Source organism: Crocuta crocuta, unplaced genomic scaffold, assembly GCF_008692635.1.
Source record: "Crocuta crocuta isolate KB4526 unplaced genomic scaffold, BGI_CrCroc_1.0 scaffold231, whole genome shotgun sequence".
Taxonomy (NCBI): Eukaryota; Metazoa; Chordata; class Mammalia; order Carnivora; family Hyaenidae; genus Crocuta; species Crocuta crocuta.
Window position 1 is genome coordinate 7,968,868 of NW_027528357.1, and position 72,089 is coordinate 8,040,956.

General features: G+C 38.3%; 1 protein-coding gene across 2 annotated transcripts; it reads left to right on the forward strand.

Annotated features, from left to right (window-relative positions):
* The first annotated feature begins 1,908 nt into the window (after window positions 1–1,908).
* On the forward strand, window positions 1,909–52,576 carry DSC3 (desmocollin 3). 2 transcript variants are annotated; one of them, XM_077753844.1, is made up of 17 exons: window positions 1,909–2,081; window positions 13,749–13,833; window positions 15,624–15,823; window positions 17,471–17,590; window positions 21,370–21,525; window positions 22,762–22,906; window positions 26,019–26,185; window positions 27,908–28,042; window positions 28,428–28,613; window positions 34,673–34,932; window positions 35,043–35,185; window positions 36,091–36,315; window positions 38,506–38,730; window positions 41,290–41,411; window positions 45,876–46,133; window positions 48,124–48,166; window positions 48,256–48,342. In XM_077753844.1, the coding sequence occupies exons 1-16, from the start codon at window positions 2,016–2,018 to the stop codon at window positions 48,148–48,150; spliced, it is 2,520 nt and encodes an 839-aa protein (XP_077609970.1). In that variant the 5' UTR covers window positions 1,909–2,015; the 3' UTR covers window positions 48,151–48,166; window positions 48,256–48,342. The 2 variants fall into 2 exon arrangements, with proteins under 2 accessions (XP_077609970.1, XP_077609969.1); XM_077753843.1 differs by lacking the exon at window positions 48,124–48,166 and having other exon boundaries at window positions 48,256–52,576.
* Window positions 52,577–72,089: the final 19,513 nt, after the last annotated feature.

A 72,089-nucleotide genomic window follows, 5' to 3' on the forward strand; every position in this document is an offset into this window, starting at 1 on the left:
TTTGTTATAAGCCTATCTTTCTAATCTAATTCCCAGTCATAGGACTTCTGAACTCCAGTGGTTCTGAAGAGTGTCCCTGCCTGTAATCCTGATGTAGGAAGGTATTACCAGGCTCTCAGTGCTTCACTAGTATTGTTGCCTTTGTCTGGAACGTGGTCCTGCCCTCTCCCTTTCTCTGTTCTTATATCAAGTTCTTATATCAAGCATTTGTTCTCGGTTCTGGAGGTTGAGGGTCCAAAATTAAGCTGCTGGCCTATTTGACTTCTGTTGAGGACTCTCATTTTGGTTTGTAAACAGACACCTTCTCATTCTGTCCACACATGGAGCAGAGAGGGACAGAGACAGGGAGATAGCAAGACAGAGAGAAAAGAGGGGAGCTTTCTCTGGTTTCTCTTTTCATAAGGGCACTAATTCCATCAGATCAGGGCCCCACCATCATAACCTCATTAATGTCAATTCCTTCCTTACAGGCCATATTTCCAAATCCAGTCATATGGAGGTTTAGTCTTCAACACATGAATTTTGAGGGGACACAGTTCAATCTATGGCATCACCTATGTTACAGGAAAGCCATGATTCACTTGCATTTCTAAAGCCTGGCTAGGGCCAGAGGAACCTTTGAGAGCCTTTCCCTGAGGTCTTGGGTAATGTGAAAATGATTGGGGTGGAGAAAAGCTTGGAGACTTTTCTCTGAGACTGGAAGGCCTCTTTCATTCAGAGGCCTCCAGAGGTGACGCAAGATTTCTGATAGGTACCTTGGATGCCTCACAGATGGGACTGGAAGTGAATTTAGTGTCTGAATCCTCAGAGCCTGCGAGTTTCAGGGAAGCCCCAGACTTCAGTCAACAAGCCTACTGGATGGGCAGAGTGGGATGAATGAAGGCCACAGCACCTTCCCTGATTAATCCAGACTATCTGAGGGTTCTGACATTGGAACTTGTCCATGGACTTTGAGGGCCAGCAACACACCTAAGAAGGAGTTCCTCCTGAATACCTCAAGTGGGGGCTTTGAGGATACTAAAGTCCATCTGGAGGGAAATAAAGGAATGTGGCCAGGCAATGTAAGCGACCTCTCCATTAAAACATTTACCCTGGTGGGCTAGGATGCTTGCCTTTATTCCCTCCTAGACTTTGGGCTGCAACTGGGTTTTGTACATTCTCTTTCCTCCAGTCCCTCACACAATACCTGGGTGACCTGGGCTACGTTTACTGCGTGCTACTGAATTTGCAAACTCCATTTTAGAGTAGAAGCTTTTGGGTGGTAGATTTTTCCGTTTACCACAAACTGAAAAATGTCACCTTAGTACAATTACCACGTAATCACATAGGATTTGTTCTCCACCTAATTTACATAGGAGAACAAATTCTTTCTTAGAAGGTACAAATAAAAGTCACGAAGTTGGCAGTAAAGAAGGCTCTGCAAGTAACCACCCATATTTTGGGTACTTCAATTGGTCAGATATCAGAGTTTCTGCTCCTTAGTTTAAATTTCTGGTATACCGAGTGCCAGTTCATTCATGCCTCTTGGGATAATTTTCCCTCCGTCGTTTATCTTAGCATGTTAGTCAAATTTGTGAAGAATACATAAACGGTTTATTACCCTGGAGACATTGCCCAGCGTTCGATCAGGAGCTGAACGAAGGGAGGATCCGCTGATCCAACCGCGGAGGTGTTCCTGGCACCCCGGAGCGCCCGTGTTGAGACAGGGATCCCCGCGGGCGGATTTGGGTCCTGCAGCGGGAACGCGCATCGGGGACGCCCCGGGATCGCCTGGGCTGCTTGGGACGCGCGGGGGGGGAAGGCGGGGCGGCAGCTCCCGGGGCGGACGAGGGGGGGGGGAAGNCTGGGTCCAATCCCATCTCAGGAGCGAACGCGCTCCGGGGCAGGCAAGCCTGACAGATCCGAGGAGACTTAAAGAGGAGCGGCAGCGAGGCACGCCCGCACCGCTGCACCTACGCGCCCTCGGGTCTCCGCCTCCCGCCCGGCGCCCGCGCCCCTTCCCGCCCCGCACCCCGATGGCCGCCGCCGAGCCTCCGATCCCCCTGCGCGGAGCCCTCTGCGGGCTGCTGCTGACCCTCACGGTGAGTGGGGGCCGGGCTGGGGCCGGGCTGGACCCGCCCTGACCCGCGGGGAAAGCGGAACCCGGGCCAAGCGGACCGAGAGCGGACCCCGGGGGCTCAGCTCAGGCCCGCGGGGCAGGACGAGCCAAGTTTGGGCCTGGACGGATGAGGACAGAAAACGAGTCTTGGAGGGAAGAGTCGGGACGGAGTTTTGTGTTTGGGACAACTCGGTCGACTGTTGGAGTTTCGGGGTGCGCTCCCCCGGGCGCTCGAGGGCGCCTGCAGTTCGCGCTCTCGCCCGGGCTCTCCAGGCGAGTGAGCAACGTGAGGCGCGTCTGGTTAGAGCGGTTAGAGTTCAGAATCCCTGAGCAACACACAGATGTGAGATGGGGTTCAGGAGGCTGCCCTGCCCCAGGCTTACCCGGGATGGGGACCTTAGTGAGTGGAGGGTGCTCCTGGGTCCCGGCGCGGAGTGAACTCTGAAAGCCGGCTTCCAGGCTTTGCCCCCGCTAAGTGTTATTGGGAACTCACCCGGGAGTCTCAGTCCGGGGCGAAGTGTGCCGGAGGCACCTGGGCGTGGGAAGGCTGGATCCTGGCGGGGTTTGGGGTCGGTGGTGTGATGGGGGCAGAGGGGCTATCGGGGTGGGCAGAGAGCACACAGTCCGGGTGGGTGGAGTGGGGGGGATAGGCCTGGGTTTGGGTGGTCTTGTGTCTAACTCCGGGAAGGATTGCGCGAACCCAGAGTCCGCCTTGGGCCTTATATGATACCCCGGACACCTACGATCCAGGACCAGATTCACCTGGATGGAAGTTAGGAACAGTTCTCTGAGAATTCAGAAGACATACAGCAAAAGATCCGAAACTCTGTCGGTGCGATTACGTGCGGAGCTTCAGACTAGATCAGGGTTGCGCTCAGGCCGTGCGGTGGAAAGGAGCCGCCGACCAGCAAACCCCAGTCCAAGGACGCGCCTGCGTTCCGGTTCGGACAGAACCTACCTGGCTGGGGAGCAGGTTGGCTGTGGCTACACGGATTCTTGCTGCTCCTCTGCCCCCAAGCAGGGCGAGTGGATCAAAGCTTTGTCTTCTCTTTGAATCAGCGAGTTATGAATATTAGGTTGGTATTTACAATCTAAGTTAATTTATGGACAATGAATTGTACAAATGAGCGCGTCGCCCTGCAAGGCAGCTGTTCAACAAAATGAACTGATGAAATGACTCGTTACAAAGAGGAACGGCTCTCAACGTGTGCTCTTTTGTAATACATTTGAAAGAGTTTTCAGTTTTGATGTTTAAAAGCATGGATTTAGTGTTGTGTGATTTTTCTGCGAAAGGGATTGGAGAATGGGGAGAGGAGACAGCAGAGTAGCTGGGTTGCCAAGATTTCCCATGTATTCCCCGGAGGGCAGGGTGTGGACTTCAAGAACTGTTGCGGTGACCAGAACGGGGGTGCGGGTGTTGGGGTGCGGCAAGGCAAGTGCGTGCTACTCTAAATGGAGATAGCATACGCTCTAGTAATTGACGTATTCGTTTAGGATTGTTTTAAAAGAGAATTTCCTAAAGGTTAGGCTAAATGGGGAGACTTGAATACTGGAAAGTGTGTCTGGAATAATTTCTTTCATCCGAAATCCCCAGTGTACAGATACCTTCGATTTCTTCTCGATGGATAAATTAAGATCCCCGCTGACCATCTTCTGTTTGTATTTCCTTTGGCTTCATAGAACCGTCAGCTTTTCAGTATGATATTAAAGGCATAACACTTTTACAGATACCTTGACGGATCTCTCACAAACAATTCCTTGCTTGAAGGGAGAGCGCTTCAAAGCAAGTCTTTAACACAAAACTGAGACTTTTTACAGGTTAGCCTTTCCACTGAGCTGGCCCACAGGCTGAGGAATCTTCCCATTCGCACCCTTCTCCATCTCTCACAGCCCTCTGTCCTTAGTACTCTCTAAACTGCCACAAAATACAACTAATGACTACCGCAACCGCCTTCCCCGGACACAAAGAAAAAGAAAAATAGAAAAAAAAAAAAAAAAGGATCGGATGGGAATTGGGGACTAGGAAATAAACATATCAGACCATCACTGGACTATTGAAAGTATCGAATGTCTCTTAAATGTTTCTCCTCTGACTGTAACAAAAATTGAAAATGAATTTGCATTAGCTCAGTTGCTCAGCTCTCCTTCTGTCCCATTACAGATAAATAACGCATTTCTTTCAAATATGTGTTTAATATTGTTCACCACATCACATCCACTTGGGGAATTGTTATCTGTTATATATTTTAAATGGTATGGACGTGGGCACAGTTAATCTATCATTTTGCTGAAAGAACTCTTCAAAAGGAATTAAAATAGTTTTTTTTTTCCTTTCTAGCATAGCATACTTTTTTCCCCTGAAGTATATGAATTCTACCTGCAGCCTATGCTGACAAATGGGCATTCTAGCTTTCCAGATTTTATAGCGTTAATTAACCAGAATAATGTGCTGCTTTAGCAGACTTTTTGTTGTTCTTATTGTTGATAACATTTGATGTATTAATCTTTTAAAAATAAGAGTACAATAATTTCTATTAACTTTTTCATTAGCGACAAAAAGCCCAAGGCAAATAAAGGAAGTAAATGAGAACTAGTCTATTTGAAAATAATAATCCTAAAAAAGTCGAAGTTTTGGTGTATATTTAATGAGTGCATTATCAGGTATCTTTTTTTTTTTGTTTGTGAGAGAAAGAGAGCAAGCAGGGGAGGGGGAGAGAGAGAGAGAGAGAGAGAGAGAGAGAGAGAATCCTAAGCAGGCTCCATGCCCAGAGCAGGAGCCCTACATAGGGCTTACTCTCAGGACCATGAGTGAGATCATGACCTGAGCAGAAGTCAAGAGTCCATCCCTTAACTAGCTGAGCCACTCAGGCACCCTGCAGCTACCTTTTAAAAAGTAGATTGTTGGTGTTCATGTTGAGGTGCAGCTAGTTTCTGAAACACCTTCTGAATCACTAAGTATATATAAGCCTATGCACATTTTTTGGTCCTATAGTAATCCTCTAGGCAGTTAGCATTCCATATATGGAATCTGTGGTCACCTGTGGTTCATCATGCTCTCCGTTTAACTAGAATTCCTGTTCTCACAAAGAGTTTGGTTAGCAAGAAATGTGATGACATGATCTAAGTACTGAGAGTACAGAGAGGTCAGTCTTACGATTTACCTTTGAGCTGGTTAGAATTTGAAAGGTAATATTTCCATTTTGCAGAAGATTAAGTGTCTAGGGGAGAAATGACAAATTTAAAATTTCATAACTATTATGCTCAGCTAAGAAGATACCATTTAGGGGCGCCTGGGTGGCTCAGTCGGTTAAGCATCTGACTTTGGCTCAGGTCATAATCTTGCGGTTTGTGGGTTTGAGCCCTGCATCAGGTTCTGTGCTGACAGTTCAGAACCTGGAGACTGTTTCAGATTCTGCATCACCCTCTCTCTCTACCCCTCCCCCGCTCATGCTCTGTCTCTCTCTGTGTCAAAAATAAATAAACATTAAAAAAAAGAAGAAGATCCCATTTAGTTTTTTGGATTTTCCATAAATTTCCATTCCTTGGCTTCTTTTTCCTCTCTTGAAAAAGGGTGTCATTTTATTTTTTTTAAAATTTTTTTTAAATGTTTTATTTATTTCTAGGAGAGAGAGAGAGAGACAGCGTGAGCAGGGGAGGGTCAGAGAGAGGGAGTCACAGACTGAAACAGGCTCCAGGCTCTGAGCTGGCAGTCAGCACAGAGCCCGACGCGGGGCTCGAACCCACGAACCGCGAGATCATGACCTAAGCGAAAGTCGGACGCTTAACCGACTAAGCCACCCAGGCGCCCCAAGGGTGTCATTTTAGAAAGCCTACCTGTGAATTCACTATAAAACTGGCCACAAGAACAGTAAAACAATCTCAGATAACCCATCTCATTTTCACTCTCCTTTTGGCATTAGATTTTCTTATCAGGATTTATTATTAGTATGCTAGCTTTCTATCATACAATTAATAAAATTTGGATTATACTGTAAAATGAAGCAAAGTAATTAATTTTTCCATACTACATGGACAATACTGTATATTATCATTTTTAAAACTACATTTACTACATTTTAACTTAAAGTTGTGTAGATCTCAGCTTTATAAATGAGATATTTAAAGTTGACCTGGAGGATTTTCCATTAAAAGAGATTCTTTGAACTCAAATAGTCAATCCATAATTCATTAATCATTTTTTTAAGGTTATTTATTTTGAGAGAGACTGAGAGTGTGAGGGAGGAGGGGCAGAGAGAGAGGAGAGGGAGAAGCCCAAGCAGGTTTCCTGGGGTCAGTGCGTAGAGCACAAAACAGAGATCATACTCACAAAACTGTGAGATCCTGACCTGAGCCAAATGAAGAGTCAGACACTTAACCGACTGAGCCACCCAGGCACCCAATAATTCATGAATCTTAACATTATTTTTGGATGTTGAATTTTTTATTGGGCATTCAATACAAAATTTATTTTTAAAATAACTTTAAAGGTCATTAATTCATCATTACTAGTCTAGTTTTTTAAATTTTATTTTCAATAATATGTCCAACCCCACAAATATAGTACCAAATTATTTTATAGTTTTAAGAAGCATGACATACTTAAATTTGTATATTAATATTATCTCTTTCAAAATTATGTTTAATGAATCAATTGTACATTATTTCTAATGATGTACTATATAGCAATGAAAATGAATGAACCTCTGTATGCTCAGCATAAATTTCACAAACGTAATTTGAGCAAAGAAATCAAGTAGTGTACAATTAGCATATATGTAAAAGCTAAAAATTGGCAAAACAAAACTGTATCTTCTTTAAGACACATATACATGGAATAAAGTTAAGCAGAGGCAGGAAAGTAAACACAAAAATCATCCATTAATGATTACTTGAGTTTTAGGGGTTGTGCGGGGGAAGAAAATGCTACTGAGCAATATATAGAAACTTTGAAAATAATAGTAATATTTGGGGCTCCTGGGTGGCTCAGTCAGTTAAGCATCTGACTTTGGCTCAGGTCATGATCTTACAGTTCGTGGGTTAGAGCCCCACGTCAGGCTCTGTGCTGACAGTTAGCTCAGAGCCGGGAGCCTGTTTCAGATTCTAAACCTCTGTCTCTCTCTGACCCTCCCCTGTTCACACTGTCTCTCTCTCTCTCTCCCAGAAATAAATGAAACATTAAAAAAAGAAAATAATAGTGATATTTCATTTCTTAACTCTGAAGGTGAGTGCCCTAGTGTTCATTTTATTATTTCTTAAAACACACATATATGATATATATCATTTATATAGTATTTTTGTATTTATACTCTGTCTTACAAAGAACATTAAAAAAAAGAAACAAGCAATAGAGAAGATCAACAAAACCAAAAGCTATTCCTTGAAAGTATACACAAATGCTACTATGATTGAGCAAGGAAAAAATAGAGAAGACCCAGATAAACCAATACTAGAAATAAAAGGAGGTACACTCATGGAGAGGACAGATGTTTTAGACAAATAGATAATAATATTAATGTATTATTTCAATTAATTTGAAAATACACACAAAATGAACAATTTCCTACAAAATGAAAATTGTCAACATTGGCTCAATGAGGTATGCAAAACTTAAATAGACTTAGCAATGAAAGACATTGAATTAAAAGCCAAATGCCTTCATACACGACACCTTCATATCCATCAAGCCTAGGCTTATGGTAGGTGAATTTTTCCATAATTATATGGAACAGATAATCTCTACCTTATATAAATTGTTCAAAGGACAGAAAAAAGTAGAACTGTCTTTAACTCATTTTATAAGGATTGTAAGATATTGAAAAACTAGTAGCCTGATCTCACTTGTGAACATATATTTGAAGTACTAAAATAAATACCAGCAAGCCAAACCAATAACATTTTTAAAAAGTTAGCATGTCCATGCAAGATTTGTCTCAGGAATGGAAAGATGGTTTCCCATAAGAAAATCCATTATTGTATTTTAACATAGTAATATATTCAGAAAGAAAAATTATGTGTTTCAAACTAAGTAGGAAATTATATTTATTGCTATAAAATATTCTCAGTAGACTAGGAATGTAGGGGAATGAACTTTTTATTTTTTTTAAACAATACTGAAGCATACCTAATAAAACTTAATGATTGAAAAAAGAAAGGAAGAAAGAAAAAATGGAAAAGTGGAAAGGAAAGGAATAGAAAGGTAGAGTGAGGAAGGGAGGTGGGAATGAAGGAAGGAAGAAAGGAAGGAAGAAGGAAACTCATAATGAATAGTGAAATGGTAAAAGTATTATCTTTAAGTTAGAAACAAATCCACAATGGTGACTATAGCTCTTCCTACTCAGCATCTACTGGAGGTCCTAACAAGCACATACATGAGATAAAATATGTAATAGCAATAGGAAAAGAGGTTAAGGATTTAAAGGAAAAGAAATCTGCCATTTTTCCAGCTATAGGATTGGCTACATGTGAGATCCTACACATGTAGGATTTTGACAAACTAATAGGAAGTACTAAAAGTAAGCAAGGACCAGTAAAACAAGCAAGCAAATCCTAGAAAGGGTTTTCATGGACTTGGTCATCTGGTCATAAGAATTTTTTGAAAGAGTAGAAGGCTAAAAATTAAGCCCCATAATTTAAAGGAAGATAATAAGGATTGGGTCACCATAACAAATATTGCCATCTATAATAAAGCTACATTAGTTAAAACTATATAGTGTTGGTGTAGAGAAAAAAAAAAAACATATCTGATGAAGTAATGCAGAGTCCTGAAATAGATTCTATAATTGGGGTCCATGCGTATTATATATGCAGCATTATCACTATCAGTTAAGAAGGGACGAGCTGCTCAGTGATGGTTCTAGATAGTTGGCTATCCATATGGCAAAGGATAAGATTAGATATTTTCAGTGAATCACACACAAAATAATTCCAGATGAGTGAAAGATTTAAAAGTTGGAAGTAACTTTAAAATTTTTGTAAGAAAATATCAGATAGTATATTTATGACAGGCAGAGGGGGAGATGTTAATACACAGAAGTATAAGCTGGAAGAAAGTTTTAATGAGATTGACTACTTTAAAAAACTAAAGGAAATGCTTAATAAATTTGACTACTTTCAAAGTGAAACACTAATTATCAAATGATAACACTAAAAAAGTTAAAAGAAAACTACATAAGCCTATAAGTAAAATATAATTTAAAAAAGACAAGCAAACAAAAATAACAAAATGAGAGGAATGGATGATTTACAGAAGGTAAATGACAAATTAACACAAGAAGTTATGTTCAGTCTCACTAGAAATTAAGAAAATGCACACTAAAGCAACAGCTATAAAAATGGCAACAGTTAGAAAAGTCAAGTATAATGAATTGTATTAGAGGTTAGGAGAAATAGATCCAATACTCTGGAGGACATGAATATAAATTGATGTTAGTACTTTGGACAGCAATTTGGCAATAGTTACTGGAATTGGAGAGCCTCAGATGTTTCTATTGCAGGTATGCATCTTAATATCTTACACCTGCAAAGATGTTTATTGTAGTGTTATTTGTAATAGAAAAGTAGAAAACAAGAATATAATCTAAATGACCATCATAGGAGAATGAGCAAAATAAACTGTGGTATATTCACAGAAAAATCTTAAATATATTGTTGAGTGAAAACTACAAGTTGTAAAAGGATGCATGAGACACAAGCTGTCCACAATATCTGCTTATACTTTATAGGCACATGCACATATAATAAAAGTACAAGAGCCTACAAAGGAAGTATAAATGCCAACTTAGAAGGAACCATTCCTTGAAGAAGAGGAAGGAATGGAATAGAGCATGACCACATCTGTAAATTTTAATTAAAAGGTGAAATAGGGGCACCTGAGTGGTCGGTCGATTAAGTGTCTGACTTCAGCTCAGGTGATGATCTCACGATTTGTGAGTTCGAGCCCCTGGTGGGGCTCTTTGTTGACGGCTCGGAATCTGGAGCCTGCTTCAGATACTGTGTCTCCCTCTCTGTGCCTTTCCCACTTGTGTTCTGTCTGTCTGTCTGTCTCTTTCTCGCTCTCAAAAATAAATAAACATTTTTTTTATTTAAAAAAAATGAAATAAAGAAGTGCCTGGTTGGCTCAGTTTGAAGAGCATGAGACTCTTGATCTTGGGTTGTGAGTTCGAACCCCATGTTGGGTGTAGCGGTTATTAAAAGAAAATAAATAAACTTACAAAAATGAAGCAAAAATGGCAAAATATTAATTTAAAAATCTGAAAAGGTACATGCATATTTATTTTAGTACATTCTATTTGATTTAAACATTTCATATCTGACTTCAAATATTTTGTAAAGAATTGTGATTAAAATGTACTGAACATGGCTTTCTACTGATATTCAGAAATACCAACTATAGAGCTAAAATATATTTGGATCAATGGGTGCATTATTAAAAAAAACTATTTTTCACCCATGGTGACAACTATATTCTTAGGGACAATTCAGTTGAGCATATATAATATGGTTGAATTGTTTTTAAGAGCAAATAATTTACTGCTTCATTGTAACAGCATTCTGGTTATGACTTTCTGAACTTCTTTGCTTACTATATTTAAAATAAAGAACACTATTACATATTGACCCTATTTTTGAGTCATTGTTCTTAAGTAGATAGATGAAGATAGATCTATCATTGATAGATCTTACACTGCAGTAATATTTAGAGCATGTATTAGCATAAGATATGCATATGTATACACATATAGAGTTTGTTACCACCATGACTTAGTGTTTTCATTTGGTGAAGGAACTTGTTTTATATTTGATTCTATCAGAAGTGAAATACTTATTTGTGGTTATTATCCAGTTTTGTTTTGCTGAAGCTACTTACATGAATTTGTAAATATGGCCAATTTGTAGAGGTGGGTGTGGAAAGAATGGTGTTTATGGTTTTTATATCATTTTTTAAAACTGCTTTTTAGAGATAATAGTTTATATTCTGTAAAACTCACCTATGCTGTATGCAACTCAATACATTTTAGTAAACTTACAGAATGCGCAATCATTACCACAATCCAATTTTAGAACAATTCTATCAAATAGGTACTCCCATTCCTACCCCCAGCCCTAGGCAACTAATCTAGTCTGTTTCTGTGTATTTGTCTCTTTTGGACATTTTTAATAAGTGAAATCATACAATATGTGCTCCTTTGTGTCATTTCTTTCACTGCGCATAATGCTTTTTAGGTTTATCCTTATTGGTATTGGAGCATAACACCAGCTCCTTGTTTCCTTTTATGGCTGAATAATATTCCATTTGAATGTATCACATTTTGTCTATCCATTTATAACCTAATGGATATGTGAGTTTCCATTTTTTTTTGTTATTGTAAATGATATTGCTCTGAATATTCATGTACAAGTTTTTCCATGGACATAGGTTTTTACTTCTTAGGGGTAGAAGTGAAATTGTTGGATTATATGTTGCATATGATTAACTTTTTAAGAAACTCCCAAACTGTGTTCCATATTTGCCACACCATTTTATCTTTCCAGCAATGCATGAGAGTTCCAATTTTTCTACATCCTTGGCAACACTTGTAATTTTCTGTCCTGTTTATTTTATCCATCCTAATGGGTATCTCATTGTGGTTTAAGTTTGCGTGACTGTAGTGCCTAATGATGTTGGGCATCTTTTCATTAACTCATTGACTATATGTCTTTGGATAACATCTATTCAAATCCTTTGCCCATTTCTTGTGTTGTTTGTCTTTATTATTGAGTTGTAAAAGTTTTTCTTTATTTTTTTGATATAAGTCCTTTATTGCTATGTGATTAGAAAATATTTTCTCCCATTCTCTAGGTTGTAAGTTTACTTTCTGCATAGTATCTTTTGAGGAGCAAAAGTTTTAAATTTGATTAAGTCCTATTACTTGCTCTTCTATCATTTGTACTTTTGGTGTTACAAGACACCATTGCCTAACCTAAGATCATCAAGATTTGTGTTTTAGTTCTCCTAGACATCATTTTAGTTCTTTAGGTCTGTGATTCATTTTGAGTTAATTTTACATATGGTATGAGATAGGGGTTCAAATTCATTTTCATAATGAGGATATTAAACTATCTAACACCGTTTATTGAAAAGACTGCATCTTTCCCTTGAACTTCCTGAAACCTTTGCCAAAAATTGGCTAAGCACAAAGGTACATGCTAAGTTATGGGATTTTAGTTCTATCCCATTTGTCTCTCCGCTTACCCTTATGCCAGTACCACTCTGTCTCGATGATTGTATCTTTGTAGTAAATTTTGAAAATGGAAAATGTGAGTCTTACAACTCTGTTGTTTTTCAAATTTATTTGGGTCTTTGGGTACCTTGAATTTCTACAGAGATTAATTTTTAATTTCTGGAAAAAAACTTTTTGAGGGTTTAATAGAGATTGCATTGAGCCTGTTTGGTGAATTGTGGAAATGTATCTTCTTTTGTCTTTCCTTTTAATTTTTTTTAACATTTATTCATTTTTGAGAGCGAGATAGATTATGTATCTTCTGATCCATGAAGATGGAACATCTGTTGTGAAAGGAAGTAGTCGTTTACTTCTGTTTTCAGATTTTTGTATTGCTAGTGCATAGGAAGGTAATGGACTTCTGTAGGTTGATCTTGTATCTTGCAGTCTTACTGAACTCATTTATGATTTTTGAGTTTTTTTCAGTGGATTCTTTAGAATTTTCTATATACAAGATTGCATCATCTGCAAATAGAAACTATTTTTCTTCTTCCTCCCCATTTGAGATGCCTTTAATTTGTGTGTGCACATGCACATGTACAATTGGCCTGTCTAGAAGTTTCCATATAATGTTGAATAACAGTGGTGAGAAAGGGCATCATTTCTTGTTCCTGATGTCAACAGAAAGTCTTCAGTCTTTCTCCATGAAAGATGTTGGTTCCAAATTTTCCATAGATGCCCCTTTATCATGTTGAGCAAGTTTCTTTCTAGTCCTAGTTTATTGAGGGGTTTTAATTGTAAATAAAAGTTGGGTTTTGTCAATCGCTTGCATCTATTGAGATAATCGGGTCGCTTTATTCTTTCTTTGTAAACCACTTTATTGAAGACTGACATACAAAAAGCATACAGATTTAACATATACAATTTGATGAGTTTGGAGATAAGTATACATCTGTGAAATCCTCACCACAGTCTTTGGCATAATATATCCATCATCTCTAAAAGTTTCTTTTTCTTTATTTCTATTATTTTCTTATGACAAAGCACTGAACATAAAATCTATTCTTTTAGCAAAAATTTTAAATATATAACATGATACTGTTAACTATACAGTAGATCTCTAAGACTTACTTTTCCTGTTTATTTGAAACTTTATTCTTTTTTTTTTTAAGATTTTTTTATTTTTATTTTTATTTATTTCTAGGGGAGAGAGAGAGACAGGATGAGCAGAGGAGGGTCAGAGAGAGAGGGAGATACAGACTCTGAAACAGACTCCAGGCTCTGAGCTGGCAGTCAGCACAGAGCCCGACGCGGGGCTCAAACCCACGAACCGCGAGATCATGACCTAAGCGAAAAGTCGGACGCTTAACCGACTAAGCCACCCAGGCGCCCCTGAAACTTTATTCTTTATTCTATACTGTATTAATGTGACTTTTTTTTTTTAATTCTAGGTCTTCAATTTTGCTTGTGAAGCCTGCAAAATGGTGACATTTAATGTACCTTCCAGACTAGAGGCAGACAGCATAGTTGGCAGAGGTGAGACATTTCAAAACAAGTGGTTTTAAAACAAATTTAGTTTACTTCTGCTGAAAAGAGCATGTTATCCAATCTTTGCCTTTTGGATTTAGCCTTAATCTATTTATATTTAGATACAATTCAAGATAGTTTTAAATATATATTCTGTTTTTTATAATCCCATGGAATTCTGTGGTTGATTCTAGTGCAAATGTTCTCATTCACGTTTTTGTAGTCATTTATGCTTTAACAATTTAAAGATTACATAAAGAGTTACATGTAGAATGTAGTCCTTTCATTACCCTAGGATTCTAAGCATTGGAGAAATATCAATAAGTGGTGGAGAAAATCAGAGCAGTGCTTTTATCAGTGTTAGAGCTGCCTTGAGGCACATCATAAGATGAGCCATTCCATTCAAAACTGAACTTAATGAGTCATTTTCACGTGGAGAATTTGGGGAACCTCAAGCTTTCCCAACAGCTGGGAAGCTCTGCCCAGTGAACTTTCCATGTGGCATAAGGAATATTAGAAGAAAACATCACGGTTTGCTTTGTTTGTTTGTTTGTTGTTGTTGTTGTTGGGACAAGATATAGCTTGCCCCAGAAATACCAAATTTACTTTTTCAGTGAAGTGTCCCATTTGTGGTTAAGTGCCTCATTTAATTTTTATTATGCGAATGTCACTTTTATTTCTAAGGAAAGGAAGAAGAAAAAGGATGTAAAAGAGAGGTCAGGGGTGTTCCTTTAGGGGGAGATACCAGAAGTTACTATGTTAAAAATGTGAAGAGAGAATTATGTCATCATTCCTAAAGACATTCACTTTGTTTTGATTAAATGTTTACATCTGTGACAGATTTGGATTAAAGTGAAAACACTTTACATGAGTAACATAGGAATCCCACGAGAAGTTATTACTTAAGTGAACATTAATGTATCAGTTTGGTTGTTGTTAAAACAGATAGTTGAAGAATGAGATGGATTTGACACTTTGGATGGAAGTTTCAAACTACTTACATTGAAATTTATATTTTATTACTTTTTACCAGGGAAACCTCCCAGGCAGAGAAGACATGCAGGGTTTGAGTGGGGAGCCCTGGAAAGCTAGGAACAGGCACACTGAGAGAACCAAGGGCGTAAGGGGAGCCGGTGGCTGGGGGAAGGCATGTGACAACAAAGTGCCAGTGGGAAGAATTCAAAGATGGAGTCTTCTGGGGCTCTTGGCTGGCTCAGTTGGTGGAGCATGTGACTCTTGATCTCGGGGTTGTGGGTTCGAGCTCCATGTTGGGTGTAGAGATTACTTAAAAGTAAAATCTTAAAAAAAAAAAAGATGGACTTTTCTTACTTGACTATTTGCTAAATTCATACCCTCTGTTGCTCTTTGGGCTCATGTGTATAACTTCTGGCTGAAGACAGGTGTATCTTAAAAGACTCAGACTATAATGCTGAGGACAGCTTTTCTGTTTATTCAGCTGTGTGTGAGGGTGTTACAGCTCGGCTTCTCCGTGGTTGCGACACACACGCCTCTTTAATAGAAAGATCATTTTTATAAGCCTTTTAGAAGCACATAAGGTTGGAAAACACTTTAATGCATGTATACAATTAAGAAATACTTAGTTATTTTTTAACTGAAAGGAAATTATTATTTTATACTTGTGAAGAAGCTACTTAAGAGATTTGGTAAATGCAAAGTGATTGGTTTATTTCATTCTACTTCATAATTTTAAAGAAGACGCATACACTATCTTAACACTTCCCTTTTTTTTTCCTTTTGCATGTGTTCCTACTTTGCAACTTGGAAACGTTTTCTTGCAGTTAACTTGAAAGAGTGCCTCAGGTCTGCAGACCTCATCCGGTCGGGTGACCCTGATTTCAGAGTTCTAGATGATGGGTCAGTATACACAGCCAGCACTGTGGTGGTGTCTGATGAGAAAAGGTCATTCACCATATGGCTCTATGACACCAAGACACGCACACAGAAAGAGATAAAGGTGCTCCTGGAACATCAGAAGAAGGTACTGACAATACGTTAATGTTTTCAGGCATGCTTTTCTTTTCCTTTAAATATTTCATTAAAAATTGCACAGAGGACAAAAAGACAAATGGGGTTTTATCCTCTTCTTTTCCTTTCCCTTCAGTTTGTTTTCCCTCCTTCCCTCTCTTTACCCCCCTTTCCTCCACCAGCCCCGACTGAACATTGGCTCTGGGTTTTGCTTTGTTAAATCTAATGGCATCTCCTTTGGGAAGGCTTCTTCCCCTTCTAAAGTCCAACTAATTGCTTTCATGTGTCAGCGTCCGTGTCACTTTGCTTACTCCTCTTTTATAAGCATTTGGAATTTTTTATTTGTGTAAATAATTTGTAGTTGCTTGAGGGCACGGTTGATCCCCTTTCTGCCAATAGTTTCAGTAATACCTAACTCCTAGTCAGTAGGTGTATGTTAAATTCATGTTAGGAGTAGTGTTTCCCAGTGAATTAGAGGTTGATTTCAAGTGTCACTGTGATTCTGCTGTTAAAATGGGATGGAAATCCTGCAGTGTGTGTACGTATGAGTAAATACACATGCATGGTATTGGCAGTTCTAGATTCCACATCGTGAGGAATGCCGTTGTGAAAGCAGTCACAAAGAAGACTAAAGATTTAGACTGGATTACATCGAATCCATCTTAAGTGTATTAAGGATAAAATTAATTTGAGTGTTTAGCACATTAAGAAATGTTTATTAAAATTATTTATTTATTAATTCCCAGGAAATAAATTTCTTCCTTGCAACACCATGAAATGAAATAGAAATCCATAAAAAGTCCAGTCTGACTTTTTGCAGTGATGGAAACGTTCTGTAATCTGCGTGGACTGATATGGTAGACCGATGTTAGTGGCTACTGAGTACTCGGCCTGTGGCTACTGGCACTGAAGGGTGGAATTATATTTTATTTAATCATAATCAATTTAAATTTAAATACAGTAAAACCTTGTTTTGTGAGCCTAATTTGTTCTAGAAATACACTTGTAATCCAAAGCACTTCCATATCAAAGGAAATTTCAAGAACTGTTGGTTCAGTTTGTGATCATGTGACAGCCGGCGTCACGTACTACTTGTATTGCAAGACATTGCTCGTTTATCAAGTTAAAATTTATTAGAAATCTTTGCTCAGCTTGCGGCTCTCATATAACAAGTTATTTACTCACAATCCAAGGTTTTGTTGTAGTCAGCGTATGGCTAGAGCTACCATATTGGAGAGTGCGGATGGGAGTGATAAGGGAAAGAAGCACGTGCATTTTCTTGCTTTGGTTCTCCTGAGAGTGTGAGCTTTTATCAGAAAGAACAGGTAAGGGCTGTCAATAAATTGTTATCAAGAGGACGTGTTCACTATGTCTATGCGGGAGAGAAGAAAAACTAAGAGTGCATTGCTGATTTTCCTAACCTGAAAGTATGGTCAGTGTTAGAAAGATACACAAAATGAAATTCTTCAGTTTATGAAACCTTTAAACTGTGGATGCATTCTTTCTTACCCACCTAATGCAAAAAGACCTTAAAAAAGGCTTTAAAAGACTCCTGAGACTGAGCCTCCAGGGAGGCATTAGGTTTATGGACTGTCCACTCTTTTGCAGCAACATCGGCTGTGATACTTTTACTTATTTAATTTTCTTTCTCTAAACTCAGGTGCTGAGGAAAAGACATGCCAAAGAAGCCGTTCTCAGGCGTTCCAAGAGGAGATGGGCCCCTATTCCCTGCTCAATGCAAGAGAATTCGTTGGGCCCTTTCCCTTTGTTTCTTCAGCAAGTAGGTTTTACGTAAACTTCTTTCTGATTGGGAGGGTTTTAATTCCCAGAGCCTGTAGTTCAGGCTTTACAACTCTTTAGACATTTAAAAATAAACAGATTCAGGGGCATCTGTGCGGCTCAGTTGGTTAAGCGTCCAACTTCGGCTAGGGTCATGATCTCACGGTTTGTGAGTTCGAGCCCCACATCAGGCTCTGTGCTGACAGCTGGGAGCCTGGTGCCTGCTTTGGATTCTCTGTCTCCTTCTCTCTCTGCGCTTCCCCTGCTCACTCTCTCTCTCTCAAATAAATAAACATTAAAAAATAAAAAAAAACAGATTCAATTGAAGATTTTCATGAAGTATACTAAACGTGAGTAAAATGAGAAAAACCACTAAAAATCTAATTATTATATGAGAAAGAATGCAGCCATTAAAAGATCTTTATTAGTTTGTTCATTCATTTAGCAGTTACTTATTGAGCACCTACTATGTCCCATGGAAGGCACTGCTCTAAGTATGACACTAGAAATAAACTTAGCCATATCCTTGCTCTCATGTAGGTTATTCTAGTGAGGAAGACGGGGTAAGCAAATGGTTATAATACTGAGTGATGGGTGCTGTGGTAGAGATGGTTTGGGTGATCTAAGAATTCATGGAGTCAGCACCAAGTCCTGAGATGGAATGTGCTACAAATCAAGGAAAGACTTAGAGGAGGAGACGTCAGAGCTTGGACCTGAAAGATGGGAAAGCATCGTGCAGGTAAATAATCGTAGAAGAAGAGGGAAGTGCAAAGGAGAGGGCGAGCTCCTTAGAGGAGTCCTTCTATTTATGATGGGGCTGGAGCAGGGAGATGAGGCAGAGGACACAGGTAGACAGATATAAACTCCCTGTTGGGGAGTTTAACTTTTTCCTGAAGCCAAGGAGAAGTTTTCAACCAGGTCAGGTTTACTTTTCATAAAGATCTACGTGGAACACATACAATGAAAGTGGTCGCTGAAGTAGGGCTGTGGTTTGGTGCTTGCTTCTTTCTATTATTGTGGCTGATGTTTCATTCCAATAGTGGGACCATTTGTTGATGTTTTTAACTGCCCTTCCAGTGTCTTTCACACTTTTTAAAAAATTCTCCTTTGCTAGATCTTATTTCTTCTTTTCAAATTTTGTTTATACATACATATATATATATAAATATATACATTTATATATATATAAATAATATTTATTTACTTATTTTTGAGAGAGAGAGCACAAGAGGGGTAAGGGGCAGAGGGAGAGAGAGAATCCCAAGCAGGCCCCATGCTGTCAGCACAGAGCCCAATGAAACGCTCAATCCCACAAACCGTGAGATCATAACCTGAGCCAAAATCAAGAGTCGGTCAGATGCTTAACCAATTGAGCCACCCAGTAACCCCTCAAATATTGTATTTTAAGCACTGATGAGGCATATTAAGACATGATTTCTGATTACCAAATTTGTACTGATCATAGCTCATTTTAGCCCTTGCATTGCTAAGCCGGTCACCACTTCTCAGTCTCATTTCCTTGACATGTGTACACTTGCCTAGCTGACCCTTCCGTCTTCCTCCAAGTACTTTCTTCCCTTGACTTCTAGGACATCACTCACCTAATTGTCCACTTACCTCCCTAGCCACTCGTTCATACTGTGTTTTACTAGTTCTTCCTCATTCCCATGTTTTCCCTTCCCCAAACTTTGGAGAGCTCCAGGCTCAGCCCATGAACCTTGTCTCTTGTTTATTTATATTCGCTGCCTTGATAATCTCATCCAGTCTCATAGCTTTGAGTACTGTTATCTATTAGAGACTTAAGACTTCATATTTCTCGGACAGACTGCCTAATTGTTATTTCTACTTGAAAGCTTAATGTATATTTAACACTTAACATATGTGGGGGAAAAAAAAGTTTGGGTTTTCTCCTAAAAACACCTGACCATCTCAGTTAATGGGCACCTTCATTCTTTCAGTTGTTGGGTCCTTAGAGTCGGTTTGGTGAGGTTTTAGTTGTAGAGAACATATGTCTCTCTAAGTAGTTAACAGACAGCGATTTATTACAACATATAAGCCATATATAGAATTGTTGTAGGGACCGAAGAAACAAACTTTAGGTTGAACTTTCAGGAATGAGTCTCCAAGCTACACTGCATAATCCACAACCAAGGGGCATACATGCTGTTCCCTCCATGATGGGGCAGCAAATAATTCAGGAACCAAAGTGTCACTGAGTGGCTTATGCCTGACAGAGATTTATTTTATGTGAAAGTATGATCTGGTAAAGATATTTAATAAAAATTCACAAGGGACCTTGACTTCTTTTTTTTTTTCTTTTTTCTTTTTCTTTTTCTTTTTCTTTTTTTTTAACTTGGCCGTCTCTGCAAGATAGCTCCTCAGTGTGTACAGATGGGGAAACCCATTCCTTCACTTTCTAGACACAGTTTAGGTCTTGCATATGTTATTTTTGGTTATATCCCATTAATGGCATTTTCATGTGGCCATACCTTATTGTAAGGGAGCCTAGGAAATATCTTTCTTTTGGGCAATCTTATAGTCACCTATAAATTCTAGTGTAAAGACATGGGCAGAATAGATCTTAGGGGTTATCAGCACCCTCTGACATAGTGTCATCTTCATGCCACGCATCCAGCCCTTCAACAGATCCTGTTGGTTGTACCTTCAAATTATATACAGAATCTAAGCACTTCTCACCATCTCTACCGCTACCATCCTGTCTAACAAACCATCATCACTCCCATGAATTCTTGCAATAACCAAGTGGTCTTCCTGCTTCTTCACTTACCACCTATCCACCCACCCACCCACCGTCCCACATTTAGTCCTAACAAAACACTAAGTATTACCTTTTTAAAATATAAATTACATAATATTACTCTTGTCTAAAGTTTCCAATGTCTTCCCACCTGTCTATAAGGAAAAGTCAACAGCCTTGGAATCCCTTATATGATGTGGCTTCATCTCCTGCTTCTTGCTGACTACTGACTTTCCCCCCTCCAATCACAGTGGCCTCTTCGCTGCACCTTGAACACTCCAGGCACAGTGTTAACCTCCTCCCTTTGTACTTTATGTCTCCTCTGCCAGGAAGAGTCTTCCTTGTTTATTCGCATTTGTCCTTCTTTTAATTTTTGCCAGTTCCCATTCCTGAGGAACATTCAAATTAGCTCTTCCTTTCACCAGTATATGAGAGTCCCTGTTGACCCAGCTCCTGCCAACAATGGGTATTATTGTTCTTTCCTCTCTGCCAAATCTCTAGATGGGAAGTTATGGTTTATTGTTTTTAATTAGATTTTCTTTGGTTACTCTTTATGTTGAACATTATTTTCATTATACTGAGCAGTTTAAAAAAATCTTTTGCCAAATGCTTCTGACTGTTTTGTGTGTTGATGAAGTGGTAAATGTGATTATTATTTTATCAAAGTGTCTTTAAAATAAAAAGATATATATCCGTAAGTCACATTAAAAAGATAGTATTTTATTTTATTTTATTTTATTTTTTTTATGTTTTATTTATTTCTAGGAGAGAGAGAGAGAGACAGCGTGAGCATGGGAGGGTCAGAGAGAGAGGGAGTCACAGACTGAAACAGGCTCCAGGCTCTGAGCTGGCAGTCAGCACAGAGCCCGATGCGGAGCTCGAACCCACGAACCGCGAGATCATGACCTAAGTGAAAGTCGGACGCTTAACCGACTAAGCCACCCAGGCGTCCCATAAAAAGATAGTATTTTAACAGATTTTTGATTTAAAATTTTTACATCTGTGTTTTTTTTCCCTCTTAGGTTCAATCTGATGCAGCACAGAACTATACCATCTTCTACTCAATAAGTGGGCATGGAGTTGACCAAGAACCTTTAAATTTGTTTTTCATAGAAAGAGACACTGGAAATCTGTATTGTACCCGACCTGTGGATCGTGAAGAATATGAAGTTTTTGATGTAAGAGTTTTATTGATATATATGACTTTAAATGATTGAACTGTGTTTCTTCTGATATTCTGTGGACTCTTTTCTGTCTTTCTGCATTCTCTTCTTAGAGTCAAAGAAATAGGTTGTGCAGTATTTTAAAATATTTGATTTGTTCTTTATCTTAACTTCTGTTAGGTAAGCCTAAAATGAAGCAAAGAGGTTTAGTTGTATTTGGATGTATATTTCTAGTATATTTCCACGAGTTGGTTTTGTTTATGAGGGACTTTCTCTTTCTGCTCATGCTACAATTTCCTCTCTCCAGGACGTGGGCACAGTTGATAAGAAGGGTCTTCTTCTCTTCTTATTCTTTTTTATTTTCTTTTATTTATTTTTTTGTTTTTCCTTCTTTCCACTTGTGTGATTCTCTGACCATTACTGGGAACTAGATAAGGAAGCAAAAGTGAGAGACCAAACCAAACAAGGTTAATAAGCCAGACTCCTGATATTGATGAGCTTACAGTCAATGGGGAATAACTCAGACAATTTTCAGTATTACTATGGTTATGTTCTCTGAGGTCACGTGGTCATCCCTGTGGTGCAGGGGGACCACATATGTTTCTCCATAGGAAAGAGGGATTCTCTTCCTAGAAGGAGGAAGAGATGCTGGTAAGCAAATGTGACTGATGTCCACCACATAACATTTCTTAACAAAATTTTTAACTCCGTGTTGTAATCACATGCTGAATAAAAATACATTCTACTTGACATTACATTGCCCTTTGATTTCTTAGCAATGCGGAAACTGGTAAATGCATTTTGTTAGAAAAACTCTATAAATATGTGATTTATGAAGTAAATAAAAGGGCTTTGTTAGTTACAGATGGAAAATCATGGTTTTATTTAGATGATGTAGTAGGATTTTCCCAATTGCAACGAGTTTAATTGTTGTCCCCAATATAACTTCCTGACTATTGAAAGAATAAGGACTATAATCTGAGTCTAATGGACAGAATTCTCGCTGACTTGGCTGTACTATGGAGTTTTATTCAAAGAGTAGCCATTTCTACCAAATACTGGATGCTCTTTACTGCACTTAAAGTGTTTTTCCTTTTGATGCTTTGATGATTGAAAGAGAACTGAATAGAAATTCTTAGTGGTTGGCTATCCAAAAGATTTGCAAAGAAGGTAGCAGATAAAGCATAGTGTTCCCTCTTGCTAGAATCTTGTGTTAATGGACTATTGATCTTGTTTTTTCCTGTTTCACAGTTGATTGCCTATGCCTCAACTGCAGACGGGTATTCAGCAGACATACCTCTTCCGCTGCCCATCAGAGTGGAGGATGAAAATGACAACCACCCTATTTTCACAGAAGCTATTTATAATTTTGAAGTTCCAGAAAGTAGCAGACTTGGTAAAATAACTTTTTAAAATTGAATTTTTTTGTGTGTGTGCTTTCTTTTACCATTTGTATTTTTTTCTTTTAGGAAATGTATGTGGATTTCCTTTGCTCTTACGTTTCTTGATGTTTATCTTGCTCCTAACTGTTTTTTTTCATCTACTTAAAAATGCTCTTTACATATTAAGGATAATAACCTATTGTCCCATTGTAAATATTTTCCCAGGGTATTATTGCTTTCCAATTTTATTAGTGCTACTTTTTGAGGTACAGAGGTTCAGGACTTCTATTTAGTTAAATCAATCCTTATTCTTTTCAGACTTTATAGTAAGAGAACTTCTAAAAGTAAAATGTATTATGCTAAATATGTTTGTGTACATTTTTTTGAGGTATTGGGTTTTTTATACTCAAGACCAGATTATCCTGAGGTGATATTGAACCGGTATATATTTACCAGAATACATTTAATCCTGTCACAGCCAAACAGAGTGTAACCTACAGAATATTACAGGAATCTGGTCTTGTCTCTATGATACCAATTAATTATAAAAGCAGGTAACAGTTATTTAAGTTTGGAATCATATTTAATTTATATACTTTATATCACTTTATCATTTTATGGGTTTATCATTATCCTCTCCTCCAAGAGAGGACATATAGGGTAGAATTACAATAAAATTAAAATTAATATTGATATTTTTATTAGGTTTTATTTCAGGAGGTGTTAAATGACATCTACTGAAAACACAATTTTTTAAAGCTCTTATCATCTTTTTTCTTAAAACTGCTACTTTACTACTTCCAATTTAGAATGAATCCAGGGATAACTTTAGAGAAACTTACATCACATGTTCTAAAACACTTGCTAAGACATGGAAAACCAGAGTGTTCAGGTTCGTTGGCCCCGATGTCTTCTGAGACTTGCAACATGGAAAGTAGCCATTCACAATAAAGTTGAAAGAGTGTGGACTCATTCATAAAGGATGACTTTGCTAACTTGCCTATTAAAGTTTCTAGTAGTTACTCAGATCTTCAGTACATTTTTATACCTGCTGTTTCCCTTTATATTTCACTTTGATAATTTGATGTCATAGATGTTAGCCTCTTTATTACTCATATGGTACAATTAAAAAAATAAAAATGGTTGGTTAGGAGTTTAAGAAACCTCGTTTTTGATTTGGGGTCTGTTATTAATTTACTGTGGGAAATGGTGGAAGTCCCTTTGAGTTCCCTGACCTGTAAAAGGCGTTAATTACATTAGATGACCTATAATATTTTTAGCTTTAGAGTGACTATGACTCTGGTTCAGTTTTTTTTCAAAGGGATTATTGATTTCAAAGTCTTTCTTGAGAATTTTGTTTTCTACGATAGTGACAGATGAGAATCAAGGGCAAGTACTTTGATGCCCAGATGAACCCAAGGTCCTTTAAGCAAATCACACAAGAAGGTTCGGACCAGTTTGGGCTGTGATACTCTGAAATACTGGATGTTCTTTGAGTTTGCATTAACTCACACACAGAATTTGGGACAGTGGGTGCTCAACTAATATTTAAGTATAGTGCTCATGAAAAGGGGTTTTGAAGTCAGGATTTTTGAGGATTTTCTGTGATAACTAAAACAGTTTTTTTTTTTTTTAACTTTTTTTAGTGTTTATTTTTAAGAGAGAGAGAGGGAGAAGGAAAGATAGAGTGCAAGCTGGGAGGGCAGAGAGGGAGGGAGACAGAATCAAAGCAGGGTTAAGGCTCTGATATGTCAGCACAGAGCCTGAGACAGGGCTCAAACGCACCAACCGTGAAATCATTACCTGAGCTGAAGTTGGATGCTTAACCGACTGACCCACACAGGCACCCCAGTAAAACAGTTTTTAATCCAGAGAATTAACAGTGTTTGTGTCCTGTCAGTAAAATTGCAGGAAGAAAATATTCTGCCTTAAAAAGGTTAGGAACTTTTTCTCTATGTAAACATAGATGAATAGCATTTGTTCTCTCATAATATGATAATTACTTCGTATCTTCATATTGATCCACTGCAAAGTTTTGTCATTATTTGTGAATATATAACTGGACATTCTCTAAAATGTTTATATATATGTGTATATATATGTATTTGTTTATTTACATACACACATACAAATTTTAAACACCTATTACAGTGAAAAATATTTGAAACTATTATTTTCTGGTATTAATTGGTTTTTATTTTCTTCAAATACAGTATTTCAGCAAACGTGTGTGTGTGTGTGTGTGTGTGTGTATGTGAATATGTGTGTGACTGTATATGTCTATGTATTTGTTCCTCAGACCAGCCCTACACACTGGGTATGGGCAAAGTGGATCTATGTATTACATTTTCATTGGCATTGGAACACTGACCTTACACTTGACAATACCACCTGTTTGTACTCGTTGATACATGTAATCCTTTACTTGAGCAATATTCTTACATTCCATACAGATGAGAAATATTAATAGCTCCAAATGAAGAAACAATTGACCTAAATTCTCTCCGAAGGGTGAATGGTTTGAAATCCCCTCCTGAGGATTAAGTGGGGCTGAGGGCTGTGCAGTTTGGATACTAAGTGGGTGAAAGCATAATGAAATATGTCAAAGACTAGCACAAAAAAGAAAAAATCCTGGAATGGAGACTAGAGTGTGAAAGGTCAAGTCTTGGCCACTTATACAGTTATACCCCAAGTCAGTCTCGATTTATCTATTAATCAGAAATTCAGTTAAAAATCTGATTTACTTAGGAAACACGATTTCTCTCTCCAGCTCAGTTTGGTATTGCAGTATGTGGGAATATGTGTTGAAATTATTCTTGATGGCCATTTACATAAGTTTTTAGTAATTTCTTATCAAACATTTTTAACTGTGAGAAAAGTAGAAGTATACCTTGTTACTAGAGCCTTATAGTGTTTTATGTTGTAAATTTGAAGTCCTCTTCATTGGTGCTATTGAAAGATGGAACACCTCTCGTAAGAAATCCATATAAAATTAGATTTCCGCTATCATTGCTAAAATTTGAAAGGCAACGATACTCCTAAATATGTTTTGCAGTTCTGGAAATTAAAGACTCTTTTCTTTTCTTTTCTTTCTTTTTTCTTTTCTTCTTTCGGTAAAACATGTAGGTACTACAGTGGGAGTGGTTTGTGCCACAGACAAAGATGAACCAGACACAATGCATACACGCCTGAAGTATAGCATTTTGGAGCAGACCCCGAAGTCTCCAGGGCTCTTCTCTGTGCATCCGAGGACAGGTGTCATCACCACAGTCGCTCATTATTTGGACAGAGAGGTAGCCTTCTACTCCTTAGAATATCATTTGGCTGGGGGCTTAGACCCCCTACTCCATTTACTGTAGTTTGCTCTCCCATGGACTTAGGAGTTTCTGTTTTCTTTTATTTCGGTGTAAGACAATAAAAATTCCCAGCCATGTTATGTTTTCTGTTTTAAATATTACTTCTATTTCCTTATGTAGGGAAAGCCATTGGAATAGAAAAACAGATCGATTGGTGTTTAGAAGGAGACACAGCCTGTAAGATACAGATTTGTAAGCACACCCAGGTTTGCTTTCCCTGACCAAAAAATGTCAACAAGGGGTGCCTGGGTGGCTCAGTGAGTTGAATATCATACTCTTGATCTCAGCTCAGGTCATGATCTCACAGGTTTGTGAGTCGGAGCCCGGCATTGGGCTCTGTGCTGATAGTGTGGAGTCTGCTTGGCATTCTGTCTCCCTCTCTCTTTGTCCTCACCCTGTTTTCTCTCTCTCTCTCAAAATAAATAAACTTAAATTAAGAAAAGTCAACAGGAATTTTCGGAGAACAGCCACAAAGTCTGTTGTGGGAATAACACGGAAATAAAGAAATGAACAAAGGAGATATAAAAACAAAACCAGTGCATTTAAAGGAAGAAGCAGCAGAGTATCCGAGAGTGGAGCCTATAGGAGGAGCATCTCAGGGTGAAAATGTTGGTTTCCAGAAAATGGAAAAAAGTAAAGAAACAAAACAAAACCGAAGGAGTGGCTAAAGAATAGTAAGAAGAGAAAGTTAGCAGAGAGGATTGTTCCACAAACTAATCAATTTTACCATCACCATCACACAACCAAGTGTCTTCTGTACATTTCTCCTCAGATTTCCCATAGGCACATAAAATTCAGTATGTGCCAGACACAACTCATTCTTTTGGGCCATTTTTGCTCACCCCACTAGAGTTCACTTCCTCAGAGAACAGGCTGTCCTTCTGCTTTTGCTACATTGGTTGATGATATACCCTCTGCTTATCCAAATAGGACACCTGAGCATCACTCTCAACTCTCTCCTTTCTCTTAAATTTTATATAGAATTTACCATCACATCCTACTAAATGCTAACTCCCAAGTAACTTTGCTGTCACCCTTACTCTCTGCCCTCATTGCCACTGCCTCAGATTTGGATCGTGTATCTTAGACTATTTCAGACTTTTTAACTGATTTCCTATTTTTTAAGTTTGCTTATTTTGAGAGAGACAGACAGACAGGCAGTGGGGGAGGGGCAGAGCAAGAGGGAGAGAGAGAGAATCCCAAGCAGGATCTGTGCTTTCAGTGGCTCAATCTCACAAACTGTGAGATCATGACCTGAGCTGAAACCAAGAGTCAGATGCTTAACTGACTCAGCCATGCAAATGCCTCTAACTGATTTCTTTGAATTTCTGCTCAGTTTACTGCAAATCATGCTGAATCTTTGAAAGAATATTCTTCCTGAAACTCAAATATTCTTATTTTGTGCTCCCCTTATGACTGTTGTAAAACTTTTCCCTATTACCTGCTAATTAAAATAGAAGTGTAAGTTCTTTGTATGACTCTTTGTAATTTAACCTCTGTCTACTTTTTCAACTTATCCCAATGCTTAAAGTATATACAAATAAGAAATCAGATAAAAGCATTGATACACATAAATGGAAGACTGCACAACCAAGGTTTCATTTATAAGTTGGAGCAAATGTTTTCAAACAAATAATTAAATTTTTGCTTTGTTTTCAGACTGTAGATAAGTACTCACTGATAATGAAAGTACAAGACATGGATGGTCAAGTATTTGGATTGATAAGTACATCAACTTGCATCATAACAATAAAAGATTCAAATGACAACGCACCCACTTTCAAACAAAATACTGTAAGCATAATATCAAAATCTGACTCTACTTGTTGTCATTTGTTATTTAATATAAATTAATAAAATATGTGTCATGCTTTGAAGAATGTATGTTTATTTTATGAATAAGATTAAAGTTTGAACAGCTGACATATAAATCTCCTTTATTAATTCATAGTAGTGTTTTATCTCCTTGTTAGAGACAAGTAACATTTGTCTTCATTTATAACGAATTTCTTTATTTCAAAGATAATCCTTAATGAAACAACAGTCTTTGTGATTCATGGCTTTAAAATAAACTAGGTAAAAATGATAACCAATACTTTTGGAGTGGAAGAAATATTTTACTTTCTTTGTAAAAGTTCTCTTTATAAAGTAAGTTTTTAATGAGCTTTTTCTGTTTCAGTATGAAGCATCAGTAGAGGAAAATGCATACAATGTGGAGATCTTACGAATATCTGTAGAAGATAAGGATTTAATTAACACTGCCAACTGGAGAGCCAATTTTACCATTTTGAAGGGCAATGAGAATGGACATTTCAAAATCAGCACAGACAGAGAAACTAATGAAGGTGTTTTGTATGTCGTAAAGGTACAGTAATAAAGAATACTTGACAATTTGGCAAGTTAGCAAGTTCTCTTCTAATGGTTTAATCAACTAAATAGTTTCAGATTAAAGAATCCACAAGATGGAATAGAGCTTCCTCTGTTTAGTGCAACTGTTCGTGTCAAATGCTGTCTTTCTTCCATAATTTTGTTGCCAGTCATTAGTCATCTAGCTTCTGCTTGAACATTCTCAGTTCTAAGGGTCTCCATTGGCAGCTTATTCTATATTTGGAAAGCTCTGATTCTCAGAAGTCCTTACTTCTACTGTCCCCTAATAATTCTCCTTGTATCCCATGTCTGGGCTCTGTCTCTAATGGTCTGGGTCCAATCTCTAATCCTATACAGAAGAAGTATAATTCTTTTGAAAAGGTTGCTATGTCCATTTGGAGCTTATTTTCTCTAGGATAAATATTCTTAAGTCCTTTAAATATTCCTTACATGATATAATTCAGAAACCCATAGTCTTCACTCATTCTCTTTCTGGAATATATGCCTGGTTGTATCTTATCCTTTATAGGTGATTTTGAGGGTGAAATATAGTGTTATATCAGACAGTATATATCTTTATTCTATATACTGTGGTTTTGGTCGCACTGTTTCATTCTTGGGTCCATGTTATGAGGGCAGAAAAGGCCCTATTTGGGAAGGACCCTTGGTTTTATATTTGTAACCCAGAACAAGAAAGAAAATTGTCCTATGATCAGGTAAAGGAGTCATCCATTGAATAAAGCAAATTTTCCTGCCAACAAAAATATGGTGGAAACTTTGATACATCAATATCTATTTGTAGTTACTTCCTCCTTAAAAATTTCCAGAGATTATGTAATAAACCTTGGCAAGTTCTATCCAGATGTGAATAGTCAAATTATATTTGTTCCAGATGACTTTCAACATCAAACTTCCCTCTATTTCAGTTTTCTATAATATGATCTGCTCAAATTGAATACTAAAAACAACCACTTAAGAAAAATGAAGCTTTATAATTGATAGTAGTAGGAAGGGAAATAAGCAGGTGGTACTGGTCATATTTTCTTTGTATTGGCCCAACTTAATCTGGTCTTCATTTGGACTCTCCAGAAAGCAGAACACAAGGCAAGGACCTCAGTGAAGGAAAATATTTAGGAAGGAGATCCTAGAAAGTCAGAGTAAAAATGGAAAATTAAGACCAGAAAGAACAAAAAGCCAATCAAGTCTGCATTATTGACTTAGTCACCTCTGGTGTTCAGTCATGCAATGAACCATGTAGAATGTACTTCAGAATTATCTTCTCAAAAACTGGTACCCGGGGCATTTGTCCATCAGCTCCCATTGTTGATACCCATGCATCACTGGTTGAAGGTTGCCTCCAGGGAATCTCAGCTCTCTGGCACTTCTGGGCATGGCTGTGCCTGCTCAAGAGAGGTCCCTGGGTTTGGAGCAAACTTTGAATCTGAAGAGCTGAATCTTGGTGTGCTTGAGATGTGAATCTATCAGTGTAAATGAGGGAGGTGTTCACCAGAGCTGCAGCTGAATCCAGGTCGCCTGAGGGTCTGTGGTGTGTAATTCTGTTGAAAACAGCTGCTATGCATCAGTTTCCAAAGCTGGATAAACAATTTGCCTCAAAATTGATGTGATTGGCAACAGATGTTTTGTAAAAGATTTCTCCTGGACACCTTCCTCTGCACACCCCTCACCCCTGCCTTGACTCCTTTCTAGAAATGAGTCAAAGGAATAGTTTGAGATCCGAGATAGGTAGATTATGCCAACTGCAGTAGCTCAAGTCAAAGACCCATCCTCAGATCTTCTGGAGTGCTCTGTATCTACTGCTTCATTAGAAGGCTACTCCTCATTTCTCTCTCCTTCAAGGCCATTATTAAAGACCCATTATTTAAAAAAAAAAAACTCAATATTTATCTTGGTTTGAGAGACAAAATTTAAGTAATTCTAGGAATTAAGTTTTTATTGAGTTTTTTTGACCAATACAAAATGAATTTTAGTAAACTTTAAAAAAAAAATCATAGTACGTCAACACATTCCATTTTTTTCATAGAGTGGATTTTTTTCCCCTCAAGAAGTGTTTATCACAGAGCCATTAAGAAAAATGTTTCCAAATATTTTCAGAAATAACAGCCTGTATCTTAGAATATTTCTTACTCCATGTGATTAATAAGTATCTGGTGAAACATTTTATTTCTGGTGAACAGCTTCTGGGTACCATCCCAGAATTCCTCAGGAGGGAGAGCAATTAGATGGTGATACTTTACTTTTTTGTCCCTGGTTCAGTTTAAGTTAATTCGAAGAATATAGAAAATCCATGCCCCGCCCCCTACAATAAAATTTATATACATTTAATCCCATTACTTTTAAACATAAGATAATTGTACTTATAATTATATCCTAGCTCTTATATCTAGGAAATTCTTTTAGAATTTTAAAAGTAGTCACCAAGTACTGCAAGGGAATGATACTAAGCATCTTATGTAGGTTATAACTAGTTGTCATATCCCCTTTAGGATACAATATTATTATCATCCCCATTTTATAATAAAAAAAAGATACCTATAGTTTTCTTTTTTTCACAATTTCTGTTTCCATATCAATATTAGGCTTGCTTTATAAAAATAATTTATTTTGCTTCTTTCCCTGTGTTTTGAAATTATAAAGTAAAAAAACTCCAAAAATACAGGATTCCAAAAAATTATTTTTAACCTTCATAACAACCCTGTAGTTGTTCCTATCATTCTTCCCATTTCCAGATGAAGAAGCTAAGTCAAAAGAAGTGAAGTCACTTGCCCCTGTTCATAGAGATAGAAGGTGATAGAGCCAGGATTCAAACTCAGACATTCCTGCTACAGAACCCTTCATCAGAGCTACTGTGCTGTTCTTCCTGTGGAGTACCCTTGGGTCATGTTCCCCTTATCCTCTCCTCTTTTCCACCCTTGGGTTACATGGCTTGATAAAATCATGACTTCAGTTGCACAAGGAGGTCTTCTCATTTTAGATCTTCAAAGCATTTCCACTTCTCTGAGTTTACTCTTTGAATTATCTCCTTCCTCTGTCATTATTAGCTCCTTTGGTAGCTTTGCCCTCTCTTTAAGCCATTCATCATATTCTCTAACATTTTGGTCAATAAAATTTTCATTTTCCATTATTTATCTTTCTTTCTATATTCTATGCAAACCCTTAGAAAATTTGAATTCATTACAGAGCTCCTTTGGTAACCACAGTGGTCTTTAAAAGTATCGTACGCTGGGGGAGCCTGGGTGCTCAGTCGGTTAAGTGTTCAACTCTTGACATTGGCTCAGGTCATGATCTCTTGGTCTGTGAGATCTGCAGGCTCTGCACTGCTGTCACGGAGCCTGCTTGGGATTCTCTCTCTCCCTTTCTCTCTGCACCTCCACCACTTGTTTTCTTTCTTTCTCAAAATAAGTAAATAAATATTTTAAAAGTTTAAAGTACCTTATCCTTTACCTTGCTAAAGATTTGTGTTCATATAATTAAGTTAAATATTTAAATACTTTCTAACGTTGACAAGGTATCTTCCATTTTAAAATCAAACACTGTATAACCAAGGTGTTTTGAAGACCATCTTTCTTTCACATAGGCTATGTACTTAATAATGGATAGGAATAAACTTTATTCATTCCTCTATACCAAAAAGAAATAATCGGTAAGTCAAGCCAAAGATTGCTCAAATATACGTCTTTTATCTGAACAAAGCTTCCAAATGTCTTGTTAGTTGGTGTCTCCTATTATTGTATTATATTTGGTTGTTAACAAAAAATACATCACTTTTTTCTTTTCGATTGGCTGTGTGACAGCCTCAGAGATTAACTGAAACCTAGGGTGTAAAGCCCTCGCTGTGGGCTTACAATGTTCAATGTTATTTTTACAAGAGTTGCACAGAGGACAAAACTTAGTACCAGAGCTTAAGAAACTTAACACAAAGTGACACAGCTAGGATGCAGTAGGACAGGATTTGAGTGTAGGTCTCTTTGGTATCAAGTACATGCCCTTAAGCACCATGTTCAATTGCTTTGCATACGATCTTGGAAATTAGCCTCTGTGTTATCTATAAAATATAAATAATACTTCTCTCTGCCTCCCTAGTAGCTATTCAATTATAATAATGAAAATGAAAACATGTGGTAAACTAGAGGATATTGTTATTCTATTTTTAGAAGTCTTACATGTTCTTGGGTCTCATGTTGTTAATTTTCCATATTGGAGAACTTTTCTGGAACTGTAGCCCATGATCTGATGCAGTCTTCAGCTCAATCCTGGTAATCTTTCCATCTCAGCATTTCCTTTCTATTTGAGCAGCAGCAGTTGCACATGGGTTTGATGAAGAAGATTCTGTACTTGGTCATTCTCAACACTGAGAGTCTGCCATAAAACAACACTTCATCTTCTAGGGAATTATTAGCATCTCAGTGCAGATATAGGATATTTTTGAACATTTTTTTAAATTAATGAAACAGGGTTACCTGGGTGACTCAGTGTCCAACTTTATTTAGCTCAGGTCATGATCTCACAGTTTGTGTGTTTGAGCCCCACATCAGGCTCACTGCTGCCAGCCTGTCAGTGCAGAGCCCACTTTGGATCCTCTGTCCTCTTCTCTCGGCCTTTCCTCCACTCACACCCCCTCCAGAATAAATAAATATAAAAAAAAAAATAAAATAAATTGATGAAACATTAAAGCTACTATGTAGTGGAAGAGAATTCCTGTTTTTTCATTAATCGCTGATTTCATCCTACTAGATTTCCAATCTTCAGAGTTTTAAGCCTCTAAACTAATATTCAGTGCAAACCTTGAAAAATTACATAGAGAACTTCTAAGGCTTTAGCAAGTGGTCCTGATCAAATAACTGCACCTCCTCCAGAGCGGCAGCTGTTTGCTGACTCCATCCACGCCTCATCGCCAACGAACGCTTTCATTCTCTGCATGATCATATCAACACATGTGATTTCTGAGAGAGTGTACATGTAATTTGTGAGAGAGTGTTCATTGGCAATAGATAAACATATTAATTCTTCCTCTTGACTCTCCATTTCCTAAAAATGAAAAAAGAGTTTCACACATATTTTGTGGATTCTAAGATTCAGACATTTTCTTGACTTCTTGGTGGACTCCTGCTGTTAGTATCTCAGCTTGATAATGGCTAGGTATGGGGAAAGGTTTAAAATAAAAATGTTACTCATCAATTTCTATTTTGTTCAGTGGTCAGCCAGTGATGGTTTTGATAAGCAGAAAGAGAATCAAAGAAAAAATACTTCAAATTTGCAGTACAATGTAAAATAGTGTTTTATGCATTTTGCTTGATTAGCTGTCTAAATATCAATTATAATCAAAGGATTCACTTAAATATTTTTAGAGGCTGGTGAACCGACTAAGCAGCACAGTGTAGCAGAGGGATTACAGTGTGGGGGTTAAGGAAACGGACACAGTTAATAGGAAGTAGTAAGTCAAGCAAAATTGCGTTCTCCTGGGGCGCCCGGGTGGCTTAGTCAGTTAAGCATCCGACTTTCGCTCAGGTCATGATCTCGCGGTTCGTGGGTTCGAGCCCCGTGTCGGGCTCTGTGCTGACTGCCAGCTCAGAGCCTGGAGCCTGTTTCAGAGTCTGTCACTCCCTCTCTCTCTGACCCTCCCCTGCTCATACTGTCTCTCTCTCTCTCTCCTAGAAATAAATAAAACATAAAAAAAAAATTGCGTTCTCCTGGAGTTAGATGCCCTTTAGGCTGGTCTGTTAGCACTCTAAAGCAGGGTCATAAAAACACTGTCATCTCTTTGCATTGTCTCAGGTTCAGAATAATTTTCCTTAGTAAGAATGAACTATAAAAGTATAACAGGAATTGTTTTTCCACAACTCCATAAAATTTTGGGCCACACTTGCTAAAGGTGTAGTGAAGAATCACCTCTCTCTTTAGAAAAGGGTAAAGTCCATATTGATTGAATGGGAACATAGAAATTATGCACCACTGTTCGTGTTTACAGAGGCTCACATGTTACTTGAAATACCCATGTATTTTACACTGATGCTGATATCCATGTGCTTTTTTAAAAAGCCGCTGAATTATGAAGAAAACCAACAAGTGATCCTGGAAATTGGAGCAAGCAATGAAGCTCCGTTTTCTCGAGATTTTACATTCAGAACAACAGCCATGAACAGAGCTGTGGTCACAGTTCACGTGAGGGATCAGGACGAAGGGCCTGAATGTAGCCCGGCAGCCCAGTATGTGCGGATTCAAGAAAACTCAGCAGTGGGGTCAAAGATCAATGGTTATAAGGCATATGACCCTGAAACGAGAAGTACCAGCGGCTTAAGGTATAAAGAAGTCTGTAACCATATACCAATAATGTATTTGTAATAATTGAGACTGTAACTTGTTTTAATACGTTCTATATTGGTGAAGACTTTTTATTTTATATTAATAGGTACAAAAAATTGCATGATCCTCAAGGATGGATCGCTATTAATGAGATGTCAGGGTCAATCACAACTTCCAAAATCCTGGACCGGGAGGCCATGACTCCCAGAAATGATTTATATAATATTACAGTCCTGGCAATAGACCAAGGTAAAAAAAAGGGGGGGGGTTAAAAATTTTTAATATGATATCTTATTATGGTATCTTGGACAATAAACTGAAATTCTATTGTGCAGAATTTTTGTGATAAGTATTTTTGAATTGTCAAGACATTACTTTGAAGTCTGTTCCTATTTCTCTTAATCATTTAACATGGTGAACCTTCAGGGCAACAAGAAGCCATGTCTTATTTATCTTTATATCCTCAGCTTGGTGAGACCTCAAATGTTTGTAGATCTCTATGTTGGAGGGCAAAGAGGAAATGTAAGTCTAGAATCAGATGAAATGATCTCACCAGAATCTTCTAGATCTCTTTATGCCACTTTAAATCGAATCTTTGAGTAACTCAGCTGATTATTAGGTCAGAGCGACCCTTTCCTTGACTTCTGTTGCTTAAAACAACTCAGAGTTTCTTAACCCTGGCTTCATAATATAATAACTTGGGGGACTTAAAACATCATTTTTGTAGACATGACTTAGATGAAGTGAATCAGAATATTTGGGGAACCCAAGCATCATATATTTTCAAAATCTTGCTAAGTGGCTTGAATGTGTATCAAGATTAGAATAACTTTTTGTAGCCTTTCTGCTGCTTGTTAACATCTGCACCAGAGGGAACCCCCAAGAATACAGAGTTCACACATTGATTGTTCTTGTTTGTTAGTGATCCTGGCGAAAAGTTTATTGGCAGTTGTATCTGATATTATCAATCGTGGTACTCCTCTCAGATGATCTACAGGTTTCATTTATTCTTCTACATTCTTATTTACCATTTTCTCTAATATCAGCTTATTTGAGAAAACATATATCACATATAGAATGTAGTTAATTTGTTTCATTCAGAAACTGTAAAAGAACACATAAAACTACACTAAACCTTTTTTCTTTCTTCCTAGATGGTAGATCATGTACTGGAACACTTGTGGTTAACATTGAAGATATAAATGATAACCCCCCAGAAATACTTCAAAGTTATATAACAATTTGCAAACCAAAGATGAGATATACTGACATTTCAGCTGTCGATCCTGATGAACCTATCCACGGCGCTCCATTTTATTTCAGCTTGGCAAACACTTCTCCAGAAACGAACAGAATGTGGACCCTCACCAAAGTTAATGGTATCTAACAAAAAGTAATGATTTATATGCTCTAAAATAACTGAGGGTGGATTTCCTTGTTTACTATAATGTCCTCATTAATGCATTTTTGAAGATGAATTCAGCTTTTTACAAATATTATGATGGGGTCTGTTATATATTGTATATAAAATGAAATCATCATTTTTATGAAGGCAAAATTTACATTTACAACAAAGAGAAAAAAAGATTTGCTAAAAATATTGGGCAGCTTATCATGAAGATGAATTGTTTCTGATGTGTTTTTAAAGTGACTCCAGGGAGGTGAAGAGAGAACGGAGATGGAGAGTTTAAATTTTAGTGAAAGCAAACTCTGGAAATGAGGAATGTGGGTATATGAGGCAAGAAGTCTCTGGTATTCTTGAAGGAAGCATGGTGGGCTGTGGATGGAGATGTTGGATTGGAAGTGTCAGGACAGCCTCTTATGATAGTGGTTTCTGGGGGGGTGTAGTTCTATATTTCAGTCACCATTCACTGCTGTTTTCTTACTATACATGCTCTTCCATGCAACTAGGCCTTTGTGTATGCTGTGCCTTCTGCCTAGAACACTGCCCTTCCCATTTCATAGCTTGATATTAATTCACGAGATACTTATGGAGCACCTATCGTCTACCATGCACTGGTCTGACCCTGGCAATATATGTAGAAATTAATAAGACAGATATGACTGCAGTTCAGATGCTCACATCTATGAAGTCTTTCTTGAAGTAGGAGTAGCACCATGACCTTTTCTACCTTTATTATAGCTCCTCTCATGTTGTGTTATTACCTGTTTCCCTTTCTCCTCCAATTCGTGAGTTTCTCAGGATATTTGTGGTTCATTTGTATATTGCCAGCACCTAGCTCAGTGTCTTGTAGATACTAACTGCTTAATAAGTGTTTGCTTAATAAATCATTGGTGAATAAATATGCACAAGGAAGGAAAATGCTAGGGGAATAAGTAAATCAGTGTTAGAGTTTAGGTTTTAGCAGGAAAGCCCTGAGATTGGGTGGGAGGGCTGATGGATTCTGGTGGTGAAGGGCCTTATGTAGTAGGCTGAGGAGACCGACTTTGGTACAGTCAGTGACAGCAGGAATTCACTGGGAGTGTGCCAGTAAGGAATCCTGTGCCCAGATTTATGTCTTAACAAGGTGACATTGGTGACAGTACAGTTTGAAGAGGGCAGGATTGAGTGACAAGGACAGCAGAGGTGACTATGGTGCAGCTTGTGGTCTTGAGGGAGGAGAGGATTTGGAGGATTTTACCTTAGCCACAGTAGAGCCTGGGAGGGTTCCACCTAAACCTTAGCAGTAATTCACATTCCTCTGGGGAGCTCTGCATTTGAGGTACAACCAGAAATCTTTGAAGTTCTTAACAGCTGTAATAGTGCATTGCAGATGACTTCCAGAATGTGCATGGTGCTACTTCATCATTTCACTTATTGTAAAACTCAGAAGGTTGTGATTGACGTTGAAAATGCATGGAGCTTTTGATCAGTTCATTATAAAGTCATTGCAGTAGGTAATCAAGACTATTGGGGAAATATCATAGTTGATAAAAATGTATTGTTATGACACAGATACATCTGTTTTTTTTGTAAGCTTTATAGCCGCCTAAGTGGCATTAACTAGCTTTGAGGTATTGAGATTACTTCTAGAGGGAAGGCAAAATAACAAAGGGTTTGTTGTACTTTGAAAAATTACTTTATACGTAAAGATAATGGACAAGTACCAGAAAATAAATGGGTAAGAGAATATCAAATAAGGACATGCTTTGTGTGTAACAATTGTTGTTAATTCTTTATAAGTACCATAAACTGGTACTGTAGAAAAATGCTTGAAGTGTATGTCAAGGACCAATCTAGCATCATTGGTTTGTAAATAAGGAAATAGATACGTAACATTATATACTGCAGAAATGCTACTGGGTCACTCCAATGCCAAGTTAATTCTTTACACCTCTCTTGTAGAAAATTACAGTGGACAACACATACATGGTAATATTAGTGCTGAAAAGGCAGCACTAATAATAGAATAGAAGATAGAATAATAGGAGATAGCTGTCCATTTTTATTCATTTTCATGTGACATGTGGTTCCTTGAGAATAACATGTTTAGAAACAAGTGTGATGAAACCAATGTGAAGGGAGAAGTAAATGCCATTAAAAATATAATTCTTTCATTTTCTTTCAGATACAGCTGCCCGTCTTTCATATCAGAAAAATGCTGAGTTTCAGGAATACAGTGTTCCTATTACTGTAAAAGATAGGGAAGGTCAATCTGCAACAAAGACCTTGAGAATTAATCTGTGTGATTGCACTCACCCGAGTCAGTGTCTGGCAACCCGAAGGAGTGCAGGAGTCAGACTCGGAAAATGGGCGATCTTGGCCATACTGCTGGGCATAGCGTTACTGTTTTGTAAGTCCTTTTACTGACTTAAAGTTAAAATATATCACAAATGTATGAGTGCAGAAAAAGGTCTTTAAAAAGTAATCTCGTCCAACCATCCAGCTGGAGTGAGTCTTCTTTACAAACTGCTTTCATGTTATTATCTGATTTCTGATGGAATATTTTTGGGGAGAAGGAACAAGATCCTTTTTGTGATACAAAACTTCACATTTGGACAGGGCTGCTTAGAATTCCTTAGATTGTTCCAAATCTGGCAACATATAGTTTCCATTTCTTCGTCCTGGTTCTACCCCTTTTAGGGCTAAATCAACCATCTAAAACTTCCGCCATATGAAAGTCCACTATAAGCCACTGTGATTTTTGTGTCATCATTCAGCCACGGACTTGGAGCAATTACTCGCATCACAGCAATATCTCTTCTTGGGTGTATCTTGCCGGTGTTGATTTTTTTTTAACCCCTTCCTTACCAGTGTGTCATTCCCATTGCCACCGTATTTTGTCCTCTTTTTATTTCCATCCCACCTTCCAGCCTAGATTAGCTGTTGTTCCTTTGGTCTGTGATAGGACTAGTGGTTAAGAGCCAGACTCCGGCACCAAACTATCAGGGTTTGTAACCCAGCTCTATCATTTGCAAGTCATGAGACCTGAGGCCAGTCTTAACTGTGCTTTAGTTCCCTCACCTGTGAAAGGGGGTAATTGTAGTAGTAGCCTCCTTTACGGGGCAGCACAGAGAGTTAATTGGGTTAACCCATGTGAAAAGCTTCAAACAGTACAGTGCTTATTATTTTCCAACAACTCAACAAAATAAATAGACATCAAACACCTACTATATTCCAGAAACTGTCTAGGTGCTTGGGAGTCATCAGTGAACAAAACAGACAAAACCGAACGCGAACAGTGTACCTTGTGACAGTAAACTAATAAATAAGTGAAATACTGTAGAAGAAAAATAGAGCAAATAATAAGGAGTCGTAGTGCTGTGGAGCGTGTGTGGGTGTCAGGGGGGGGCTGGGTGTTAGTGCTAGTGACTCCGGTTTTCAGTGGATGGTGTGGCAGCCCTCACAAGGTGTTCTTCAGTGATTTAGGGAAAAGGTTAAAGAGTCAGCTAAGTACAGTACTTGGGAGAAAGGTTTTTCAGTCAGAGCTCAGCACAAAGGTCCTTAGGTGAGAGGGTGTCTGGAGAAGTCAAGGCATGACCGGGACACTGGTGTGGCTGGAGTGGAGTGGATCAAGAGAGCAGGGTAGGACATGGAACCAGAAACTTTAATAAGGGTCCACATGAAGTAGGCAGAGATTGGTGCCCTTCTTCTGTAAAGGGCTAGATAGTATATGTTTTACATTTTGCAGGCCATATGGTTTCACTTATTACCAGGGAAATCTACCCTTCTAGTAGGAAAAGAGCCCTAGAAAGTATTTAAATGATGCGCATGGCTGGGTTCCAAAAGAACTTTATTTATGGATGCTAAAATTTGACTTTCATATAATCTTCACATGTAATGAACTATTATTCTTTTGATTTTTAAAACGCATTTAAAAATGTAAAAACCATAGTTCATGGGCCATACAAAAACAGGTGGTCATACAAAAAATTCATGGGAAGGGATTTGGGGCTGCAGTTTGGCCATTCTTGGTAAAGGGCTTGTAGAACATTGTAAGGACCTGTTATTATGATTACTGTTAATTTTATTATCACATATTTCAGAATGAGAATTCTGAGTAGACCAAATACAGAGTAGTTTTAATTAAAATACTTGGAGATAAGATGAGAGTTTGTCCATCCTTGGTAGAGGGACTTGTAGAACATTGTAAGGAATTGTTATTATTAACTGTTATTATTATTAAAGTTAATTTTATTGTCACACATTTCAACCTCCCACAGGTATGATGTAGAATGAAAATTCTGAGTAGAATGTTACTCCATAAAAATACGGAGTAGTTTTAATTAAGATACTTGGAGATAAGATATTCTAGGAAAAAGTCTGTCATGTTTTTCATATAGGCAAGCCATCCTTTTGGGAATGAATAAATCTTTTAAAGTCTTTGTCTTAAATACATGTCATTGAGTTTTTTGAAAATTTACTATTTGATCCTCGATTGTGAATAGTTTAACATGCATGATAGATAGAATTCAAACTCTTAAAAAGAGCTATTATCAAAATATACAAGAACTTAATGGGGCTTCTGGGTGGCTCAGTCAATTATCTGACACTTGGTTTAGGCTCAGGTCACAATATCACGATTTCATGAGTTTGAGCCTCGCATTGGGGCCTAGTTGGGATCTCTCTCTCTTTCTTTCTCTCTGCCTCTCTCTTTCCCCCCTTCTCACTTGTGCTGTCTCTGTGTGTCTCAAAAGAAATAAACTTAAATATACATATATATATGTACATATAATGAATTCACATTTTAAAATCCAAGCTAAATCATGGCCTATTCATTTAGAAAGGCCAAGGTATCATGGGACCCTGCTTAGTGGCTCTGTTTTCCTCCAGTCCACCTGCAGTAATAAAAAAGTGAAAGATTAGTATTTTATTCTATGTATGTTAAACTTTTTTTTTTTTTTTAATGTAGCTGTATTGCTAACTTTGGTATGTGGAGTTGTTGGTGCCAAAAAAAGAAAAGGTTTTCCTGAAGATTTAGCACAGCAAAACTTAATCATATCAAACACAGAAGCACCTGGAGATGATAAGGTGGTAAGTAGGTTTTTTAAATGAGTATCTCTGAATATCTCCCATAATTTTTTTTTACTGATTCTCATGAAGTTATTTTGAAACTTAGTAGTGAAGTTATATTTTTAATTTGGTCAGATTTTGTAGGCTTAAGTATTTTATCTGCCGATATTCAGATATTTATGTAGTGGCATTTATTAGATTTCTTAAAACATGTGTTATTTTAATTATCAGTTTTCCACTCTCTAATGTTATGATTCAAAACTTACTTTCTGATGTGGATTTATTATAATAGGAGTCTTTTAGGGTGTCTCTACAATGTTCATTCCCAGATATCATTTGTTTATCTAACTCTTTGACCATTTATAATAGGGAAAAAAAAATTACTAAAAGTTCTCAAGATTAATTAAGAAAATACCAAAGAGGATATATTTTTTTATATGGGGAGGGTAGATTACTTGGAAAATTATTGCCACTCTCTTTCCTTGTGTATTTCTTGGGGCTGCTGAGGTGCTTGGTACTAGGCTTCTTGTTTGGGGGGATGTATATTTAAAGAGTTCTTACGAGGCATAGTTTTCCCTCAAAAAGATCTCAATGTAATTATAAGTAGTTGAATCTACTTTTATGGGAAAAATAAGTAGGAACATTCCAGTAAACCATTAGCTCCACTCTGACCAAGCACTGGTGTAGTTCAAAGATACTTTTAATACATAAGTGCATTTGTGTTGTCTGGGTCAACCTGAGGGTCCTAGTGAAAGAGGTGCAGATGACTCTGTAACTTAAAGAATAAGAAGGGTTTGAAAGTGGAGAGATTGTGGGAATAGTTAATGAGGAACAAAACAGCCTTAAGAATAGAAAAGGAGAGGCACTGGGGTGGTTCAGTCAGTTGGGCGTCCAAATCTTGATTTTGACTTAGGTCACGATCTTGCAGTAAATGAGCTCGAGCTCCGCATTGGGCTCTGTATAGCGTCCAGAACTTGCTTGAAATTCTCTGTCTCCCCCTCTTTCTACCCTTTCCTCAGTCACTCTCTCTCTATCTCTCTCTCTCTCAAAGTAAATAAATGTGAAAAAATTTAACAACAGAATGAAAAGGGGGATGACAAAGTTTAGGGATTATTCAACAAATAGTAAGGAAGTTGTTTTGAAATGGAAGAAATGGTATTTTGGAATAGAAGCTTGAGATGTAAGTTACAGTTTTGGGGGACAGGATGTAAGAGAGGAGTAGGATTTGGGGCTTGTTCTCTTGGAAAGGAAGAGCCAGTGAAGGTTTTCCTGCACAGATGCGGCACAGCGGGAACAGCTTGGTGCTGAGTCAGTGGAGTGATCAGTGAGAACAGGAAGACATTAACGAGGGGAAGAAAAAGGATTAGAATCTTCTGATAGTTTAAGCAGGAGATAACTCTGGTAGGATAATAGTAAGTGGAAAATTAAAATAGGAATAATCGATATTTTAAATACATAAATGATGGATTCTTAACTTTTGAGTAACAGAATAAAAAGTGAATCCAAAGTGACAGAGGCCATAGCCAGGGACAGTGACTTCATATCAAGCCTTTGATATATCAAAGGTGCCTTTCTTATTGACTTTCTCTCTTTAACCTTCTCCCACCATCATCAAAATCATAGCCCACCTGTGCTTGACATGCCTCCATGTGGAGCCCTGTAATTATTTCTCCATTCAGAAAATACATTCAGTCCCTTGAAAGTCCTTGGCTCATAGTAAGATCTTATTTTATGTCTGAAAATGGAATGATTGAGATGTTCTTCATGTTTGATTTTTGCCATTTGATGCTAGAGCTGATGGCATTAATTGGCCGCTTCACCATAACATACTGAAACCTATTTACCTGTTCTCTGTTAGGAGCACTTCTCAAAAGGACCCAGAATTATTCATTTATACCAGAACATAATTTCAGACACATTTTTACAAAATGTAGCAAAACTTCGTAGTGAGTGTATAAGCTCATTTTAGTACAAGTAAAGATGATGACTTTAGTTTTAGAGCTAAGTTTAAGTCAGAGGCATTTCAGATGGGGTTAGGAGCTGGTTGAAGAGTCAGGACTGTAAAAGCTAACAGAAATCATTGACATGGAAAAGGAGTTGTTGATACCATGTGAGAAAAAGCTTTGGGCAGGGCACATGGAGATGGTCAGGAAGGAACAGAGAAGAGAGAGAATGTGAAACATAGCACTGTGGACTCAGCACTGGTTTTAGTTTATTTTCAGGTCTCCTGGTATTAGCTTGCATGATCTCTGAACACATATTTATAATGACAAAAATTATACCATCAAGGAGATTTGATAATCAGAATTTTTTTAAAATACAATTTCAAGGTAGCAGCAACCTAAGCAAAAAATGTAGGGTAGCAGTGCCACCAAATGGCTACTTTTTAGTTCTCTTTTCTGGTATAATTTTCTAAGGCAATGAGATACTATGCATGACATTTATAGATACATTTCAGACTCTGAAATATCTGAAACTCCAAATCATCTGAACTTGAAAGTCTTCCAGTTTAGAGACTCTGCATATTCAATAGAAGAGAAACAGATTGGCAAGAAGGTGGTACAATGGAGTCTGATTTTGATGGAGGTCTTGTCTGAAAGTAATGGGTTATAATTAGAACTGACACGCTGAGGTTGCTGCTATAACTCAACTTCTTACCCATGGCCCAGACTTCCATATGAGGCTCCAGCATTAAGTTACTGGTGAATCAAGTCCTTTTCATCTTCAAACATCCCCTCAACTCTGTTTGCTCTAGTTCCCTCCTTATCTCTTCTTTGAAACTGAACTTTCTGAGAGATTTATACTGGATTTCTCCATGACATTACTTCCTGTTCATTCAGCACTTCATGGAAATTCTTTTGACACAGATCACCAGTGGCCATTCTTTTACTTGAATCTAAGAGGTGATTATTTTACTTAGAACAGTTCTTAAACTACTTTGATGTTTTTGCCTGACCATGATCCTCTCTGCGTGGTTTCAGAGTTTGTCTTTTGGATTCCTCCATTCTCTCTGCTATTTCAGATCTTCTAATTCCTTTACCCACCCCTTAAAACATTTTTTCTTGTGGTTCTGTTATTAGCCTTCTTATTTATTTATTTATTTATTTAATTTATTTTTGGTATAGAGAGAAACAGAGCATGAGCAGGGGAGAGTCAGAGAGAGAGGGAGACACACAATCTGAGCAGGCTCTAGGCTCTGAGCTGTCAGCACAGAGCCTGATATAGGGCTCGAACTCACTGTGAGATCATGACCTGAGCCGAAGTCATGTTGCTTAACTGACTGAGCCACCCAGGTGACCCTGTTATTAGCCTTCTTTTTGTTTAGTCTGCCATTTTTCCTGGGTGTTATAATTTATCCCTGTGGCTTCAACTAGCATCTATATGGTGGTGACTTCTGGAATTGTAGCGCCACCTCAGCTCCCCAACCTGAGCTCCAGACCCCCATATTCATATACGCATTGTGGACATCCAAAGGTTTCTTAAACTTACCATGCTCCAAATTGTATTGTTCCCCCTCTTCTTACCCACAAGCACATCTTTCACCCCTGCTTCAGGGAATTATACCATCTATAGTTGCATAGCAGAGCCACTTTGAGCCATCATTGCTTCTTCTTTGGCTTAGATCCTTATCATGTTTCACCTAGAATGGTTCACTGACCTCTCTGATATCCATGACATTCAACTTGTTGTCTTCTTGTCTTTTATATTATTGTTTAGAGTGATTTTTAAAAATATGTAGCTTACCTGTTATTAAAACCCTTATTTGGGGTGTCTGGGTGGCTCAGTCCATTAAGTGTCCGATGTGAGCTCAGGTCATGATCTCATGGTTCGTGGGTTTGATCCCCGCATCAGGCTCTGTGCTGACAGCTAGCTCAGAGCCTGAAGCCTGTTTTGGATTCTGTCTCCCTCTCTCTCTGACCCTCTCCTTCTCACTCTGTTTCTCTCTCTCTCTGAAATAAATCAAACATTAAAAATTAAAAAAAAAAAATCCTTCTTTGAGTCTCTATAATCTTAATGATAGTCTATATTTTTTAGCATGGCATATGGACCTTTATTTTCTCTGGCCTTTTATAACCTCTCCACTTCCTCTCTTACCCTGAACCCTATGTGGCAGCCATTCTCAACAGGCTGAAGCTGAACACCCCCAAAGCGCTCTGTTGCCTTTGCCTATAGACCTTCCTGCAGCTGGTGGTTTCTTCTTTTAATGCACTTCCTCTGTGTTCCTATAGCGTTCTGCATTCACCTACATATATATTCCTAAAGGAATCATCCAATTTTCTGCCTCCCTGGAATAAGAGCTTTTTGGAGCCACTGAGGGATCACGCACATCCTTGTATCCCTAGACTGAGCACATAATTAGAAAATACAAATGTCTCTTAATGAATGGATGAATCAATAAAAGGTTGAATAAAATTCTCTCTCCCTTTCCTTCTTATGACTTAGGACCCATTTCTTCCCGATACAAATGGTCTTATTTTATTTCAGTGTTCTACCAATGGGTTTATGACCCAGACAGTCAATAACTCTGGCCAAGGCTTTTGTGGCACCATGGGATCCGGAGTGAAAAATGGAGGGCAGGAGACCATTGAAATGGTGAAAGGCGGACACCAGACCCTAGAATCGTGCCGGGGCACCGGGCACCATCACACCCTGGATTCCTGCAGGGGAGGACACGTGGAGATGGACAACTGCAGATATTCCTACTCCGAGTGGCATAATTTCACCCAGCCCCGCCTTGGTGAAGTGAGTTTCCCTCAGTGTTTTGACTCTACAATTTAAATATCCAAGTGTTGAACAAAGGAAATTGAAATTAACATAGGGTTTCAGAAGTTGCTTTTACCTATGTATCTTTTCTCTTTCACTCCCTGGTCATTCCCAGCACTGCCCCTTCCCATGCCCTTTGATTTTGTTACATTATTTAACATAAAAGAGATTTTACTCCATCTGTCATATTTCTTTTAATTTCTAAAATCTCATGAGAATTGGAAGTTTCTAATATCCACACTAAAGTCACATGCCACTTTTAGATGTTGTTTACCTCATGAACTATTTTAATACAGAAGAATGTGAAAAAAAAATCTTATTCCCTACAATCACAAAACTCCCCCGATCGAATCTGCATCTCTCTCTGAAAACAAGGCATCTGTGCACAATTCTAGGATGAACATTAAATAATATGAGCTATATCAACTAGATTTAATAAAAAGCATCGTTCATATATAAACCGTTTTTATTCAGAGGATAGCAAGGATGTAAAAGAAAGGAGGGATTAAATCATGGGTTTTCAGGCCTGGCAGCACATCAAAATCCCCCTGGAGCTTATTAATGCCTGTGCTCCACCTTGAAGGTTTTGGATTTAATTAGTTTGGCTTTTTATTATTATTATTGTTATTATTATTATTATTTTATATTTTTATTTATTTTTGAGAGAGAGAGAGGGCAGAGGAGGGGCAGAGAGAGGGAGACACAGAATTTGAAGCAGGTTCCAAGCACAGAGCCTGACGTGGGGCTGCAGCTCACAGACGGGGAGATCATGACCTGAGCCCAAGTCAGACATCTAACTGACTGAGCCACCCAGGCAGCCCTACTATTATTATTTTTAAAACTCATCAGGCGATTCACATGTGTCACGTGGGTAGAGAACCACTGGATTGAATACTCTTTCTGGTACTAAGTTTTCTTTTTGTCAGAGTGTACCAGTGCCATTGTAACAGTGTGCCAGAAGCCCTTAATGGACTACAAATAGGCAGCGTTCTGTGGCACAGCTATAGCTTACCGCGTCCATAGCATATGTTTTCCCATCAAATTCAAATGTTAATCTCTTTTCTGTTTCTAGACAGTCAGTATTCATGTGAGATCAGGTTGGGAAAGAATGGAGCTTAAGAATGGGAGGGGCAGAGAGAGAGGTGTTCTTTAATGTGCACATCACATAATGGGATGTGAGGCTGAAACGGTCGTGAAGAAAGACACTTGATAACATAAGCCAAGGAAATAAGCTTTGAGAGGCAGTGGGCACCCAGATGAGGAGGAAGAGCCACGGGAGTTAGACAAGCTGGCAGACAGGCCAGTAACAGACTGTGAGGGTGGATGTGGCTGCATGCGTGGCCTCTCCATTCCAAAGGCCTGGGTTTTACAATTTGAGTTATGTTGATTATTTTTAAATCACTATAATGTCTTGTGCATCTCTCTATTTTGTTATGTTTTGGTCATCTTAAGAATTTGATTCTGAAACCCACGTGATAATTCTTGCCTACTTTATAACTGCATGTAGTAGTGGTTTTAGTTCATGTTTATTGAGTATTTACTATGTGCTGGGCAAAATAAGAGTAGTTTTCACGCACTATTATTTCATCATTATTGTGAGAGAGTCACTGTGTATATTCCCATTTTAGATGTAAGGAGAGTGAGAAGTGAGACTGAGAGATGTTTAGCCACCTGCTCAAAGTCACATTTGTAGTTGGTGCAGCCAGAGCTGTGACTCAAAATCCAGACTGTTCGGATATCCATGGTTATCCAAAGTCAAATTCTAGGCCGCCACGCATACTCTCACCATTTTGTGGACTAGCCTGACCTCTAGATAGAAACTTTAGAGTTAAGCATTCAATGATAATTTAACTGTAGATATGATATACATATCATTTTTTTATTTGTATGGACTACTAGAAATGTAAGACATACTGACTTTATGGTATGGTTGTGATATCGACCAATCATGTGCGTTTTTTGTACATAGGACTCCATTAGAGGACACACTGGTTAAAAATTAGACACAAAAGGTAAATAAAAAATACATTTTATGTTTATATGTTTAAAAATATTTTTTAAAAAAGACAATAATACAATCCTTTTTTTGTTTATTTTACAGAAATTGCATCTGTGCAATCAGAATGAAGACCACGTGCCGTCTCCAGATTATGTCCTTACATATAACTATGAAGGAAGGGGCTCCCCAACTGGTTCTGTGGGGTGCTGCAGTGAAAAACAGGAAGACGATGGGCTTGACTTTTTAAATAATTTGGGAGCCAAATTTACTACATTAGCAGAAACATGCACAAAGAGATGATGTTAATGTGGTACAAGGAGCTGGGTTTTTGCCACACATGCTGGAAGTTTCCGAAAGGGATATTATAAAGTTCAGTTTCACTTTCTAATATATAGATAGCTAGATATTAGAATTTCNCTATTTCTAAAATTTATATATATTTGTTTTTAATATATATTAGAAAAAATATATGAATTTTTCTAAATTTTGAATTGTACTATTTACCGATTTGTAGATTTATAGCAATTTGTTGCTTATCGTTTCCAAGAAGTTTGAAATGTTAAAACATATTTTGCCTTCTTTACTGCCAGGTATATAGACAGCTAGCAAAAGCATGCTGTAACATTGGAATTAAGGTCTATAAAGGACCTGCTATTCTTTACATATAGCTTTCCAGTAAATGTGTTGAGTTAATATTAGTCCAATGATAACTAAGCTATCCTTGAATGAATATACAGCAGCTATCTGGGCTAGAGATTCTGTTCTTGTTCCAGATTTAAGTGTAATGGGATTATATCAAACGTTATGGTAAATTGTACTGCAGTTTGTAGCTCTTTAAAAATTTTGTTCCATGAGTTGGTAGCTCCAAAGACTACTAGAATTTCATTTTCCTTCTGGTTAGCAACTAGATCATGAAAGGCAGTTCTAGCTACTTGATTGGCCTAATAAGGTCTTAAAAAATACATAGCCACAATATTAAACTATATCAGGAAAGTGTAGACTGAAAAACTGTGTTGTTTTTATGCTTTTGAATGTGTGTGTTATGGTTTGCAAAAGGATTATTATAAGGAATATATTTAAGTTTCCTTATTCTCAAGGAAAAGAACTATGTTCACTACATGGAGAGTTATTGTCAGTATTTTAACAAAAAACCCACCAAAGATCTTCTATTGAGATGGTAATCACAAGTCTTAATGTTTTCCCCTGAGATTCAGGACTACTGACTATAGAAAGAGGGTAGATAGATAGATAGATAGATAGGAGAGAGATGGAGAGAGAGAGGTATCCCCTGCTTTTCAAAAGTTCATGTTACGCCACTTCTCTTTCGCGAAAGACCTGCATTACTGCCTGTTTTTGCAAACCTAAAGTACCCGCAAAAGAATTTTGCTTATATGCAAAAAGGGAAAATAGCATTTCTTGTTTGTCTTGGAATGAACCTTGTAGAGGCAGCATGTACCTAGAGCAGAGACAGGGTCCCGCCAAGCTCCTTCCCCGGGGAACTTCACTCAGCATCTCAATATCAAGCCACCTCCGCTTTGAACTGTGTCTGTGAGCATCTCTGCTTTATGTCCATTTATTTGGTACATCATTTAGTAAGATGTGTTCTAAGGAATCAGAAAAGCCTAAGAGAGGTTAAACTTTGGGTCTGGGAACACTCAAAAATTTTTCCATAAAGATGATGGTAATTGCTTCTTTGCTTTATGTCATTTCAACTTATGAAAGGTTTCACAGGAATGTTCTACTTTTGGATAAGGATAAACATGCACACATGTGCACACATAAATATATACATACATATATATATATATACATACATACATATATGTTAGTCAATGAGTCAATATATTGCAACGTTTAAAATAAAATGAAAACCAAATGGGAAGATGATGATATAAGGCTTAATGTGTCTGACAATAGAAGTCTAAAGTTCTTTTTTTTTTTTAATTTTTAATGTCTTTATTTTATTTTGAGAGACAGACAGAGACCGAGCAGGGGAGGGGCAGAGAGAGAAAGAGACACAGAATTTGAAGCAGGCTCCAGGCTCTGAGCTGTCAGCACAGAGCCCAATGCGGGGCTCGAACCCACGGACTGTGAGATTGTGAGATCCTGACCTGAGCCAAAGTCAGACACTCAACCAACTGAGCCACCCAGGCGCCCCAGAAATCTAAAGTTCTAAAAAAGGAGAGTCTATGATACTTAGTTCTTAAATGCTGCACAACTAAGCATATTAGGAAGTAGTTCATGTACATTTGTATAATTTCTTTAAAATTGTATACAGCTAGGGGCGCCTGGGTGGCCCAGTTGGTTAAGTGTCCAACTCTTGATTTCGGCTCAGGTCATGATTTCACGGTTGATGAATTTGAGCCCTTCATCAGGCTCTGGGCTGACAGCATGGAGACTGCTTGGGATTCTCTCTGTCTGCCTCTCTCTCTCTGTCCCTCTGCCAAACTATCTCTCTTTCGTTTTCACTCTCTCTCTCTCTCTCTCTCTCTCAAAAATAAAGAAATGTAAAAAAATTTTTTAATTGTATGCAGCTAATTAAACTTCTCTGGCGTCAGTGGGAAGGAAAGAGGGAACTAGGTAGAACAGTAGCCTTGCTTCACAGTTTCTCTCTGCTGCACACACGAGGGCAAACTGGCAAATGGCTATTCCAGCTAGGGCTCCCTGATCTGCTGGCAAGGTTCCAGAGATGAAATGCTTTTCTTGGAGCCAATACTGAATGCTTTTAAAAACCTAATTCTGGTTAAAAAAAGATTCTATCACCATTTTCCTTTTCTATTAATCAACATTTGTAAAATTTAGAGCCAATAAACTATGATCTGTTGGTCAGAATTTAGAGGGTAAAGGGAGCTGGAATGGAGGCACAGATGTTACTGAAGGGACTGAGTGGGGTATGACTTTCCTAAGACTGAAGACCTGAAACCCATCCCTTTTTGCTGTATTCTAATTCAAGCCTGGAGATTGTAAAATGCCACTTCCCCACTCACTGCCATTTTTTAAAATTATTTTTTAAATGCTGTGTTTATTTTTGAGACAGAACATGAGCAGGGGAGGGGCAGAGAGAGAGGGAGACAGAATCTGAAGCAGGCTCCAGTCTCTGAGCTGTCAGCAGAGAGCCCAACGCGGGGCTCGAACCCACAAACCATGAGATCATGAATGAGCCAAAATTGGACGCTTAACCAACTGAGCCACCTAAGTGCCCCTCACTGCTCTGTTTTAAACTGACATTGGTGTGTTTCAAAGAAATCCAGGCCTCCCATCCATCCCCTTTCTGTAATCTCTCACCCAGTGAGATCCATAACACTTAGGTGGCAAATGCTCCAACTGTCAATCACCCTTTAGTATGAATTACTATCTATGAGCTTGCTTTCTTACAAAGATGTTTTAAGTAATACAAGAAATAGACATTTGAATACAGGAAAGAAAAAGATCGAGTGGTCATTTGGGAACACAGGGAACTTAGAGTTCAAGTCCACGTAGGGTATTTGGACAGTCAGTGACATGAAAACCCAGGCCTTCGAGGGTAAGGAGAGAGGCCAATAAAGGGACACTGAGTGGTAGTAAAGACAAAATTAGTTGCTACTTAAAGTTTCCTAGGCCAGGGTCCCTCTTTTCCTTCTTTTCCCAGGCCAGTGGCAGCTCCCATTTGAGTTTGGTGAACTATCACCAACCCTTTCTCCACCCCTCACCTTATTTGGAGCATGGACTCAAGGGAAGTGCTGCCTGCAGTCTTCAGGCATTTACAGAATGGCCCCAAACTGGCTGCGCGGAACAAACCTGGCCTTCATGGGGAATACATTCTTCCTTATGTAGCCCTCTGGTCACTGAGATAGGACATCTTCAATTAAGTGTGGGTCTCCATCTTTATTTGATGCCACATTTCCCATTTTCTAATCGCCTCCCCGCCAAATCTAGATTTTCAGACTTAGACTTTGAAAAGGGTGCTTTTCCTTTTAACATCCTATTATGTTTCATGTAAACTTTTTAACATGAGATAGTCTTCTTTTCCATATATGTATGTGTAAGGGGAAAATTATGCTAGTGTAGTGTGAAAATAACTTTAATTTTTTCCAGTGGATATTCTTGGAATTTTTAATGTAAATGTACAAACTGTTTTTTCATGTTTTTATAAGGAAGCAGTTAACTGTCTAATGTGGAGTGAGGTTTGGTTTGTAGCATTTTTAACAGGATTTTAAGTTTGCTATTAAAAAAAAGGAATTACTTTGCTTTTAAAGGAACATGGCAGGTTAAAATAAGCAAAAATTGAATGTATAGAGTAATAGCTGCAGATATAGGATTTAATGAAACTGTTAACTTGATATCTTGTCTTTGCTGTATTTAGAGATAAAATGATTCCGAGGTGATCATGTTGCAAAATTGTGCTTAAGACTGGCATGAAAATAGATCCTCAATAATCCCTTCATTGTGTTCATTGCATTCATTACTGGGGGCCATTTTAGGGAATGGGTCATTATCAAATTGTAAATATCAATTACATATTAAGCTGTTTGGGGGGAGATCACTATTTGGGGCACAGCTTTACAGATGATATCCATCTGTATCTCTCTATCCGATTTTTATTGGGTAAAGAAGTATTGGAAGGTGGTTGTTATTGCAGGGTGTTTCAGAAATAAGATGCTAATAAAACATTCTTACCAGGAGGCTTGTAGTCAAGGGGAAACATTAGGAATTTAAAAAAAAAGAGCAAGTGATATTCCAATTTTTGTTCTGTCACTTACATAATATATGACCTTCAAGGTTTGTTCACAACCAAATTATGGTGCTGTGTACTTCACAGAGAATCTTTTCCCTGACTGTGAATCTGTGTGCTTTCCCACAAAGGTAAGGCTGACCATTTCAAAAACGTATGAGTTGTATCAAAAGCTTTAAATTATAGTGTAACTTGAGCCATGATTTCAAGTTCAGGAACTTTTATTGTGATTATTTTTGTGTCTAAATATTTGTCTTTAAGAATGCTCATTGAATTTTTTTAAGTTTACTTATTTTGAGAGAGACAGAGACAGAATGAGTGGGGAAGGAGCAGAGAGAGACACACAGAGAATCCCAAGCAGAGGCCGTGCTGCCAGCACGAAGCCCTATATGGTGCTTGAACCCACGACCGCGAGTCAAAGTCAAGAGTTGGTTGCTTAATCCGCTGAGCCACCAGGGCACCCCAAATTTTTGTTTCTTTTTTTTTTAATTTTTTTAATGTTTTATTTATTTCTAGGAGAGAGAGAGAGAGACAGCGTGAGCAGGGGAGGGTCAGAGAGACAGGGAGTCACAGACTCCGAAACAGGCTCCAGGCTCTGAGCTGGCAGTCAGCACAGAGCCCGAGGCGGGGCTCGAACCCACAAACCGCGAGATCATGACCTAAGTGAAAGTTGGACGCTTAACCGACTAAGCCACCCAGGCGCCCCCCCCCCACCAAATTTTTGTCTCTGATATCAAAACATTCCGTAAATTCCAAGCATCTAGCAGAAGTGATTTGGTCATAGTGGTTGAGAACAGGTGCCTCTAGAGTCAGACTTTTTGCAGTCTCAGTCTTTGTCTGAGTTTTCTCATCTTTGAAAGCAAGGTAACAATACCAACCTCATGGGTTATTGGGATGATTAAATGAGTTACTATATATTTATCACACATAGAACTGAGAAGGAAGCTGACAAAAGTGAGAAGGAAATCTGCTAAGGACAGAGAAAAAAGGGGATCAACCAGATCTCCGAGACCAGGTGCTCCCCTTGCATGTTTTTGGCTTCTGTAACGTTGCTTTCCTCCTGCATCCACCAACTGCCTGCACAGCACCACTGATAAGGGCCCCCTCCCCTTTTTCGTTTTTTCCTCTCCAACCCCTACAATCCCAGCCATAAAAGGAGGCTGACGCCAAGGTTCGGGGCTCAGCCTTTGGCGATGACTCCACGGGCCAACAGCACCTGTGCAGAAGGAATCCTTTTTTCTGATTCCCTGAGTGCGTGTTTCTTGTCCGGCGCCGAGTATTTGCAGTAACAGAACGCTGCCTGTACGTAGTGAAAGATGTGTCAGTGTTAAGTATACAGGCAATGCATTCAGGTAGTTGAGTTTACTAAAATATCTAATATCTTTTTAGGGAAAAGTTTATGCTTCTGTGTGTAAAAAAAAGATCTGAACAGATTCTTTCTTTCCAGACAGTGGAATTATGGTTGATTTGTAGTTTGTGTTCATCATCTACAAGGAACATTGATAATATTTTTAAAAAATGTTTTTAAGAGTTAACCCCAGCTCTAGACAGTTTCTCTATGGCTCTTATGTTAGTCAGGATTTGGGCTGGCTGTGTGGACAGAAAACAAGATGGCAGTGACTTAGGCAAATAGTATTCAATTGAGTTTGCAGGTTTAGCTGTTCTTTTCTTAATATATATATAAATTTATTTATTTTTGGAGATAATGCATGAACAGGGGAAGGGTAGAAAGGGAGGGAGAGGATCCCAAGCAGGCCTCACATGGTCAGTGCAGAGTCTGATGTGGGGCTTGAACTCCCCAACCAGGAGATCATGACCTGAAGGGAAACCAGGAGTGGGATGCTTAACTACTGAGCCACCCAGGCATCCTGCAGGCCTTGCTGTTCTGTTTGCTTAATTTGATTCCATTGATTTAGGCCTCAGAACTTTTGTTTTCCCTTTATTGTTTTTTTTCTTTTAATTATGGTAAAATTCACATAATATAAAGTCACCTACTTAGGCCGTTTTAATGATTTTATTTATTTTTAAGTAATCTCTATGCCCAACGTGGGGCCTGAATATACAACCCTGCGATCAAAACTGGAGTGCTCTACCTACCGAGGCAGCCAGGAGCCCCCTACTTAAGCCCTTTTAAAGTGTACAGTTCAGCGTCATTCATTCAGAATGTGGTTCAACCATCAACACCAACTAGTTCCGGACATTTTCATCCTTCAGTTCCCAAAAAGGAAACCCTTTAGGCCGCCAATCCCATGTCCCCATTCTGTCAGCTCCAAGCAACCACTAATCAGCAAGCAGATTAGTGATTGCCCTGGGCTGGTGAGGGTGGGGAGGAAATGGAGAGTTGATATTTAATGGGGATAGAGTTTCAGTCATGCAAGATGAAAAGACAACCCTGGGCTTATAGTTAACAATGCTATCCTGTGCAGCTAAACCTTTGAAGGTAAGTCTCAGGTTGAGCATCTTTCACCACATTGGAAAGCAACAACAACAACAAGCGTAAAAGGAACCTACTTCCCTTCCGGATAAACTGGTTTTACAGTGTTCTTTGGGCGAAGTAATTTCCATGAATCCTCAAGGTAGGAGAGGCTGGGTGTTCTGTCTTTGCCTTCAGGTCCCAACGTGTCAAGACTCCTTTTCCATTATCTATGAGAGCAGAGGGCACACCCTTCAGTCACACCTACCCCCTACCCCCTTTGCTGCAGCACCAACTGGAAAAGATGCCTGGGGCAGCTCAAACCTGTGGGCGGTGCCAGGAAAGCACTGCTGTTACTCCCTGTGACTTCGAGAACTGAAGGCTCTTTGGAAGCTACTTGAAAAACGCCAAACATTGACAGATATACTGGCAGCAACCTATCCTGTAATTGTTCTCTGTCTCCTGAGTACATTGCAACCATAGCAGGAGGTAAATATGTTGATTGGATATTATGAGCCAGCAGTTTACACCCAGGGGATAGCTAATAGGTACAATATGATGCCAGAATAAACTTGAATATTTGTTACTAAGTTCCCACAAAATTTGTATTGATTTCATTTTCTTTTCAACGTACATTAAGGTAAAGATATGCTGTGTGAGATTAGTGTATTTACATTTATTGTATTCAAAGATTTATGTTCTAACCTTAATAGATTCACTTCCTATATAGAAGTAAATCTGAGTCTATGGAGTTAAACTGCATTACTGGTTATAGAGTTCTGCTGAGACTGGCATTCTGGCTCATGCACTATGCAAGTTTCTCTGACATGATGCGGCGGGTTCCAAGCTAAAGGGGAATTTCACAGAAATTCCTAATTTCAATTTCTAGTTGAAATACCCGTGCTTCCCCCCTCCCTTAATATGGATCATCACAGACTAGTTAAAGCAAATATATAATAATATGAGGTTACTTGGGGAAAGGCCGGAAAATGGCTTCAGTATGTTAGGCATAGGAAGAGAAAACAAAGTAGAGAGGAAAAAAAGCAATGTGAATTTTCTGGGAATCTAGCAGGGTTAGTCCACATTTCTGTTCTGGGATTCTAACTTGGTGAAGCTGGATGCATCTGATCCACAAGCAGAATGTGTCTCAGAGTGACGGGAACACGCTTTCCAGTCCAATTTCTCAACACGCTGTGTTCTTTACAAGGGATCCTCACTGCCTCCCACCCTCTTGCTTCAGAAAGATCATACAACATTTCAAAGGAATTCTGTTGTATACGTGTTTACGTGTACAAATTCAGATGTACAAAATGTCAGGATTTTGCCATAATTTATCTTTGTCTTGACACCCCCTACCCAACAACCCCTATTCAGCTGGTGGCCAAAATGAAATAAAAATGCAGTCAGATTAAAATTAGGGTTCTCCCTCACTCTTGTGTATTCACAAATCATGTCTGAGTTTCAGTTTATGTTACTTACAGCAATTGGGAATCAGAGTGAGGTATTTCTGGTCCTGAGATCTGAAGAACCAGGATACCCCCCACTTTTTTCACTGTATTTACTAACTCTTGAAAAACTTGAATGCTCTTATAGCCCATCTTTCTGACTGGATTTGCTAAGTAATCTAAGAATCTGAATCAATTAAATTATTGAGTCAAAATATTATCTCAGCCAGCCAATTAGTCTAATTTCCTATCTCCAATCTACACACCAATACACATACCAGAAAGGTAACAATAGAGTAACGTTATTGTTATACAGATTATCATTATATAGATGAAGCCAAGACAACAAAAGAACAATGCTTTTGTTGTGCCCGAATCCTGAGTCCCCTGAGACCCCTAAGGAGCCGTCACAGATGCAAGTAATTAAGGGTCTTTATTACAAGCTCGAGCAGGGGCTCACCCATCTACCGGTGCAGCGGCAGCAAGGAGAAGCCTCGAACAGTGGCGAGCAGAGTTTTTATGGGGTAAGGGATGGGGGTGTTACAGTGCACACGTTGTATGTTTTGCATCATCACATACGCACCAATCATAATTGAACAACACCCGTGGTTATAGTTTTGACCATTCAGTGTCTGTGAGGCGTCTGTTACTTTTGGCGGGACCCAATCATGACCTTTGAGAATCCTTTGAAAATGACCAATTATAAGGTGAGCTCAAAGGGCCTACCTGGGGTTTAGGCAAGCGGTGAGTGATTGGCTAGTTTGTACAGAGTAACTACCTGCAGTTCCCAGCCCTGACTCAGACCACAGGAATGTTCCACATTTCTTTTGATCGGCTGATCCGAGGGTGGTTCCGAGGGTGGCTTCAGCTGAAGCTTTTCCTGGAACTGGGGCTACGTGCAGCCCGAGGTTGCTCTTAATGGAGGACTTGATTTCAGGCTCTTCACTTTAAAGAGAAGAACAGCAAAACAAACCAAAATAAAACAAACACATGGGTATACACAAGGAAACTAGAACTTTTAAATTTGAATGCAGTTTCTGTTGTTGTTCTAAATGGGCACAAAAATTGCTCAGCCCAGACCGGGAAAAGACCCACCACGTAACTTGGATAAACTTTCTAATCTCTCTGTGCTTCAGTTTATTGTCTAAAGCAAGGCTCTTCATTCATTCATTCATTCACTCATTCAATCATTCATTCAGTCATCGACAATTATTTCTTGGACACTTACCACCTGCTTAGGCTAATTCTAAATGCTAAAGGTGCACCAGTGAATAAAATAGCCAAAGTCCGTGTTCTCACAACTGCATCCCAAGAAGGCAAGGAGAGCAGATAAACAAATATACAAATATGTGCTTAATGTCATGCTGTAATAAATGATACAAAGAAAAATAATAAGGGGCAGAGAATAATAGAAGATGTTTATGTTACTAAAAGTTACAGGGGCGCCTGGGTGGCTCAGTCGGTTAAGCCTCCGACTTCGGCTTGGGTCATGATCTCACGGTTCATGGGTTCAAGCCCTGCGTCCGGCTCTGTGCTGACAGCTCGGAGCCTGGAGCCTGTTTCGGATTCTGTGTCTCCCTATCTCCCTCTCTCTCTGACCCTCCCCTGCTCACGCTGTCTCTCTCTCTCTCTCTCAGAAATAAATAAAACATTTAAAAAAAAAAAGAGTTACAGAAAGTCCTTGTGCAGGTGACATTTGAACAAACACCTGAAGGAAGATATTAAGTAAGTCATGTTGTTATGATGGCAGGGGAGGGGAGAGTACATTCTGGGGAAAGGATACCACTAACACAGAGGCCCTGAGGTAGGACTCTGCTTGGCATATTTCACAAAGCTAGTACAGTGGAGCTTGAGAGGAAGAAGAGAAGGAAGAGGTGGGGTGAGGAGGGCAGCGGGAAATCCAATCATCCAGGGTTCTCTGATTATAATAGTTGTTTGGGATCTTTCTTTGAATAAGGTAAGGGCCTATTGGGGGGCATGAGTTATACCAATGCCTACACTGTAAGTAAAATGAGTTAGCACGTATACAAGATTTTCTTTTCTTCTTTCTCTTCCTCTTCTTTGCTGCCTTACTTTCTTTTCTAAATATTCTTTTCCTCATCAGATTCTTTCTTTTCTTTACTTCTTTTCCTTCTCTTCCTGCTCCACCTCCTCCTCCTCCTTATACTATTCCCACCCCTCTCCTTTTTGTCTTAGATTCTGCCTCCCAGAATTAGAACTGAGTTTGCATTCTAACTTTGCCACTTGCCAGATCCCCGCATTTGCGCGTGCTGGTGGAGGCACCCATGTGAATGACTTTGGAGTATTGCAGAGAATGCATAAATACGCACGAACCAGCTGGTCTTTATGAAAACCTAAGTTGCTAATGTCACCATTTGTCCACTTGGTCTTCTAACAATAGGAATCTGACATGTCTTTATAGCTATGAGTCTGATCTGATTTCAGATCTGATGCTTGCCTTCTGGCTGGTTTATACGACCTGGGTGTTTTGTCTCCACCTCAGGTCAATCCATTCTGGCTACAATGCTTGGAAAATACTCCTTTTAAACAAAGCCTGCGTGTCCTTTTTAATCTTTCATCATGGCTTGGGCCCTCTATATTCTACTGTCTAGGTTTCTATTCTTCTCTGCACCAGCAGCTCTATAATTTTATGTGCTGGTAAGAAAGGTAAAGGACATAAATATTCATGCTCCAGGTGGCTACCAAATAAATATACTGAACCATCTTTTTGATGATTAAGCAGATTTTAATCTGCAAAGATCTCAAGGAGATAAAATGCGGCAATATATCTAAATTTATTATAACTTAAAAATGACTTTCAATATAAAAAGAGGTGACAGTTGTCAAATTACTTTGCTAGAGAGCTAATTTTCCCTTTGGGTTTATTTATGTGTCCAAATAATATGTTTTAGATATTTTAGGAAGACATCAATATGACTGGTGTATGGTACAATGATTATTAATGCATTTTATCTATTCTTAATTATGTCAGCTGTACGCAAACTCACAGTTAATTCGGTTTTCTTTTTGTTTTTCTTTTTTTCTTTCTCCTTCTCTATTTAAAACCAAACACTTTATTTCACACACCATAAAAGCTTAGTGCAATTCATGTGTAGTGGATAGATATTTATAAGTGCTTTCTTCCTGCTGCTGCTGCTTATACCAAACATGAATCAAATAAATGTACCTGAGATGGTTTCTATGAAAAAATTAATTTATTTTTCATACCTTGCCACCATTAGGTGAAAATCTCAATTTTGGGCTCTGGGCCATTTTTCAAAAATTATATTTTAAAATTAATGAGGTTAGGAATTCAGGTTAGAGACCAAATATGTAAGTGTCTTTTTCCTCTACTCTTTTATAAAAAAAAATTCCTACCTAAAATAATGCTCGCTAGACATGTAGCTATCCACGCTTATACTCTGTTGGCAAGATGACTTTTTTCCCCCCCAAATCAGGGCAGTTTCCAAATCGCTGTATTTTCAGGAGTCAATGGGAATTTTTTTCCAAGAAGAGTTGTAGATTTTAATAATTTCACTATGATCCTTGAGACAGAAATAAGGGGAGATCGTACCCAGTGTATTACTTTATGCTTAATTCAAGGCAGTTTTAACCAACAGATCTCTTTCCATTTTTTAAGAACCCCATTGTGTAGCAAGTTGGCATAATTTCTGGACTTTGAAATTTCTCAGAAGAATTTTGCAAAGTACTTTTTTGGAAGTGACATAAACTCATAAATCTTTTATCAGAGATTTCACTGTCAATAAAGTAAAAGTCCACTGGTGACTTTTAATCAGAGGAGAGAGGTGAGTTCCAATACCAGTCCCCACCTCATTGGCTCGCTCTGATTACCTTGGCTAGTACACTCACAGTACTTAGAATGTTGCCTGGCATTCAGCAAATGTGAGCATTTGTTTGGTTGCTCAGTTTGACTAGATCTAGAGTCAGAACTGGGTTTGAAATCCCAGCTTCATCACTTACTAGACCCCCCCATCTACGATATTGTGGAGGCACTCACCGTGAGTTGAATGACGTTAATATCATGACCCTGTGAAAAATACCCTGAGGGTCATATACTAGCAGGCTACCTTTAGAAGTTTCACCTTCAGCAATTATTTGGCATCTTATCCCTAGTGGTCCAAGAACCTAAGCAGACAAAAAACCTATTTGATGATTAATCACCTGAATGCCTTGGCACAAGGGTTAAGATGCTATGTGTTAGTAGTAATGTTATATCTTGCAGAGATCCTTGATCAAATTCTTTCTGTTAACCTAAAACATTCCTGCCCCTTTCAATGTGATTCATATTTTTCCTCTCTGGGATGAGTAAATCCCATTAACATGAAATGAAATGTAATCCCATTAACATGAAATAAAATGTAATATATTAAGTTAGCTTATTGAACAGGTTCCTGGGAAAGAGAGGGTACAATCACATCCTCACCTGAAGGCCCTCTCCCTCTCTCTCTTCAGCTTCTTACACTTATGGTGCATCCATGCTATGCCTTCTATGATCCTGTATGTTTCGTAAATATCTATAAACTAAACTGTGTCCTTGATGGTAACTAGTTACCCCAGATCCCATATAATATTTGAAAACAAGTTCCAAAGTTTTGTACTTTAGTATGAGCTCTCACTTTCAAAGAATGTGTTTTTATTGGCACTTTCTGAGGTTTTCCTCCACAACTTTTCTACTCATTGCTTCTTTATTCCTCAGGTTTCTGTTTGATTTCAGCTGATTGTACTTGTCCTTGCATATATTTTGTTGTCTGAGAATTACTTTTGTACATTCATTTTCTATTTTTGCATAACAAATTGGCAAGCATTTAGTGGCTTCAAACAGCACACAATTGTTCTCTCCATCCCGTGGGCGGGAGCCTGAGCCCCGCTTAGTTAAGTCCTGTGCACAGGGTCTCATGAGGTTATAGTCAAGATGTTTGCTGGACTACGGGTGCATCTGAAGGCTTGCTGCGGAAAAATCGCTTCCAAGCTCTTTTAGGTTTTTGGCAGAATTCATTTGCTTGCAGCTGTAGAATTGAGGGTCCCTCACTTTGGGGCTGACTATTGTCCTTATAGGTTGCCCTCAGGTCCTTCAGAACAAGCAAGTGTTCAAAGCCACTCTATTTCCTTGTCCTGTGGACTTCTTCTGCACAGCTTCTTGCTCGTCTCTCCCTCCAGTCTACTAAGCCACCAACTTAACATAACGCACCCTAAGCATGGCAGTGACATCCACAATCTTTGCCATATTCTACTGGTGAGGTGCAAATCATCAGTCTAATCTGCATGCAGAGGGGAGGATGACACAAAGGCATGGATACCAGCAAACCATAGGGGGTCACTTCTTGGTCTATCACCATAGCCTGTCTCTTGGTTTCACTGAAAATGGAACTTCAGGATTTTATGTCTATTCTGCCTTTTTTTTTTTTTTAAGTGTATGCACTTATTTTGAGAGAGACAGAGACAGTGTGAATCGAGGAGAGCCAGAGAGAGAAGGAGAGAGAAAGAACCCCCAAGCAAGTTCTGCGCCTCTCAGTGGGGCTCAAACTCATGAAACTGAGATCATGACCTAAGCTGAAACCAAGAGTCCAATGCTCAACCAACTGAGACCCTGTTCTGCTTTGGTTCTAATGGTTCTTACTGCTGTGTTATGAATTTCAATAGGAAAGGTAGAAAACCACTGACTGAGATCTCTTTGTTTATACTCAAAGCCCATTGATAGAAATGTTACTGATTTATTGAGGGCTACCATTCCTTAGGCCATATTCTAGTTTTGGATGTGTGACATCTGGTATCTGTGTTGTAAACCCATCACATTTTCTGTTGTAGCTGTTCTATCTAGATGCAATAAAGATTATAACATGCATCTGTAACGTTTAGGATGATTGGGGAGAGGAAAGGAAGAAAGAAAACTAGTATCATTGAATACATGTTGGATAGTAGAATTTAATTCCGACATGTTGCTGTACTAATCTAGGGTGTGTTACCATTTTAACAATGTCTTCTGATTCACAAAGATGGAGTTTTAATTAATTATGATCTTTCTTTCAACAATATTTTTCAGTTTTCACAGTACAAGTTTTAGACTTCTTTTGTTCAATTTATTCCTGGTATTATTTTTTTTTATGTTATTGTGAATGGAATTGTCTTCTTAAAGTCATTTCTGGATTGATTGCAAAAATAGAATTGTTTTGTGTATACTGATTTTGTATTTTCTGTTTGTATCACTTTGTTTTAGGTTCATCTCTCATACACTTACATATTCTCAAGGTGGAGAATTTGGTTTTGCTTCTTTTTTCTAATCTAGAGCTGTTTCTCTTTTGATAAGTGTACTAAGGCTTGTTACACTTGTGTATATTGAAGGAATATTTAGTGACTTATTATCACTAAATTGGCATGTTATTATCATTGATATTATTATCACATTGGCATGTTACTTCTTCTCTCTTCCCTTACATTTTGCACCACAAAATTTTAGTCAATAGTATTATCCTCCCACCATGGTTACTATTGTACTTTTAAATATGCTGAGATTTCTGTTATTTGTGTCTTCCTGTTTATACAATGTAATTTAAATACCAGATAATGCAGGTAACGTAATGAGGATACATATTCTATCTCCTTCTTTCTTTCTCTTTTTCACTTCCAATTTTTAGCAGATTTATGGTTTTTACATTGTCAGATCAGGTCATTTCTTTCTTATATACTGCTCTGTTACTTTAATCCTCATATCTGCTTCCTCTTAGTTCTTAGTTAATACACTTGCATATTTAATACATATCTGTTACAAATGTAAGATGCCTGTTGACAGTCCTTTCCCCATAGTTTTTAGCAAGTAACTCTTCGATGATGGAAAGTTTCAAACCTATTAGTTTCTAGATTTGAAATCCAGTACTTTTCTTGGTATTGCTTATTATTGTATATTGAAATAAAATGTCTTAATATTTTTATGTCTTAATAAAATGTCTTAATATTTTATGTATTAATAAAATGTCTTAATATTTCAATGATAGTTAGCTAGGCTGTTGCTGTTTAACTATTAGGCCTGAGATAAATAGGACAGCTGAAGACATTACTATTTTTTTCAAATCTTTAAAAAAAATTTTTTTTTAATGTTTTCTTTATTTCTGAGAGAGAGAGAGAGAGAGAGAGAGACAGCGTGAACTGGGGAGGGTCAGAGAGAGAGGAAGACACAGAATCCGAAACAGGCTCCAAGCTCTGAGGTAGCTGTCAGCACAGAGCCCGACGCAGGGCTCGAACCCATGAATCCTGAGATCATAACCTGAGCCGAAGTCAGATGCCTAACGACTGAGCCACCCAGGAGCCCCTCAAAACTTATATTTTAAGGGCATCAAGTCAGAGAATATTTGAGCGCTCACAGAGAAGGTAAGTGGAAGATAGTGATCCCAACATTTTGGCATCACTTTTCCCCATGAAGTACTTACCAATTTGTAAATAATTCATATTTAAGACTGTCTTAAATTCTTTGTTTTTGGGAAGCTTGATGTCTGAGCTTCCTCAGGGACAGTTTCTGCTGATTTATTTTGCTCTCCTGAATGAACAATATTTTCCTGTTTCTTTGTCTGCCTCATGATTTGTTGTTGTTGTTGTTGCTGAAAATTGGGCATTTGATTTTTATAATGTGGCAACTCTGGAAATTAGATATTTCCCTTCTCCAGGGCTTGCTGGCCATTTTTTTTTTTTTTTTTTTAAATCTGTAGCTGTATTTGTTTGATACTTTTCCAAACTATGCGACATGTACTCCTTGTCATGTGTACTCATTGAAGTCTCTGGTCCTTTAACTCATGTTCAGAAAATGCTTTGATAGAGTTTTCATTAAATGCCAGGAGCTGAAACTGATGAACAAAAATGTATAATCAATCACTCAAAAGAAAGAAACAAGGAAGGAAACAAAGAGAAACAATGATCTTTCCCAGTCTCTGTGGAGTAGTTTTTTTTGCTGTGTGTTCGGTGAAAGTCCTTCATTGTCTAGCTAGGTTTGTTTGCTCCAAGCCTAAGATCAAACCAAAGGGAGGTTTATGATTTTCTCAAGACTTTTTTGAGCATGGATCTTGCTCAAATTTCTGTATAAGCAAAAAAAATGAAGGAAACAAAAAAGTACAGATCTCTGTATAAGCAGTTGGTTTTGAATGTCCTGACTTCACAGTCTCAACCTGTAGCTTTTCCCCCAGGCCTTAGATGGTCTATTGTATGGCTCTACCCATAATCATTGGTGGGTTGGTAGTCTACTTGTAGCTTTTATGAAGAGTGTTTGCAGTTTTTCATAAAGTGTTTCATAAGGTGCCACTTTTATGAAGAGTGTTTGCTTTTATGGGGGACAGAGACAGACAAGTCAGTCCTACAGATATCCTGCAGGTTTATTAGAACAGACATACACAGTCATGTCCAAGGATTAGGGCAACTGGGATCTGAGCTGTTGCAGCTCAACACCAGGCAAGAGGTGGGGTGAGGGCAAATAAAAACACAAGCTTTTGTGCCATTTTGGAGTTGGTTTTCTCTTGACTGGACATTTGCTAGGTAGCAATCCTTTGTTTCTAGAGCTCTCACAAAGGTGGTTTACATAGCTACTGGTTGTTTTGTCAAAGTTTTAGGTGGGAAAGAGATTTAGGACTCTTCCTAGTTTGCCATTTTGCCGATGTTGGATTCTGTAATAATTTTGGGCTCCCCAAATAGTTCCATTTTTTTTTTCATGTTTCTCCCTGCTTTCTGGCATTTTATATGTGGAAAGATGAGCTAGGGAATAAAAACAAAATCAAAAGATGCATTGTTTACAATGCAACAGATTAACTGTATTCCCCATTATGCCACAAATAGATACTAAGTCCTAATGATTCAGGTTCAATGATAGCATTTGTTCATAGAAAATATTTATAAAATGTTTTCTGATTTGGGTCATATTTATGTAAAACATTTTATGATGCTGCATTTGATTTTCTTGTAGAGTTTGTAGTATCCTTATATTTCAAATGTTTTAATATGCACTTCAAATATCACTTACATTTTATTTTAAGTCATAAAATAATTTGCTTTCAATTTAAAAGAAAGAATTACTGCTTCTCTTTTATTGTTAAAATTTTTTAAATGTTTATTTATTTTTGAGAGAAAAAGAGACAGAGTGTGAGCAGGGGAGGGGCAGAGAGGGAAGGAGACAAAGAATCAGAAGCAAGCTCCAGGTTATGAGTTGTCAGCACAGCTCAAAGTGTGGCTTGAACCCATGAAACTGAGATCATTACCTGAGCTGAAGTTGGATGCTTAACTGACTGAGCCACCCAGGTACCCCACTATTTATCTTTTTAAAAATACAATTTAAAATATCTAGTAGTATTTCCTTCATATTTAAAATCCTTCCCCCTCCCCCCACCCCGTTTTTAGAGATTTCTTATATTTCTCCTTTTAAAGACCACTTTTTCTTAAAAGTGAATCTATAATATGTGGACAGAAGAATTGTCTTTGTGAAGGTAATTTTCAAAATCTTGTTGATTTCATGAACCCAATCAGTGTTGTAATTATAAGATGTCTTCACAAGTAGTCTTCAAAGTTGGTTTTTACTTTCAATTACCTTTTCAATTAACTAACAAGTGCTTCATGGGTAAAAATTTGTCCAAATAAGACCCTTGAGAATTAAAGGGGCTATTTTGAGAGAATGACCAACCAAAAACTTTCAAAGCATTCAATAATGAAACAAGGATAAACAGTAGAGAGAGATGAGTTGCTTTGTGATTTTGATAGCTTAGAAGGTTGTGCCAAAATGTTCATGTCCCAATGAGTCACTCACCAGTTACTATCAAGATAAACATTCTTGTGCATTTGGTTGATAAATATCTCCAGTTGTCTCCTTATACTTTTTATGTTTCTGTTTTTTTAAAAATATATATATTGTTATAATAAAATTGATATGTGCTCATTACTAAGAAATAGAAACATTTAAAGAAAAGCATAAATAATAAAATACATACCATTCCCAAATGCTGGGAGCTGCACTGGCCTCGCTGGATGACAGTCACAGTGAGGAAATGGCAGCGGTTGCACAGCTCCTGCCATGAGAAACAAAAACAGGTATCTCTTGCTACTACTGGCTCATGTTGGAAATGAACCTGCTGGTATTGACCAGGCCTCACAATATTCCAGATCAGACCGATTTTCCCCACACAGATTGCTCATAAGGAAAAGCATATTCTTGCTTTTCTAAAGAGATTTCAGATAAAAACATTGTGGATGATTGTCAAAAGGCTCTTCCTATGGGCCTTGCAGATCCAAGACTTACATAATAAAGGGGGCTAAGAACACAGAGTTACAACTGAGTCTAGCCCTGAGACAAAGAGCCTAATTTAGAGTTAAGGACAGGTATCCACCCCCACCCAATTGTTTCTGCTTGGAGCCCCGCCCGCCTCTCCCCCCATGCTTGATCAGTATTCGGAGTGACTTGAATTTGCTGATTGCTCCCTGAGAAGGAACCTATTGAGGAACTTCTTCTTTTGTCATTATGGAAGCAAAGGTATTTCCTGAAAGACCTGTTTTTCTTAATACTTCTCCTTAAAAAGCTATTGACCCCTGCTCACAAAGAAGTAACTTCACCCTTTTTATGCTAAAAGCATTGTCTTGTATGCTAAAGATACCTTCCTTCCTCTTAGGATAAGCATCTAAATCCCCTACCTCAATCACTATTGATAAAGGTTATGCAGGAGTCTTCTACAAATCTTTGTTCCGAGAAATTCTTACATCTCAAAGAAGTTTGTCATCAGAAATCATTGTCTAAGGCAAATGCCACTTCTGTACCATCCCCCAAACACTTAATGATAAATAAAGTTGAGCCCCAGTCAGAGCAGAGATGCCTGTCTGGTGACCAGAAAGATGGCTCTCTCATCCCTCCCTCGCTGACCCCCTCCATCCTTCAGGGACCCTTGGACCCTTGCCGGAGCCAAAGTCCGACACCCAAATTTTATGAGTCTAAACTATACTGGTAAGAGTCTTTTCTATTGTTATAGCAGCAAAGTTTTGTCCTCCATTCAGCCTAGTTCCCTGAGAGATGAAAAGATGTGTGTGACCTTCCTGGCCAATCTAAGGTCTCAGGGTGAACATGAACTTCCATTTCTGACAGTTTTCTGCTCTCTATGGTTTTTCCTTTGGAATTTTTATCTCTGCTCACTCACAGTGTCACCCAGTTTATCTCAGAAGTTGGTTGGAATATTCAAAAATTTTTATTTTTTAATTATTTTTTAATGTTTTATTTATTTCTGAGACACACAGAGAGAGAGAGAGAGAGAGAGAGAGAGGGAGAGGGAGCATGAACAGGGGAGGGTCAGAGAGAGAAGGAGACACAGAGTCTGAAACCGGCTCCAGGCTCTGAGCTAGCTGTCAGCACACAGCCCAACGCGGGGCTCAAAACCACGAACCGTTGAGATCATGACCTGAGCCGAAGTCTGACACTTAACCGACTGAGCCACCCAGGCACCCCTGGAATATTCAAAAATTTTTAAAATAATTTCCTTTTGTTCTCTTCATAGTCTGTTTGGGATAGGGTTGGGTCAGAGGATCTGCTACATTGTAAAAACCACAAGTCTTTTATTTGTTTATTTTGGTATTACTTTCAAGGTTTTGGGCCTATGATTAAGCTTCATTCTTTGTTTCATTGCAACTGATGAATTTATTTTAACTGGTTTTATCCTACATGTCAACCCTGTTTGAGGAGAAATTATTATAATTGTATCTAGATGTCATACAGTGCATCAGGATGTCATATCCTAGCTTTGTTTACCGGCATCAAAAGTATTTTATCCACAGGGGCACCTGGCTGGCTTGGTAGAATGTGGGATTCTTCATCTTAGAGTTGTGAGTTCAAGTGCCACACTGGGTATAGAGATTACTTAAAAATAAAATCATAAACAAAATTTTATCCACAAACATTCTGTTCATATCATTCCAAGAATCTAAGTATTTTCAATAATAGATGTTACAAGTTATCTTTAGCCTGTGAAAACAATGGTAGTGTTTGAACAAAATATTACTTTAGTCAGTTTTTAAAATATATCAAAGAATTTACACAAACACATTTATTTGAATAAGTCAGCATGTATTTTTTTTTTTTTAATTTGTACTTGCTATCTTACTGTTATACACGTGTGCTAGCTGGAAAAAATGCTGAAGATCTTGATATTTCAGTAACAGTTCCATATTATAAATGGCTTCTTCCAAAATAGATTGCAAATTTCCATTAAGAGAGGGTACCAGATGAAATATTTTGAAAATATAAATATTTATAAATATTTGAAGAACAGATTTTAAGCTACCTCATGTAATGTGGGAGTTTTCCTTTCCACAAAGGTATGGATTTTTAATCTCTGTGTGAGATTCGTGAGGAGGGTAAGAATGCTCAAACTGAGAAGAGCAATAATCCTACAAGGGCACAGTTATTTTTCTGATGCTTGGTAGTAAGTGGGATGCCAGATGTGGCAAAGTGAAAAGGTGTTTGATGAGTAAGATAAATATATACAAGGTGATAAAGGCAACATTTGACTATGGGACCACGAGCTTCAGAAGAAAATAATAGGCTGATGACAAGAGAAATAATAGACAAATGTCCTAAATTGTGACTCCGAAATCCTAAACCAGAGTCAGAAATTTCTTAAACAAGCCAGTACAGGCAGATGTAAAAACAAAATAGTCATAATCCTTATCTAGAAGAATAGACTCTATGCCAGAGTTTGGAGAAGGTAAAGGAAAACTAGAATTCTGGAAGCAAAAGCATTGAAGTAGACAGCATTCACACTGAGGGTTTAAGTTATTTTATATTACAGTAGACTCTATAAGAATTAAGGAGGGTTTTACAGTAACCCAATGGGAAAGAAATTTTCATTAAGAGAGGCAAAAAGAAAAAAATAGGGAAAGGAGATGGAAATTCCCAGCTATAATTAAAAAAAATTATTTCAGGTGGCTCAGCCAGATAACTTAAAACCATGAGTTTGTACTCACGTGTTGATGTGATTATGGACTTAAAATAGTCATGCATTTAGAACCACAGTGAAAAAAGTGGGAAGAATGTTCCTCTGTCATAAAATCAAAGTATGGAAAAAAATCTAGAATCCAGTGGCAAGATATTCAGTAGTGCTTCTGGTTAACAAAGGGAAACTGAAATTAATCTGGCCAACACATCGGCTCAGCGTGTGCACCCTGGACTCTATCATGCAATGCCGATTAATGGTGAATGCTTCTTCAGTTTGTGACTCAGGGGCTGAAGGACAAGATCTGTGTCTTTATGTGTGACTATGAACTCTTCTCTGGATCATATGGCTTTTCTCTTCATGTAAGTTTGCTAAAAGCAAAAGTAATAATTGCAACCACCTTTAACTTAAACAAAATGTGGTAGTTTGAAAACTCTTAACCTAAAGCATACTTATTATGGCTGAAATACTGTTCACATTTGGCAGAGATAGATCTCAGTTAGTGTGGTGTCACAATCCCATTTTAACCTCCTTTTTCTTACTATTTGTTTTGTAGACATTGATGATCTAGCATCTGCTCCTGGAACAGAAGCAGGAAAGGGACGCCAGGAGCTGGTACAATGAGAGCAAAGAGACGTGGCTATAGTCTTGCATCTGATGGTGCCAAGAATTCCTTTGAGTACAGTTCAAAGGCCTGACAAGCTGTCGCTCAGATTGACCCAGAACCACTCAAAATATCCATTCCCTCTGCCTTCTGCTGTACCTTCCTGTAGTGCACAAGCTAGAAAAACAAAAGCTACATTTCTCAGACTCCATTGGATTTGGGTTCTGGCTACAATGTAGGTTCTATCCAGCAGATGGTTTTGCATGGGAGTTGGAAGGTAGAAAACAAGCAGAGGGCTGGTTTTCATTTCTTCCATGCCATTCTTCTGAAAATGTCTTTTGGAGGTGCCCTATTTTTCTCTGAAAGCTTCCTGCTAACTGATGCTCCTTGACTGTGACTTTTACCTGACCGTGGTGATTTCAGGAATGTGGCAGTGATGGCTCACTCCTGGAACAAGCCACTATAGAAACAGCTCCCATAGTACCTGAGCAGCTCTGTGTTATTTCCTACATGTTCAACTTGTTCAGCTCAGCTCAATTTAATTCATTCTGTTACCTCAAACTTCACAGGTCTGTAAGAACTTAATTCCCTTATATCTTTTGCTAAAACTAGCTCAAATATATTCTGTTTTCTCTAAACCCTGACCCATACAGTGCCCTATCCAATGATGAATCCAAATATTCAATATTATTGCTGACTGATTCAGTGTGATTAAATATGAATGAAGTTAAGTATTGCCTAGATTTTAGGTGGTTCTGAAACTTCTGCGGCTGCCTGCTGAAATGTGCACCCTGTCAGATATCACTACGGTACACGGATTGCACATTATCCACTGTATCATCCAAAGCTGAGTGACTTCCTTACGCTTCTTTTGAAATGGAAAACTTAAGACGTGTTCTCAGGTCTCAAAGACATGGTTGATGTGTCATGTGGGTCAGAAGGGGAGACTCCAGTCACTTGTGTGATGAATGTGTGTAGTAAGAAGTTAAAATAGCGCTTCGGGATGACCACAAATCTCATCAAGAGGCTTTATCCCATCTGTGGTAGGAAGACTTCTAGAATGTTTCCCAGTAACATCCATATCTTAGAATTCACACCCTTGGGTCTGAGCTGGACTTAGTGACTTGGTTCTAACCAACAGAGTACAACAGACTTGATGAAATGTAACTTCTGTAAGTTGCTTACAAAAATGCCATCTTACTTGAAGATTCTATTGCCTGCTTGCACTTTTTGTAGTTTTTGATGATGCAAGCCTCCAGGTTGGGGATGCCCATACCCAAAAAGGAACCAAGACCCTCATTTCAACTGCCCATGAAGAAAGGAATCCTGCCTACAACCAGGGGAGCTGGGGGCATATCTTTGCCCACCTGAGCCTTGTGGTGATTAAAACTGAGCTGTCACTATGACTACAATAAGGAGAGATTTGAAAGCATAACCCGCACCTAAGCTGAGCTGAATTTCTTTTTTCTATTTTTTTAATTTTTTTTAATGTTCTATTTATTTTTGAGACAAAGAGACAGAGCATGAGCTGGGGAGGGGCAGAGAGAACGAGAGGAAGACACAGCACCTGAAGCAGGCTCCAGGCTCTAAGCCATCAGTACAGAGCCCGACGCTGGGCTTGAACTCACTAACCATGAGATCATGACCTGAGCCGAAGTTGGATGCCCAACCAACTGAGCCACCCAGGCACCCTGAGCTGGATTTCTTAAGCAAAGAAACTGTGAAAAGAGAGTAAATATGTGTTTTTTAAAGCTACTGAGTTTTGAGATAATTTTTATTCAGCGGTGGATTTTTTTTTTTTACTTTC

Bases quoted from the DNA above. Each gene is read 5' to 3' on its own strand.
- DSC3 (XM_077753843.1), top strand. From the start codon at position 2,016: ATGGCCGCCGCCGAGCCTCCGATCCCCCTGCGCGGAGCCCTCTGCGGG. The intron at 34,933-35,042 runs GTATAAAGAAGT...TTATATTAATAG, and splicing joins AGAAGTACCAGCGGCTTAAG to GTACAAAAAATTGCATGATC. The intron at 46,134-48,255 runs GTGAGTTTCCCT...TTTATTTTACAG, and splicing joins CCCAGCCCCGCCTTGGTGAA to AAATTGCATCTGTGCAATCA.